The sequence below is a fragment of the Nuphar pumila genome, chromosome 5, assembly GCF_984573655.1.
Source record: "Nuphar pumila chromosome 5, dmNupPumi1.hap1.1, whole genome shotgun sequence".
NCBI classification, from domain to species: domain Eukaryota; kingdom Viridiplantae; phylum Streptophyta; class Magnoliopsida; order Nymphaeales; family Nymphaeaceae; genus Nuphar; species Nuphar pumila.
Genome location: NC_143253.1, coordinates 131,125,588 through 131,191,950, shown reverse-complemented (window position 1 = coordinate 131,191,950; position 66,363 = coordinate 131,125,588). Strand labels below are relative to the sequence as shown.

Sequence of the window (66,363 nt, the reverse complement as noted above, 5' to 3'; positions counted from 1 at the left end):
TATACAAGTTCAAAAAATTTTAAATACACATTCGTAAAACTTGAGTATATATGTATCTTTAAAAACATATTTGAAATACTTACGTATGAAAAATTTCAAAACTTTTTTAATACATGTATATTTTGCTCGTAAAGCATACAACATGAACAATTTCTAAATACATATGTACATATACATGTGGCAGGTGATAAAGGGTGGCACACAAGCGGCTCACGTTGGGCATAGGGACTGCTCAACTGGGGTCTACAAAAACAAAAGGAAGGTGGTGGTTCTCACCATCCTTTGAACAAGAAAAGAGTGGAAGGGAATGGCGGCATCAACAAGGTGGTGAGGGTGGCGGTAATAAAAAATGTTTCAGGCGGAAGATGGTGGCAGTGGAGTGGAGAGCGTGAGGGATGAAGGTGGCAGTTCAAGAGGCAACAATAATGGTTGCAGACTGGTATGGTGGTGGTAGTGGAGAAGGTGGTGGCTATCGGCTTGTATGGTAGCAGTGGGGTAGTGAAGTCGGTTATAAGGGGGTGAGCGTACATGAGGAATGGAGGGTTGCATGAGAGAGGCACGAGAGTGAGAGGGTGTGTTAGACATTAAAGGGTGAGAGGGGGTTTATATAGAAACAAAAGAGGGTGGAAATCAAATAGGCAAGGGGCGGCGGGGGGAGGGGGTGGGATTTGAAAAAAATGAATTTAAAGGAAAAAAAAGGGAATTAGAATTATGGGTTTTGAATTTTCTTTAAATTTTAACGGGGAATACAAATGGGTGGGTTGGATTTGGATTTTGGTGAGACCCATTTGGGTCTCATTAAATCCAAATTCAATCTAATACCAACTATTATATATATACATTAATATATATAGCTAGATTCAGTCCCAAGTGGAGCAAATCCTATTTACTTTAATGGAATCTATTTGGGTCTCAAATAGATTCAAAATCTTATTTTCTTAGTGGTATCTATTTATTTAACGACCCTAAATTGACCCTTAAAATTTTGCAATATTTTTTTTTAAATGAATAAATATTTTTAAAATATTGCAAAAAATATTTGAAGGACTGCATGTACATTATAAATTTAATATACACAACCTAACAATTATTCCACGTGTAGAATAAAGCAAACCATGAACTTAAAATGAATTTAATTTAATTAAATAGTCCTTATTTAGGGTTCACATGTTTCTTCAAAACAAAAAACTTCGTAAACCAATCGGAACCCGAACCACCACATCATAATCCTCACTCCCTCTAACAAGTTGGTCCCTCCATCACAGTGCCTCAGTACTTGAAAAAGATTTTTAAAAACAGGGTAAGAATCAAAGTTCTCGCACGAGACCCTTTCGAAATTCAACAATAAGAAAAAATAGTATAAATCAAATCAAACGTAAGTTTATGAAGGCTTAGAAAACATCACACATTTAAAACAAACATGCAATGTAAGCAATTTAAACCAAACAATCAACAATTTTGTGTTAAACTAAACATTTAGGGATGCATGAGTCAAATATGATATGCATGTATAACTTTTTTTTAAAGTTCAATTATAAGTATTGCTTTTGCATGTATGTCCCTATTTAATGCATACAATTTAATTTTTACTTTCTTAAAAACTCATGGATACTAAAAAATGGGCTAAATTTTTTAGGTTAAAGGTAGTTCTCAATAATACCATAACATGCAATTTGTATTTTATTTACTGGGTTTTATACATGTTTCTCGATCGACATCAGAAATCATCACCATCAATTGGAACATTATGAATCATTACATAATGTCGGGACAACAAGGAAATCAACATCTATTGATGCCACTTTTTTGATATATCAATAACTGCAGTTGAGTCTAACAACACAACTCCCAGGCAAAGTGATGAAAGTTTCTTACAACCATAGTCGAGAACACGTACCACACATCAGGTTTTTAGGGAAAACAAATGCACACAGTATTAAGTATCCTCACAGTCCCTCATGCCTGCCATCCAAGGTTCCCATCTTTTTAGAAGGATACCAAGGAAAAAAAAATGATTACACTACTTGTTATTTTTCACCATTCTTAAACAATTAAGGGTTCTTTACATACGAACAATTATGCAAATAATCATGCAATAATAGATTTGGGCTCTTGCCCTGATAATTCAATAATATAATTAATTCAAAAATAATACCAAAATCCTTTTGCAATGCATTTGTCATTTACTATCTCATGAACAACACATGCTTCTGGCCTCCAAAGGCTCATCAGTGGTTCACACATAACCATTATACAATTTAATGTAATTTAAATGACATTGTAAAGTTCAATGAACAAAAGTCACACATAGATATTCAAATTTTATGTTCACGATACAACATCAATGTATATTCACAACAAATAAATGAATGCACATTAAACCAAGCATATCAGTTTTACTCAAAAATACAAAACATTTATATTCATTCAAATTCAACATCTATTATCCTTAGATTTGATTGACTGCTATTTTAAAGGCAGTTACACAGGTTCAATTTCAACATAGGCATTGATAAAAATTAATTTTATAAATAGACGTACGGATCCAAGAGATTAGGCTTCACTTAGTGTGAACTTATTAAAAAAAAGGAACTCAGATCAATATTCCAAATACCACGTTCGAACTCACGTTCGTGTTTGTTGATCCTCTTAGATTTCTACTGAGGTCCATATCCAAATACCTCATACAAAACCTCATAAATGCCAAATTAAATATCAAATAACTTAAATAAATACTGAACTATTATCAATAAATAATTGCTAATTAACCAATTAATATTAGCTAAGTAATTTGCTAACATTTTAATCAAAACTCAATATCAAAATAATTCACAAAAAATCATCTTTTATTTATTTAGAAATTATGAAAAATTTATGAACTTTACAACTACTATGATACAATATCAGCACAATATTTTCAAAATCTCTTATTGTGGAAATATGTCATTATTATCCCATCAGTAACATTATAATTTTTTTTTTAAAGTATCTTATATATATATATATATATATATAGAGAGAGAGAGAGAGAGAGAGAAACGAGCATTGTCAAACATGTAAAGTGTCCAGACACAAATCAGACACTCTGATCGCAATATTCTTTTTTTCGTTCTTTCACTTTTTAGTGGCTGTTAGGATCTTTTTTTAAAAAAAAAAAAATTTGAAGCGTGACACTCGGCCGTGCGTCCGACCTCCTGACGATACTCGTAATGGATTGAAAAATCCATATAAGTGCTTAAAGAGGGTTAGGGTTTATGCTTAATCTGCCTGATGGTTCGAGTACCTCTCCTCTTCTCTTCTCCAATCTCTCTTCTCAATGGCCGACTAAACAAGCTAGGGGTAGCTTGACGAGTTGGCGATGGTCAAGACTACCCCACCGCCAATCTCTCATAACCCGGCTCGGTTTGAACCCGATTCATGTGTAACTCTAATCATGCATTTATCATTGTTTATTCACTAAAAGATTATGCTTTGTATCAAATTAATTTCAAGAGAGACCCGCCGCCATCCCTAAAAATCCAAATCCATGCAGTAATAACTTAGCTTTCCTACCACATTGAGCCTCATTTGTAGTTTAATACACACTTAAAACTGAACCGACGGGCACAATCCAAGGAGAATCATGTGCCATGTAATTGCACATTTTTATTGTGCTGGTGCACTGCTGTTGGGCCAGATGTGTGGGCCTAGTGGCAGATGAGACACCTCATCTCAATTGGACGTATAATGACAAGGGGGCATAATAGTATTATTGTTGTTTTTTCACATGGCAGTTCACGTGGCCTAAAAACTAACTGACGCTGCATGTGCACTTAACTTAGAAAAGAGGCAACGTGTGCAGCGCCACTGACTGCCACGCATCTTGGCATTTCTCGGGATGAGCGTGGTCTTAGCGGCAATGCATGCAGCTCTGCTGCGGATTAAAAAAATTGCTCCCAATCGTTTCGTTGTTAATCAACTGCATGCAGCGGCTCCTCGTGCCACCGCTGGGTTTAAGAACAAAACCTGAAGCTCTCGACGCTCGAGAGACTTCTGAAGGGAAATTGCGGATCCCGCACCCGATAAAACTAAACAAGCTTCCTATACAACACGAGGCTTGAGAAGTTTCCCTCTCTTCCATGCAAATCAAGAAGCCAAATTAATGGGTCCTTCAAGAACGAGCCATTTCCCGAGAGACTTCTAAGCTCTGTAAAGGGAAGCTGATCCCAGTCCCACTCTTCGATGCTAACGCCTCAAGCTCAGACCGTCTCGTCACCAACCCCTCGAACCTTCTGTTCTACTTCTACTCTACCAAAGAGAGAGAGAGAGACGTAGAAGGTGGTGAGAGAGAGGTGGAGAATGTAACCAGCTCTCTCTCTCTCTCTCTATACATATATATATACTAAATGAAATATGCTAGTGTTAAATGAGTTTTCAGGTTTTTTTTGTTTTATTTTTAAATTTCGTACAGATGTGATATATGTACTTGATTTTATAAGGATTAGTTTTTGAAGTATGACATTTTGATACATAGGTCGTCGGTTTTTATAACGTACTAAAAATCAACGGTTCAAAATCTTTGTAAATTTTTGAGGTTTTAAATATCATTTTTTCATTAAAAATACATGATTCAGGCGTGAATGCTTTGTAAATCGAGCCCAATACATTTATGAGAGTCAAAACTACGAAAAAACACTGAAAAAGCAGAAAAACATATTAGCACGTACTCATACTCCCTACTTATCTATATTATACATACCTACTTAAAATGACACTTCTATTGTTTCAAAAAATTATACAAGTGCCATGTATATAACTATGCAAATAACACTTGTTTTTTTATGAAAAAAATTTATTAATTTTTTGACAATTTTAATAATTACATTCCGAAAGAACATGGTATGACGGTCATTTAATTTTAGCATCGAGTACTCCTGCTCTGCTTATATATATATATATATATATATATATATATATATATATATATAGAGAGAGAGAGAGAGAGAGAGAGAGAGAGAGAGAGAGAGAGAGAGAGTTAACTGTGCAACCCTTAGGTGTGCAGCTACCTGCACAATTGTGTTGTGATGGACGGCAAAAAAAAAAAAACCTCGCCAAAAAGGCGAAAACAGGTTTGGTTTCTTACTGCCACTAAAGGTCTCAGCAAAAACTGAAACCTTTAATGGCGGTATAAATACTTAGCATTTTTTGCATTGGCCGTCCATCAAGCCCCGCAATGAACGGCCAACGCAATTTTACAGGTAGCTTGTGCAGCTATATATATATATATATATATATATATATATATATCACGAGATTTTCCCTGGCCGAGATATTCCCAAGAACAAGAGTTGTCGACATTGCTTCCAAACGTTCCCTTGCCTTAACGTGCCCTGTTTTTTTTAATCCTTTTATTTATTATTGAATTGCCACAAAACATATAAAAAAAGTTCTTGATTTCGCCAGCGTAAGTTTTCATTTTGCTAATATTCCATTACTTGAAAACGTGACCAAGTTTGTGAAATCTGGTTAAAACATGACCAAGTATGAAAAGTTCCGTGCCTGGAACGTGGTGTCAGCTGCATGTTCAGCATTTGTTGATTGGTTTTCGCATGCATGGTTGCCACAACTGGGTACCAGTACTGTTATCGATACAAGGTAATGCCACAACCGGGTACCAGTACTTGTGAAAGCATTTGTTGATTGGTACATGAGGACTTAAGTTGTTTTTTTATTTGAAATGCATATTGATGACCTATAAAAGTATTAATATACGTTTTCAATACATGATATGATTCTTAAAAAAAATTGATATGAGTCATTAAAATGTCATCAAGTGGACGGGACATCACAAGCTTCAAACCCACGGATAACGTCCCCTGCAAGGTGAAAGCTGGGTGGTTTATCTCTAAATTACAATAACTATATATATAACATTTATAATCAATTTTTTTATAAATCACAATATTTGATAGTACCACCATGGTAGTTACCCATGTGGTCAGCAGGGTCCTGTGTGAAGATGAAGTCCTCATGGGGGCTGCTATTGCTTTATCATGGTTGGCGCATGTAAGGCTTGATGGTTATGCCCTCAACCCGGAGTTTTACCTCACAGGGTGGTGGGCCGATTAAGAGACCTGGTTCTTGGCATGAGGGTTTTTCTTCGTCATAATATATATATATATATATATATATATATATATATATATATATATATATATATATATAATCAAATTGTTTGTATGCAGACATGTTAACGGACACCAACTTGGTAGTCACTCATAATATAGCAGAAACGAGTTTCTACGGTATATGGTACGCATTTCTCAAATCAATGAGGTAAAGAAATGTCTAAAGAATTTGCAGCCTTGGAGATTTGTACGCTCATAATGTGCAAGACCATTTGCATTTAGCACCCTAGGCAAATCAAGCTAGCAACTTTTCACGTTTACATAGGAAATTCATGATACTGGCTCGATATAGTGAATTTGGGTCGACTCCAAAATCTCCGGTTTTCATCTTCTATGCCTTTTTCTTCTTCCAAGGATTTCATTACCTTGTTTGTTATCGTGCAATTTAAAGCAGGTAATAAACATTTTTGAGAGAGAGTACTTTCACTGCAACAAACGTAGTTTTTTTTATGAACAATGAACATAGTTATACAGAACAAACAATAAGGTCCACAAATAAAAGAACAAACTCCAGATTTTGAACAATCATCAACACCAAAAGAACACATGAGAAATGAGAACCATCCCTTTCCCTTTCTCCTCAAAAAATTGAAAGGAGAGAGAGAGAGAGAGAGAGCACAAAACTTTAGCTGCACAAAAGCTTCCAAATCATGACCAAGAATCTACCTTTCCATCAACGGGCTGGGGGCATCCTCACCACTGTACATAGATGCTTCCAGTGTTATTACTCTCCAATAAGTGAAAAAAAAAACCCAACAAAATATCAGCAAATAGTTTTTTCTCCATTGAGACATCCAACTTTTGTCAAAACCAGCCAATCCTGCAAGTCAAATGCCATTCATTAAACACGTACCAGCGCTTATATAAGATGAATGGAAGTTTCTTTTTTTTTTTAGTAAGAAAAACCAAATAACATGGTAGCGAATGTTGTATAAAAAACAGCAAGCCAAAAGTCTAACAATGATCTTCAAAGTGAAGTAGCTACCCAAGAAACAGAGAAAATTATTTCTTATTCTGATTACTAGTTTCAAACTTTTTGCATGCGTCAGGCAGATTATCTTTCATGGTTCTGGTAGATAAGGAATTGAACAAAGGAAAACTCCTTACACTTTTATCTACACCCTGTGGCAGCGTGTTGCAGATGTACGGTTGCAGGTTCAATGAAAAACAGTATGGCATCACATCACATTGGTAAAAAATTGTGGTCGTGGTCTAGCTAAAAATTTGTGGACGTGGTCTAGCTTTCATGATAGTCTCATCATTATGCCTGATCCACTCTGATAGTCGCCAAGGTTTCTGCCATTTCCACTTGAACTGAAGAAGCCACTGGTTGTGACTCCTCTTCCATCTCCATAGCTTCCCTCCCTGTCCAGCCACTGCCAGCTTCTTCCCAACAGTTAATTGCCCGAACATGGTTGTCTGCAACACTAAATCCAAATTAGCTAAAAATTCATGTTGTGACAAAATATTAAGAGAATTACAATGGGTTGACGTGCCTTCCTTGTCTGGCTGGGGAGCAGCACATGTCTTGAAATCGGGCTATTTGCTATTCCGGCTGTATATTTAAGTTGTTTTGGTGCTGATACTCCCGTAGGGGAGGACAAACCATTGCTGTCATTTGCAGAGTGTTTTGTAGATACATTTGGACTTGCCTGTCAATGGGGGTTCAGATTCTTACAAATTTCAGTCAAAGTTTTGAACTCAGAGCAATTGTGCATGCACGTATGCATGTGCATGTTAATTCTAACAAAAACAAGCTAACACACCATAAATTAAACCAGTGGACCAGTTGCAGTATAACAGACTGACAACCACAACTGGCAATTAACATTTGAACCAACACAAAAGATCAAATATGGAAAACTAAGAAACTGGAGCAACATAATCTGCATGAGAGAACTGGATTCCAAAGTGTTAGAATCAATGACACTCAATAAGATGGTTGGCATCATAGCAAGCTCCAGCTGTTGCAAAAGCTATTTGGTGTGGTTACCAAAGCTTTGTTTCATTAAAGAAACTAAAATAAAAGAAAACATCAACTTGAGAGCTTCACTCTTCTTCCTGCACCATATCTAGGCTCTTGAAAGATGCCTAAAATATAACAGAAAATTTGTGTAACCTAGTGCAAGGAGTCGACCAAATCCTTGTCATACAATCTGGACTGTAAGTTAAGTAGGTGTTCCACTCTCCAACCTTCTACAGAATCTTGAAAGAACTAAGAAGTCAAACTTGTGACAGTAATATTGTGTAGCCAACTTAGTAAATTGGGTTGATCAAGTCCCTCTGACCAAATTTGGACTCAATCGAGCAGGCCTGGGTAAGACAGTTCCAACTTTCAACTCGTGGCCACCAACCATAATGCCCCTTCATGGCAGAAACCAAATGAAGGGTTGTAGTGGTACTTGAATTCTATGCATAGATAGATTCAAAACCAAACTAAAGACCAGAAGGGGATAGAAAGTATGAATCATGATAAATATAGTCTCACCAATGATGATGGGATCAAAGAAGCTGCAATAGCATGCTCTCTCAACCTAAGCTGCTTCTCAGTTTCCTTTCTTCGTGCTTCACTCTGTCTTAGCAAACTAATAAGTTCATCCATCTGCTCCTTGATCTCCTTGTTTTCAATTTCTTTATCTCGTAATCGGCATCTGTAAATAATTTTTGGTATATACTTAAAAACGTAGGCTATGAAAAATTGGTAAATCAGCCAGAGAAGTATTTGCATAAACAAATGTGAGAACAGAACAGGTTATTCAGGATCACAAACTTCCCTTAAAAACTTGACATAAAGAATCACAAAATAGACCAAATAAAATGAGTTTCACAAGCAAACTTGTTCAAGGTACCTGGCATCAGCAGCAGCGTTAAACATGTATTGAAGCAAGCTCTTTGCATCTCCCATTGTACGCAGTTGATTCCATCGACTGCGCCCTGTAAATGCACGTTCTCGTTCTTCTGCTTCAGAGAGTTGTGATGCCATTGCTACAAGTGCATTTGAAGATATGTTCAACATATTTTCTAGTGATGTGATTCTCGACAGCCTTGCATCTGGAGACATTGCAGATAGCCTGATGGGAAAAGGAACCAAAATAGTAGTTTTTTTCTATCCAAAAATCAGTCTAACATGCTTATCATCTTATATGCTGTTTTGCATCCCTATGCCCAGCATGCATGATCAAACATATTGCAAAAATAAAATATGAATGGAAGGACATACCTAGCAGATGCTCCATTCTTTCCTTTAGGTGGGCTAAAACCTTTAGATATGTTTTCATCCACTTGTTTCAATATAGATAATTCTTCTGCCATTGCAGCTCGTCTAGATCCAAAAACATGGTGACATTATTGTTTTGAATATAATGATGATTCTCTCAAGGAAAAAAAGGGAGAATTTTGAGCTGCATTATGAAGCCACCTTTCTTCCAATTCAAGCATCAAAGAGAGAGAGAGAGAGAGAGAGAGAGAGAGAGAGAGAGAGAGAGAGAGAGAGAGAGAAACCAATGAAGAGTACATACACTTGGCTTTGCTTCTCATATTCAGAACGGACCTCATGAACATTCACCATCACTTCCAATTCATGATCAAGCCACCATTGCAGTGATTTTTCATTACGCTGAGGCTGCAGCAAATGAATCAGCACATTTTTTTCAGGTAAATGAACGTAAATCTAAACGTCAACTTTCCCTAAAAAAACGAATGTTAAGTTCAAGATGGGAGACCTCTGATGCATAGAGGCCCAATAATTTCTATTTCAATCAAGCAGACTGAGCAGTTTGGGTCATGGATTTTCTCAGATCACATGGAATAGATGTGGCACCCATCCAACCCAAGCGCTATTCAAGTTGCAAGTGAGGACCATGATTTCTAGATTTGGAATATTCCCCATGGGTCAAAGTGTTCAATAAAATGCATGGAACATGTAGGTAGTTCAAATCTTATTCCATACACTACCTGAGCAGCTGGAGAATTTCCACTTGTGCAAACTGGAAAAAAAGGAAGATATTAGAATAAAACTGATGAACAAAATATGTATCTTTCATGGGCTAATAATCACCTGCATTATCACGTATTGAAGATTTATGAGTTTCTAACAACTCTTTCAGCCTTCTGGTTGCCATTGCAGCCTCTTCTGTCTTCCTTTGCAGAACCTATATAGAACAAGAGCTTTTTGTTATATTTAAGAGGGACGCTTCTTAATACGAAGAAAAGAGTACAGACCTAATTAACAAAAGAAATACAAAACATTATGAAAGTTTTTTCCTGGCAACTGCAGAAAAAATCTATATTTTTCTACAGAAAATAATTTTATGCATGAATACCATATGTACATACATTCATAGTAACTGGGACGATGTACATATCTGCTCTTAAGCATGATATATAAATTAATCCACTTGGGAAATTAAGGGTTTTTGTTCTTGTTGGAAAGTTATCAGTGACAAACAATAGGCATTTGAGATCTAGAAAGTAGATAATTTACCTGGCTACCTACTTTAAGTCACACGTTGAGTTAATTCTTTGATATTCTTCAACCCATCAATATATCTTAATGCCTAATTGGTTATATGAAATGCACGAATTAGAATCGCTATCACAGGCATAAATGACTTGAATATTGTACATGAAAAGTGTTAAAACAGTTGCATTATCAACCCTCTTTGGCTCTTGCTAGCATATTCAACAGCCAGAACTTGCACAAGCTGATGAACAAACACATAACGCGTGAGTTTAGAAAATGCAGCTGAATCACATCTTTGTCATAGGTACAAGAGAAATGTTAAAAAGGAGCCCTCGTGAACTGATTTGAGCTAATATTAATGTATGAGTGCTTCATATTTTGATAGAGTAACACATATCAGCATATTATTGTCATGAATAGAGGAAGTCATGTTAGTTAGGTAATTAAATTCATATGCCATCTAAAGCAATGAGAGGACGTGTTGTGGGCAGTAGTTATGGATAAGCAAATCTTAAAGCCGTACAAACTAATTGAATGAGATTAGACATCGTAGTTATTAAAATAAAAAGTTATCCTTATATCCCGTGAAAATTTCTCCCCTTCAACTTCTTTCCCTTTTGTTGATTTCTGCAGCAATTACTGTGACACAGCATCCAGTTGAAACAATCCATTCCTAAAGTTTGAAATTATGGGACCGGAACCTCTCAGACACAATATGACCAGGCTAAACAAACACTAGAACATGCAAGTTATTTCTACTTTCATATCTCTAAAGCAACATTATTTCAAGAATCAGTCTGAAATAGTACCATTTTCTGACGTTGATTCAGTGCTTGGAGCTTATGCCGCTCAAACTCATTTCGCCGTCCCTCCTTCTTCAGCTAATCAAGACCATGCAGATCATTAAAATTATGAAGTCAGTAAAAGCCATCATCTAACAGCGTATAATTCCATAATAATAAAGCCAAGAATAAGAATTAGAGGCAAACATCCAATAACAATTGAGGTTGGCATCCAAATTTTCAAAAGATATACCTTAAGCACATCTTTCTACATCATGGGTGTATCATCAGTCAGTAACTAAAGTCATGAAATAACCAAATACAAAGATTATAATTTGAAAAAAGCTTTATGGCTTACAAGAACATACACATTAGAATTATTGAAGGAATAATTGTAATTTAATCTACATATATAATGAAGCTTTCCTTATATAATATCAATATAAATGAAAAACACATGCACACACACACACACACACACACACACACACTTGTGCACATATATGAGCCGGAGAGAGAGGGGTAAATGCAAACCCTGATTGTGGCTTGCTTTCTTGTGATCCAATAACCTCTCCAAGTAGGATTTCGTGTCAAGTTTGATGATCAGTTGATGACATACAGATATAACCTTTTAGTGTTCCTATAATCAACATCAACCATTCTCTAGTAATAGTCCCAAAGGCTAATGCCTTAGCTGAAAGTTGCCTGAATCAATAAGCTGTTCACAATTTTCTATTTGATCCAATAACCTCTCCAAGTAGGATTTTGTGTCAAAGTTTGATGATCAGTTGATGACATACAGATAAAACCTTTTAGAGTGATCCTATAATCAACATCAGCCATTCACTAGTAGTAGTCCCAAAGGTTAATGCCTGAATCAATAGGCTGTTCACAACTTTCTATTTGGTCCATGGTGACTTAAGATATTATACAGCACTTTATCATAAAAGACTCTCTTTGGTGGAGGCTGTTAAAAATGTAAATATATAAACTTAGTAACTAGGTTTTCTTATTTTTTAGCTTTTTTAGTTTGCTTTTGGTTTGTATTGAACTAGTCAAAGTATTGACTAGTCAATACAAAGAGAGTCGTTGGACTCCCAATGGCTCTAAATAGAGCCGTTGGGAGGAGCCCAACGACTCTCTATATACCCCTTTTCTTTTGTGTATAAATATGGGGCATTGCCCCCACTCAATGAATGAATTTTAGTGTAGATTACAATCAATAAATTCATTATTTTTCTCTTGTTCTTAAACCCATTTAGTGGGTATTTGTGTGTGAACCATTTTTGTGGTTCTTTTGAGTGTTCATTTTGGTGTTTTTTGTGGAACACTTTGAGTGTCCATTGTTGGTGATTTAGTGAACATCTTTGAAGGAGCTCATATTCTTACATGGTATCAGAGCTCGGTGATCAAGCTGAAATTGTGTTTGGAACATTGGGAAGCATGCTACTCCGAATTTGAAAGTGTTGGAGCACTTTTACATTTTCTATTTAAAGTGTTCGTGATTGGTGGCATTTGCGTGGTGGTAAAGTGCTTGTGACTTCCATGGTTAATCTTATTCTTTTCTCTTCTCCTTCTCTGTTCTTTTCTTCTTCTTTTTCTTTTCACCCTTGTAAAAATGGATGACAATGATAATGTCACCATAAAACTCATTAAGCTCAACAACTCTAACTATGTAACATGGGCTTCAATTATGAAGCATCTTATATGGGAAAAAGGGTTGTAGGGAAAAGTGGATGAGACTGATCCGAAACTTAAATTAATCCTTACCAAAGTAGAAGGTGAGAAAGAGGTACCTCTTACGGAGGTTAAGAAAAATAAGGTAATAACCACTTATGAGAAAAAGTGAAAGGAATGGAGAATAGGATATGTTAAGATTATGTCTTGGATCATTAGTAGCGTCGACATCAAGAAGTGTTCAAATCTTGCTAAATTCAAACATGTGAACAATGCATGAGATTATCTTAAGAGAATGTACTCTCTTAAAGATATTGCACATGTATGCAACTTACAAGATAAGGTACAAAATATGGTTCAAGGGGATAAAAGCATTAGAGAATACTATAATAGTTTGTCCGAATAATGGGAAGAGTTGGCTCTTCTTGAACCAAAGTGGCATTGTTCGGAAGACATAGAACTTCGTCAAAATCAAATAGATACGGAGCATTTTTTCAATTTATTAATGGATTGAGATCGGAGTTTGAATCCACAAAATCCGCTCTTCTTCATCGAGGGAAAGTCTCTTCGATAGAAGATACGATAGAAGAATTAAGTATGAAGAAAAATAGGCTTAAAAAGAGAATCTCAAAGTGTGATGATTGGTTCTAGCCATATCTAGATCGAGAAACTATGTAAATACAAACCCCCACACTATGGAAGGCCAAATGATTAGAAGCAAGGCAATGAGTATGAAAGAAAAAAAGTTATTTGCTACTATTATCGTGAATCGAAACATGTAAAAACATATTGTCTTAAATTGAAGAAACCCTATGAGAAGAAGGTTGCCTCTATTGGACCTCCACAGGAGTCAAGTGAACCATCCATTGAAAATATGTCCTTAACACAATTAGTTGAGGCTCTTCAATCTCTACTCAAAGGAGCATCTTCATCCACTGGAGCCACGGTCTCTTCCTTCGGCGTCTCCGATCCCGGTAAATCTCTTTGGCTTCTTGACTCAGGTGTCTCTTTTCATATGACACCAAATAGTGATATGTTATCTGAATGTCATAATTCAAGTGGGTCAAATATTTTCACCGCCGATGTAACATCTCTTGAGATAAAAGGAATAGGAAAATTTGAAAATATCTCTCAAAACTAAAAACTATTTCGTATTTCACAAATTAGATATATTCTTAAACTTAACTTAAATCTTTTATCTGTTTCTCAATTATTTGACCATGGATGTAATGTTCCCTTTTTCTCTCGTGGTTGTCGAGTGCAGGATCGTCAGTCAGAGAAGCATATTAGGAAAGGCCATAGAGAAGGAGGCTTATACTACATGGATTTTTTTGGAAATACCTAAGAATATTTTTTGTTATAGTGTTCAGAAAGTGGATTTGGATATATGGCATAAGAGACTTGTCCATCCTAGTATATCCAAGATCCAGTCTTTTTCAAAGAAGGAAAATTTTGTAATTTTGAATTTTTTACATGTGAAAATTGTATTCTTGGTAAAATGAAGAGATTACCATTTCAAGAAAGAACCTTTGTTTCTTCTCGACTACTTGAGTTAATATATTTGGATGTGTGGGGACCTGCACCTGTTATATCAAATGATGGTTTTATGTATTATGTAATTTTTTTGGATGATTTTACGAGATACACTTGGATTTATTTTCTTAAACATAAGTTTGAAATTTTCTCACACTTCCAAATATTTAATAATCTAGTCAAAAATCAATTTAAGAATGATATTTTCATCTTTCGCATTGATTAAGGGGGAGAGTTTTTATCAAAATAATTTAAAGATTACCTAAACCTATACGATATCACACATAAACAATTATGTCCTTATACCCCTCAACAAAATGGTTTAGCTGAAAGAAGGCATATGCATATTATAGAAACAACAAGGACTTATTATAAATCAAGTACCTAAAGTTTTTTGGGCTGAATTCACTTTAACTGCAGTTTATCTTATTAACAAAAGGTCATCCTCTTTTTTAAAAAACACATCAACTATTGAAAAACTTTTCAAACAAATCTCAGATTACTCTAGGTTAAGGGTTTTTAGATGCAAGTGTTTCATTTTTACTGACAAAAATGACAAACTCTCTCCTCCTGTTATTCCTTGTGTTTTTCTAGGATATGCAAATAATAAAAAAGGTTACAAATGATTTGACTTTAAAACTAAAAGGTTATATGTATCAAGGAATGTATCTTTTTTGAAAAAGGAAAGTTTTTTTGAAACAAAGAAAACTAAGAAAATAAATGAGTATTTTTTTTTGTTGGATTTAATTCCAAAGATTGTTGAGTGTAATATTGATGAAGACCAAGAAGTTAAAAACGATGTGATAAGTGAAAAATCATCCCATAAAGATCAAGATTGTATTCAATATTCTAGGCATGGTAATTTAGAACATCCATGTGCTCTCAAAAAATATACCGGTAATGAAAAACAGGAAGAGATACAAACAAGGTTATCTAGAGTGTCAAAAATCCCTGAAAAATTTGTGTCCTACGAGTCTTTTTCACTTAAGTATCAAGCTTACACGGCATTAATACATTCCTATATAAAACCTTTCAACAATATTGAAGCAAAGGAATGTCCTGAGTGGGTAGAAGCTATGAGAGTGAAATTGAATGCCTTAGAAAAGGCGAATACTTGGACTATTCAAGACATTCCACCAGGAAAAAAGCCTATAGGTTGTTGATGGGTATATAAAGTTAAAACCAAGAGTGACAAAACTCTTGAAAGGTATAAATCCAGATTAGTTGTCAAGAGATATTTCCAAGAGTATGGAATAGACTACGAGGAAACCTTTGCTCTAGTTGATAGAATGACCACAGTTAGGACCTTAGTAGATCTTGTCTCTGTAAAGAAATGGCTTATATATCAAATGGATGTTAAAAATATGTTTCTCAATGGAAGCTTAGCTAAGAAGTTTACATGGAACCGCCACCTGACATAGTTATTACTAAAGAAAAAACTCTTTATTTAGATAAGGCCCTGTATGGTTTTAAACAAGCATCAAAGGCTTGGTATGACAAGAATAGTCAAGTTATGCTTGAATTTGCTTTTCAATCTTATCTGACTGACACCACTTTTTAAAATGAATGCTTTATTTTTTATTTTTTTAAATCTTGGTACAGAAGTTGCTTATTCTTCTAGAGGTTATCTATTGACTCAATCTAAGTTTGCTTTAGATATTGATGGCAGGTTTGGTATCTTAGATAAGAACAAGGTCGATACTCCCGAAGTTGTCAATGTCAAAATGAAGATTGATAATGGAGAACCACTTGAAAATCTAACACCTTACAGACAACTTGTTGGGCACTGTCATATCTCTTAATTACGAGACTTGATATTGCACATGCAGTTCATACAGCAAGTCAATTTCAACATGCTTCTACCACTGTTCATATGAGAGCTATTTTGCATATTATTAAATATATTAAAACTTTTATTTTTTGAGGACTTTTCTTCTTTGCTTCTTCCTCCTTAGATTTAATTGTTTATACTGATGTTGACTGGGGAGGAGATCCAAATAATCAACACTTAACTATTGGTTTTTGTGTATTTTTAAGTGAATAATTGATTTCTTGAATATGCAAGAAGCAACAAAAAGTTTGTCTCTAATCAACTGAGGCAGAATACAGAGCTATGGCTACAACCACTATGAAAGTAGTTGGGCTAAGGAGATTGCTGGATGACATGGGTGTTCAGAGTAAAGGAGCATCACAACTATGTTGTGACAATAAAATTTCTATTTACAATGCCAGCAACCGGACCTTCCACGAACGAACCAAACACATTGAAATGGATTGTCATTATGTACAAGAGGAATTCCTACACGACACTATTGATCTTCCCTATGTTACTTCAGAATATCAATTGACAGATTTCTTCACCAAACCTCTCGCAACTCCTACATTTCACTTTCTCTTGGACAAACTTTTGGTTATCCAACCGTAAGTTTGAGGGAGAGTGTTAAAAATATAAATCTATAAACTTAGTAACTAGGTTTTCTTATTTTTTAGCTTTTTTAGTTTGCTTTTGGTTTGTATTGAACTAGTCGATATAAAGAGAGTCGTTGGACTCCCAACAACTCTAAATAGAGTCGTTGGGAGACCAATGATTCTCTATATACCCCTTTTCTTTTGTGTATAAATATGGGGCATTGTCCCCACTCAATGTATGAATTTTAGTGTGGATTACAATAAATAAATTCATTATTTTTCTCTTGTTCTTAAACTCATTTAGTGGCTATTTGTGTGCGAAGTTTGAATTGTGAACCCTTTTTTTGGTTCTTTTGAGTATTCATTTCGGTATTTTTAGTGGAACTCTTTGAGTGTCCATTGTTAGTGATTTAGTAAACATCTTTGAAGGAGCTCATACTCTTACAGAGGCAAACAACCAAGACACTGCGACCAACATCCCAAACATCAAAGGTGTGAAGTATATATAAAAGCCACAAATAATCTATGACATGTGACACTTCTCATGGATAGTATGTGTAATGAATCCTCAAGGATTCAAATATAGAATGCCTACTATAGGCAAGAGAACAAGAACAACCCGCAAAGGGGCACTCACAAAGACAACACAAGAACACAAACTTTAAAAAATAAATATTTATTTATCAAATATTTATTAGGAAAATGCATATGTAACACCTGACCAAGTTGGTCAGGTGGGCTCGAACCCACCTCACCTAGGCCCAACTGGGTCAAGGGGGGGGGGGGGGGGGCGGGAATCCCTCTCTCTTCCCCCACGTTGTTGTGGTAGGAAGTGGAGGGAGGCTCCCCCACTTAAATTAAATGAGGGAGCCTTTCCCTCTTCCCCACGAATGAAATCGTGGGGGAAGGAGAAGAGCCCCCCTCGTTAAATGAGAGGATGCAACCCCCACACTCACTCATGGGTTATATAAACCCATGAACACCCCTCTCCTCTATTCATACAGAAAAGAGAGAAAGAGAATAGTGGGAAAGAAAGAGAAAGAGAAAGAGAGAGAGGGAAGAAGGAGAGAGCTCGAGATAGGGCTCGTGGAAGGCCCAAACGCATCCGACGATAGGTAAGCCCTCTTTCTTCGTTGTTTTTCAGAAAAAGAGAAGAGACAGAGGTGGCACCTCTGCCCCAACTGTCGGCAACCATGGGGTTGCCGATGCCACTCACTCGAGTAGGACGGAGGGAGCTGCCCTCTGTCCCGGTATATTTCAAGCTGGCAGCAAGACCAACTCGATCTGGATGATCCAGACCGAGTCTGGTTGGAATAAGGTCACAGGGAGCGAACGCCCATCGTCTCGACCCGTCAAAGTTGTCAACCAAACCGACTCGGTCTGAACTAGACCAAGTTTGGTCTAGTGAGCAAGACAGAGAACAAATGTTCTCTGTCCTAGGGTTCTTTTCAAGGGAAAATAGGCTGACTCGGTCTGGATAAAAACCAAACCGAGTCTGGCTAGAAAGAGGGGGAAGGGCAAGACAGAGAAACAACTCTCTGTCTCAACCCATATTTAGACCAACTTGGTCTGGATAAAACCAGACCGAGTCTGGTCAAACACAAGGGCGAGACAAATAGCAAATACTCTTTGTCTGAGCCATATGTTAGACCGACTCGGTCTGCTTTTTCACCCAGACCGAGTTTAAGAGGCTGAGACAAATAGCTTTGCTCTCTGTCTCGCCCCCGAGATAGAGAGCTTCCACTCTTTGTCTCGGTATGCGGACAGACCGAGATGGTCTGGGTTCACCCAAACCGAGTCTGATCATATGTGGAATGAAACAAAGAGGGTTAGCCCTTTGTCTCAGTCTACTCATAGACCGTCTCGGTCTAGATGAAACCAGACCGAGTCTGGTCAAGATAACGCTCTCTGTCTCGACATGGGTGAGTTAGGATCAGACCGACTCTGTTTAGATCAAACCAAGTCTGGTCTGATGCTCCCGGTTTTGATGGGCAGACCGACTCAGTCTGGGTGAACACAGACTAAGTCCGATCAAATACGAGAGAGAGACAAAGAGGCCTCTCTCTGAGTCTCGGTCTGTGAGGATGCTGGACTGACTTGGTCTGGGTTTGAACCAGACTGAGCTAGCCAAACCCATGGTTTGGTGCAACCTGGATCGGGTCAAGTGGGTTCGAACCTAGATCAAGTCAGGTGGGTCCGAACCTAGACCATCTTGGTTTGGGTGCAGTTCGAACTGCGTAAGGGTTAAAAACATATATATATATATATATATTGTGAGGAAAAACCAAGACAGTAGCTATCTTGGTTCCGTGTTACAAGAAGATGGGTCTAGGTCCAGATCTTTATTTGGAGCAGATCCAGATTATATGATTTGGGTCCAAATCAGATCCAAATCCATACTGGATCAGATTTTGGTCTGTTAGGTACCAAACCCAATTTGAACCGGGTTCGGATCGGTCATATTGAATCTGGATCCAGTATCTATAACAAAGACTGGATCTCTGTTCAATAAGGGATCCAAACTAGAAAATATTATATTTGGATCTAATATAGTTTGGATCTCTATTCAGCTTGTATCTTTCTAATGTTCCATCACTCTTAGTTTTAATTTTGTAAACCCATCTACATCCTCTAGTTTTTTTTAGGTAAGGATTGAATCTCCTAAGTTTTTGTTTTTTTTAAAGCTTTTAATTCACTATTCATAACTTTAACCCACTCTTGATGATTTTTAGCTTCATTATAGGACGATGGTTGTATGTAGGAATAAATGGCCATAAGACATGCTCTATAGTTAGGTTCAAATGATTCATAGGATACGAACCTACTAGGTGCTTTATATATCCTCATAGATCTAACACTAGATTGGTCAATGTCTTGACTTTGGAAATACCTTTCTAATGCACATGGAGAATGGTCCTCAGACGATGAGTATAGACTTTGTATTTCATTATGAGGTTCAACTATATTATTTGGAATATTATTGTTATTTTCATGTGCATCATCTTTGTCATCATTGTCACTCTCATGCATATCATGAATATCATTGTTATCATTCATATTATCATCAACAATATCATTAACACTATCATGTTCTTTAACTAAATCAAACAATAACGAGTACTCACAAGCCACAAGGTTTCTTAGACTCAATTTTATTAAAACCATTTTCTTTTTCAAGAAAAGTCATATTTCTTGAAACATAAAGTTCGTCCATTTCAATATCATAACACCTATATCCTTGTTGGTTTTCGGCATAACCTAGGAAAATATAAAGAACGACTTTGGCAGAAAATTTATCATTTTTGTTAGTAAGGAGTCGGCGTAGCGAGACGCTCCACCAAAATCTGAGGCGAGGCGTAAAGCGCAAGCCTCAAATTTTTTTTTTGAAAACTTAAAAAAAAACTATAAAAATATCTAAAATTACAAATAAATAAAAAATGCTTTATTGATGAAGCAACAACCAACAAGAAATAAAAAATCTCAAATAAATACTGAAAAATATGAGATTAACATGTAAAAGTAACATTAATGCAACAATTCTATTTTCTACTATGTGACCTGCAATACACAGATTTGAAATTCAATCTAATTCTGTTTTCTACTATGTGACATGCAAAATACAAGCAGTAGTCTTTGAGTAAAGAGGCATCAATACAATGGCTTGAAGATGAGTAACATTAAAGCCACAATTAAAATTATAAGAAAATAAGGTGTCAAGCATACTTAGCAAGATAAGAAAACAATAAAAATAATTTAGAAACAACATATAGTAAAAATCAACCACTAATGTTGTTCTTTACCAGTTTTAAGAATAAACATTATGACCAACAGCAAGGTCAAACTAGCAACTCATACATTCACAAATAATCATTATGTTATACCGAGTTTTTAACATAATCAGTAGCTGCCAATACAAACATGCACGCATGCACACACATAGACACACATACACATACATATAAATGTATATACAATGCATGTTGTACAACATAAATTCTATCTATTTCATGTTGTATACCAGCCCAAAATTTAACGCTAAAGGAGAGTAGAACTCAATCGAACTGTAGACTGTTATTTCACACAGAAAAATAACAGAAAAGAAAAATATATACAAATTTCTTTCATATTTAAATGACAGAAAAATAACAGAAAATAAATTTTGTAAATGAAGAGGGGAAGGAGCATTACCTAAATGAAGAAGCTTGTGTGTCCAAGAGAGATACTGTGTGAGAGACGAGAGAGAGAGACTGTGTGTGAGCGATGAGAGAGAGAGAGACTGCGTGTGAGAGATAAGAGAAAGAGAGAGACTGCGTGTGAGAGATGAGAGAGACTTTGTGAGAAAAATATGAGAGAGATAGAGAGAGACTGCGTGAAAACAGATATAGGGTCAGGGGCCCTTTTTTAAACCCTAATTTTTTGTCAAATGAGGCATTTGACCCCTCATTTGACCAAAATTTCAAGGCATAAAGCCCCATCTTGAGGCACGCCTCGCCTTGAGGCGTGCGCTTCAAGGCCTATGAGGCGCATGCCTCAGGGCTTTTACGCCTTATCCTTGCGCCTCAAGGCATAAAGCCCCTCGCCTTGAGGCGAGGCGCGCTTTTTGTGCCTTGAGGCGCGTTTTTAATAACACTGGTAAGGACAAAAAATTGCAACCAAAGATTCACAATCTTTTATAATCAGAAAGAATTTTAAACAAATTTTCTATAGGAGAAATATTTTCGAGAATAGTTGAAGGCATTCTATTAATTAAATAGACTGTCATAAGGGAGGCTTCAGCCAAAAAAAAATTGAAACATTTATTGATATGAGAAGAGTATCAATTGTTTCAATAATGTGCAGGTGTTTTCTTTCAGCTAAACCATTTTGCTATGGGGTATATGAACAAGATTTTTGGTGAATAATTCTATGATGGTCAAGATAATATTTGTAATTATTTGATAAGAATTCTCCTCCAGAATCCGATCTAAGAATTTTAATAGTAGATTTAAATTGATTCTTGGCATAACTATGAAAAATTTTAAAACAATCAAATACTTTAGATTTGAGTCTAAGAAAGTAAATCCATGTGTGTCTACTATAATAATCCATAAATATGACATAATATGATACTCCTCATTTAGACATAATTGGTGTCGATCCCCATACATCTTTACGTATTAACTCAAATGGTTCTTTAGAGACAAAATGATGGTCCAAAAGGTAAAGATTTCATTTTTTCAAGAATACAATATTCACAAACCAAGTCTTTTCTATTACAATTTTCAAGAAAAGGAAACAAATACAACTTTGACATGCTTGGATGTCCTAATCTCATATGTCAATTTTCTATACCTTTCTTTTCAACAAAATTACAAAAAACTTGATTAGATAATTTTAAATTGTCCATGTAGTAGAGAATCTCCTCTTCTATGGCCTCGCCAAATCGGATTCTCGGACCAAAGATCCTGCACCAAGCAACCACTAGATGAAAAAGGCATCCTACATCCATGGTCGACAATTTGTGAAATGAATAGAAGATTTAAATTCAATTTTGGTACTACTCTAATGTTTGGTACATAAAAAATTTGATTATTTTTAGAAGAGTTTTTTAAAAAACCAAAACTTTTGATTTTTAAAGAGGTCCCATCAGTGATTGAAACATAAGAATCATTTGGGTTAATATGACATTTGGATAGTACGAATTCATTAAGATTCATATGGAAGGAAGCAGTAGAATCAAGAATCCAAGAAGTCTTACAGGGTCTACGCATGTAGAAACGGCCGCACCGGAAAGGAAAAATGTTTGATTTTTGAGTAGTGGTTGTAGTGCCTCTACAAGTTGAGCAAGTGTCATTGTTTCAATACTTTTGGAGCTTTCATCTACACCACCTTTCTCGAATGATGGCTCCATAAAAGCCACTCTCTTTTCTTCTCTTTTATCTTTTCACTTCCTCTTTGGGCAAAAAGGCTTGATCTGGTCTGGTTCATTGCCAATGACATGATTTTCTTTTTGGAATCAGTCATTTGCATTCCTCCCAAAGTGAGGAGGATTGTAGAATCTTGTGTGATTTTTGGGTCTTGACATAGCAAGCACTGATTCTTCATCTTTGGTGGATGAGGGTTCCTTCAATCCATTCTCTTTTATAGTTGTTTTTTTAAGAGTTTCAATTATGGAAGGTACACCTCCTCTATGAAGTGTTAAAGAAGACGTGATATGGTTCTGAATTTACATCTGGTCCAGATCCATAGTTTATGTTTTATATTTCTAATTTGCACATGTGCACATATTTATATTTTGTATTTATAATCAGGGACATTATCGTCCATAGTATTTTTATAAAACACTGTATATAAACACAACTTTTCTAGGTCACGATAATGATCTATCTTGTGCAACAACCTCTTGTCTTTCTCTTCTCTTTCTTTGTTGAAGGTTGACATGGCTGGAAATACAAATTTTGACATGGTATCAGAGCTGGTTGAACCGATCCACGCTCACTAAGGTTGGCTTCATATTTCTTCTCTCCCTTCTTTTGTCCATCTCTTTCATTTTCTTCTTTTCTCTTCAGTTTTACGTCATATCTGAATTTCAGATTTAGGCTTTCTCTATATTCTATCATTTTCTCCATTCAGTCTAAGACAAATCTGATCATATCAGATACGATACTGTTTTCTTTTCAGATCTATACTTGAAGATCTGTGATTTCTTAATTTTTTTTAAAACAGATCACGTTAAAACTGATATGTTCTCTCCTGTAATCGTTCTTCTTACTCTAATCAATTTTCTCGTTCTCACAAAACCAGATCACATCAAAACTGATATCTTCTCTCTTCTATTGCCTCATTCGGTCAAATATTCTTTCTTCTAAAATCATTTCGGTTAAACATCATTTTCTTCTAACATCATTTTCATTATTCTCCCTTAATCTCTTCCTTATTTTTCCTTATCCAGACTGTTGTATTGCATTTTGTTTTTTTTTTCACAACAGAAGTTTTGTTTTCTGCATCTCATTGTTGTTGGGTCGATTAATTTTTTTTTACAAAGGACGTCATTTCTTTTGGAACCACATAATCCATTGTTCTGAAATACTGGGCGTCATAAGGACCTGTGTTGTGGTTCTGGTACATAACCAAAACTAATATTAAAAAAAAAGAAGGATACACAGCACAGGATCCATAATCAAAACGCATCGAAAACTTTGCAATCCATAATTGAAAATATGGATTCGTCGTCTACTCATTCTGGTCTTTCCTCTAGCTTTCTGAGTCAACTTGTATCTGAAAAACTCAACCATTCAAATTTCTTGACTTAAAAAAGACAAATAATTCCCTTCATACGAAGCCAAGATCTTTCTGGGCATCTAGATGGATCAACTCCAGCCCCGCTTCAATTTATCACGCAGAAAATACATGATGATAAAGGGGTTATCTCATCTCGGATTATTCAAAATCTTGTCTTCACGGCTTGGATGAAAAGAGACCAAGCACTAGTCGCGTACATCACTTCTACTTTATCACGTGAAATACTGATTGCAATTCCAGATGATTGTTCAACCGCTGAACTATGGAATATGTTGGCTCAAACTTATTCTCAAATATCGGAAGCAAAAGTTTTATATCTCAAGCGAGAATTTCAGTCATTAAAGAAGGGAACTATGTCTGTTATGGAATATTTGAACAAGGTAAAAGGCATCACAGATCAATTGGCTCTTGTTGGATATGCGATCTCAGAGAGATAAGGTGCAACAAGTTTTAAGTGGACTGGGAGCAAACTATCATGTTCTTGTCACGTCCCTCACATGCTTGCCTGTTTTACTCAGTTTTGAAGATTTATGGGCTAAACTTTTACATTATGAGAACAATTTGAAGAACCTTTCTGATGATGATGGTGGGCAACTTGACTCATAAAATGTTTTGGCTACTGGGTTGGTTTATGGACAAGGTCATGGTGAAGGAAATAAGCATCGCAGAGGTAGAGCTCGAGGACGATATGGTGGACAAGGGGAACGCGGATTGCTTCCTACCCCAAACATGCCTCCTAATTCTCATGCAGGAAATCCAAGAAATATTCCCACATGCTTCCTTTGTAATAAAAGGGGGCACATTAAAGTTGACTGTTGGTTCAACCCTCAGAACAAAGGCAAGAATTCTATTATTCAGTCAAAAAGGCAGATTGATGGGAGTAAATCTAGTGGAGATGTGCAACAACTTTTATTGGTAGCTCTTTCAAAGATGACAATAGCATAAAATGACCAGGGAATATGGTATATAGACTCTGGAGTCGCCACCCATGTCACGGGAGATGTAAGTAAACTCTCGAACTTATCTCCTTATTTTGATAACGTCAGTATTGTCACTGGAGATGGAAATCATCATTCCATTTCTCACACTGGGAATGCCATAATACCCTTCTTAAATTCATCTATAAAATTGTCCAATGTTCTACTTGCTCCTAATATAAAAAAGAACATTATTTCTGTTTCCAAACTTGTTGATGATACACATTCTATCGAATTTACTCCCTCTTCTATGTATGTCAAGGACCTTCAAACGAGGGAAACGTCTGTTAAAGGGTAGCGACGAGGAAATATGTATATCTTCAAGGAAGATCCTTTTGTTCGTGTTTCTGTTCCTGTTGTGTTGAAGCCTTCGTTGGAGTCCGATGAATCCTCTTCTAAATGTCTTCTTAGTCTGTCTAAATATAATAATACAAATATTTGGCATGGTCAACTTGGTCACTGTAGTTCCTTTTTTGTTGAAAATCTTGTAAGAGATCATCTTATTTCCTCATCTAGTTTGAGTCCTACTTTTGGTAATGAGAAATGTACAAGTTGTCAATTATGCAAGAGTCATGTTCTTCCTTTCAATTCAATTAATAAAAGAGCTTCAAGACCTTTTGAGATTGTCTACTCTGATGTATGGGGTCCTGCACCTACTTGTTCTCTTTCGGGAAGTCGATACTATGTTGTTTTCATAGATAGTTATTCTCGTTATACCTGGATATACTTTATGAAACATAAATTTGAAGTTCCTTAATTATTCAGAACATTTCATGCCTTTGTCAAAACTCAATTTTCGTCAAATATTATGAATTTTCAGTGTGATGGGGGAGGTGAGTACACTTCAAATGACTTTATTGCTTTTCTTTGAAACAATGGTATAAGTCGCAGAGTTTCCTGCTCGCACACACCACAATATAATGGTATGGCTGAACGGAAACATTGCCACATTGTTGAGAGTGCGATGAGCATGTTGCATGACAGTCATATTCCTATTGAGTTATAGACAGAAGCTTTTCACTTTGCGGTTTATATTATAAATCGATTGCCGATGGTCATTTTAGCCAATAAATCACCTTATTATACTCTTTTTGGACAACACCCAGGTTATGATAATCTACGAGTTTTTGGTTGTGTTTGTTATGTGCATATTGACAAATCATTAAGAAATAAGTTTCAGGATAAAGCTTCTAAGTATAGATTTGTGGGATATGCAGATGATTATAAGGGATATCGTTGCTACGAGCCTCTGTCCAAGCATGTTAAGATCTCCAGAAATGTGGTTTTTGATGAGCAAAATTTTGAAGATGGGCATTCTTTACAAAATACGCGTCATAGTGTCGAAGTTTATTCTCCATGGTTGAATGTTGAGTTGTTTGCTAACATCAATGGAGAGTGTTCATTGGATTGCAGTGTTGCTCCCATGCCTATTATTGAACCAGATGAAACCTCTTGCACAACTCAAATCGAGATTGACAATTTGCCGCCCAAGGAGATTGAGAAGTTTTCAGGACCAGTCTATACGAGAAGAGTAGCAAAAAATATTCCCACCATTACTGATGTGATTATTGATGAACCTAAAAATCATTCCTTCATCAGGAGATCAGAAAGAATTCGACACCCAATTCAGAGATGGGTTAGTTATGATAATTTCACTCTGGATTTTCAGTTATTTCTGTCACAGGTTGAAAAGCAAGATGAACCTACTACCTTCTATCAGGCAGTCAAGTCACACAAGTGGATAGAGGCAATGAATGAAGAAATGAAAGTGTTACATGAATGTCAAACATGGGAAGTTGTTCCCAGACCCAATGATAGAAACATTGTAGGGTCTAAGTGGGTTTATAAGATCAAGTATAAACCTGATGAGAGCATTGAACGACACAAAGCAAGACTTGTTGCACGTGGTTTCACTCAAGAATATGATCAGGATTATGATGAGACTTTTAGTCATGTGGTCAAGATGAGGACAATTCATATCATATTATCTCTAGCCGTCCATCATAAATGGACATTGAGCCAGATGGATGTGAAGAATGCTTTCCTTCATGGGGACCTTAAAGAAGAAGTTTATATGGAACAACCACCTAGATATGCGGAAGGAGATCCTAAGGCGTATGTCTGCAAATTGAAGAGAGCTCTTTATGGTTTAAAACAAGCATCACGGTCCTGGTTTGATAGTTTTTCTCTCAAAGTTCAAAATCTTGGTTTTCGCAGATACACTCTTGATCACTCACTCTTTATCTTCAAAGACAAGCATACAATCACATTCTTATTGATTTATGTAGATGACATACTTATCACGGGCAACTCTTGCAGTCATATCCAGGAAGTCAAGGAATTCTTAAGTCAGAATTTTAAAATGAAGGATCTTGGAGAATTGAGGTACTTTCTTGGAATAGAAGTTGACATGAAAGGCAATGTGTTGACCTTAACACAACATAAATATACCCTTGACTTGTTAAGTAGAGCAGGAATGAAAGATTGCAAGCCTTTAGCTACTCTAAGCATTTTACAACAGAAGTTGAGTTCCCATGATGAAGACTTATATGATAATCCCACCAGATACCGAAGTATAGTCGGGATGCTCCAGTATCTTACCTTCACTAGACCTGACATTGTCTATTTTGTAAATCAAGTGTCTCAATTTATGCATGAACCTCGATCTGGGCACATGGATGCAGTTAAACGGATATTGAGATACTTAAAGGGTACAGTAGGAGATGGACTTGTTTACAAGAGGAATCTTATAGATAATGGGGCTCATAAAATTTGTATATATACCAATGCGGGAGAAGGTCAGTTTCAGGCTATTGTATTTTTCTTGGCAGCAACATTGTGTCTTGGAGTAGTAGAAAACAGAAGGTTGTTGCCAGATCTAGTATTGAGGTTGAATATCGTTCCATGGCAGCGGCCACAGCAGAAGCTACGTGGGTTAGACACTTGCTAACAGAATAGGGAGAATCTATCTCAAGATCATTATTACTGTGTGACAATCAAAGTGCGATAAATATTTCTTTTAATCCCATTCATCATAGTTACACTAAACATATCGAGATAGATCAACATTTTGTTAGGCAAAAGGTTGAAGAGAAAGAAATTGAGCCATACTATATTCGCACTGAAGATCAAATGGCTGATATGTTTACAAAGGGGCTGACCAAATATAATTTTTGGTTCTTAAAAGGCAAGTTGTCCATGATTCAAGATCATGCACAACTTGAGAGAGGCTGTTAAAGAGGACATGATATGGTTCTGGATTTACATCTGGTCCAGATCCATACTTTATGTTTTATATTTCTAATTTGCACATGTGCACATATTTGTATTTTGTATTTATAATCAGGGACATTATCGTCCATAGTATTTTTATAAAACATTGTATATAAACACAACTTTTCTAGGTCACGATAATGACTGATTCTGTGCAGCAACCTCTTGTCTTTCTCTGCTGAAGGTTGACGTGGCTGAAAATACAAATTCTGACATGAAGGAGGGCCGACTTGGTCCCCTCAAGCTCGAGTCTAAGCTTATTAATAAATTGGTAAAAATGCTTCATTTTAATTTGTTTTACACGGATCTCCTTGTCTAGGGGACAATGTCACTTAGGCTCTAAAAGGGCTAACTTGTCCCAAATGAGAGAAATTGCATTGTAATATTCTCTTATGTTCATGTCTCATTGGGTCATGGTTATCACTTTATTTTGGATATTACATACATGGGCTATATCTTTTAAAGAATATATATCTTGGAGATATTTCCAAGCATCACTAGAAAAATCATTTTTTTTTTCAAACTAGAGCACTTATTTATGTTAGCACTATTAATGAGTCACACCCATAATTTTGGAATGACCCATCTTTCACTCTTTCTTTCTCTTCTTGTAATCGGCAATGACTCTAGTCATATCATCTTCTTGAAGCACCACTTCCTTGCCATTGTAGTTTTTTGTAAGCACTATCTTTGACTCTTTCTCAGTACCAAGCACCACGCCAAATAGACCCTTTTTCCAAATTTGATGTTTCACTATGGACGCCCACATCATATAGTTGGTGTTATTGAGTCTCACAGGAATAGTGGCGATGGTTTTTGGTTCCTCATCCATACAAAAGAAAGAAAGAATATATATATATATATATATATATATATATAGAGAGAGAGAGAGAGAGAGAGAGAGAGAGAGAGAGTAGAAGCAGAGTTCTTTTGGACAACACGAGCCCACAATCACATGATCCACAATCTCACGTCCACACGAACAAAAGCTTCACAATAATCACTATTTTGATGGATCTGATACCATGTAATGAATCCTCAAGGATTCAAATATAGAATGCCTACTATAGGCAAAAGCACAAGAACAACCCACAAAGGGTCACTCACAAAGCCAACACAAGAACACAATATTTAAAAAATAATATTTATTTATCAAATATGCATTAAGAAAATGCATAACATCTAATAGGACAAGAGGTCCCTATTTATATACAAACAAGATGGCCAAGAGGATCCATATAGCTGTTGGGAAAGGCCCCAACAGCTAGAAATATAGCTGTTGGAGATTCCCAACAACTATATTCACTAAAAGACAAAACTGAATATAGTTGTTGGAGATTTCCAACAGCTATATTGACTAAAAGACAACTACCTTTTTCAAAAGTGTAAAGGACAGAATAAAAATAAAATAAAAAAGAGGTCAATTCTGCCCCTAAAGAGCAGAACCTATTATATGTACAAAATTACAATTCTGCCCCTAATGGGCAGAGCCCATTACATGTACAAAATTACCACAATACCCCTAGATGGTATTACCTATTACAAAGAATAAAAACATATATATATATATATATATATATATATATATATATATATATATATATATATATATATATATATATAAGATACACATATTCTAACAGTATGCTGATCCAAGGGAGTTGAATTTGATGGGAAATTTTTGCTAACATTGACTTCAACATGATCCTTTATCGTTTATCATGCACATATTAAAAAGGAAGTGCCAGAGAAATAGCTTACCAAGAAAAGTTCAAGCATGATAAACCAACGATACCATGAAAAGACCACCAGAAATTTACCTGCAACAGTTCCTTTTCACGAGAGGCCTTCCATATGCGAAATTGTTCAGCCTCTTGCTTTATTTTGTTTTGCAGTTGGACCTATTTATTGAAAGAATAGATTAACATTGTAGAAAGTCTTCCATGATGTAATAGATAAAAGCTTGAAAGGATAGATGCATCAGAACAAATGTGATTGAGTATTAAAGGCCAAAAAGAATGCACAAAACCTTCTGAGCCTTTATAGATTGTATTTCCTCTTGTAGCCGTCTTGCTGCTTCATCACTTCTTTGCTTCTGCTTTAAAAGATGAACCTGGCTTTCTTGTTTCTTCTTAAGATCTGAAATCTGCACAAGGAGTGTAATCCACTCTAGTTGATAATAGGAATCAAGTCATATACTTTGTACTGAGCAATACAGATAAACTGAGAAGACTAGAACCTGTGCCTCAAGAGATTTTAGCTTTTGCAAATGAATATCCTGCGATTTTTGAGCTGGACCATCTGGATTAGCAGAAAGATTTTCAACTTCAGCCAACAGTCGGTCCCTCTCTTGCTGTTGCAAACAAAGAATACACAAGTAATTAGATCTGAACAAACTGACAAGGAATCTTGTGTAGCTGAAGGTCTACCATCTACCTCTATGGCCCTTTTCTCATCCTCGAGCACCACTAGTTTCTTTCCAAAGTGCTGCTTAAGAGACTCAGTGTCAAACTCACCAATCATTTTCATCTCTGACTGCATAAGTAAAATCAAATTTAAATAAATAGAATATCTGATGCCAAAAATATCCAAAGGGAACAGTTCAAACATTTAGTTCCAGTGATATTCTATTTCTATGCATCAGAAATGCCAAAATATCTAAATGGAATAATTCAAACATTTAGTTTCAGAGATATTCTACTGCTATGCATCAAAGATTTAGATTATCAAGATACTGCACATATCAAAGTGTTTTTTCTCAAATTAAAAATTCTAATAAATATCACAATCTTTGACATCAGCATATCAAAAAGCAAAGTTATGGGTAAAATACACCTGACTAGGAAACAGATAACTAGTACAATGGTCAATGAAAATATGGCATTTTCTAGTATAGAAGTAAATTTGTGCCAAGAAATATTCTTGTTACAATCAATTACTAATGCAAGCTCCTATAGCATGGAAAAGAACGATGGAATATGTGAAGCTTCTTTGATATATACTGCTAGATGATGAGGCCCGTAATGATTTATAGGAGGATAGAATGGATAGATCAGGAAAGTACCAGAAAAATCTGAGAACAGAAGCAGAAGTCTAGAGAAGCCGGCATCATGTAAAAACTAGCCTTATCTAAAGAATTAGATATTTAGATAAGCCAGTGTTAACAGCAAAATTGAAATAGTAATAATGGGGAGACATCTGTATTACTGCAAAAAGGCTTTCAGAGTTGGTTCATGAGTACACAAAAACCATTATATAAATTAGGATAAGGTACCAGAGATCCTAGAAAATGTGTGGAATCAGCTAAAAGAAAAGGAAAAGAACAAAAATCTTCCATCAAAAGCATTGGAGAAAAGAACTAAAGGTAATTTAAAGATTTCCTTGAAGTGGTCATGCCTATACATTAGGACTACTTTTTCCAAGTCTGGGGATGGTGGGGATGGAGAGCTAATATGCATTAATGTATGAAGTATGTGCATCCTGAGTTGGAGAAGAGAGTTGTTCATCATAGTCTCAATGGATAAATTTATAGGTTATTGGACATTTTATCAGTACCCGCGTGAATAGAAAATGAACAATCTTTACTGGGTTTAAGTTGGAAACTTACAACTTTGCATTTACATGAGATGAAATAGTCAATGATTAGAAAAATCATGGAGAAGAATATGCAACACCCAACCTGCGATATTTTATGCAACATAATAGTACAGGTCTCTGTCTCACGACTCCCAAGATTTTATTACCAGAATATGATACATGTTGATTACTATAAATGTGTAATTTACTTGTTTCTGTTCCAAACGTTTGTTCAGTTCATTCAACTCTTTGTCCATGGTATCCTGCAGAAGAGTATGCTCCCATTCTTTTTCTGCTTCTTCATCTACCTCTTTCGAATTATCACCTGCTGAAGGTACTATCACAAGGCAAAAAAAAAAACTATATTAGCCTACAAAAAAAACTACATTAATTAGGAACTTCAGCTGGCATTTTGATGTAAAATAGAATTTAACACAAGGGTGAGTAGATGAAATTACCAGAAGTAAGGACTGTCCTTCGTATTTCCATTGGCATCAAATTGTTAGAATAAGTTTTGTTGGATGATTGAAATGTCTTCAAGGGTGTATCGTGAAATGCATGATGAGACCCAATAGCAAGAGGCTCTGCCATATAGTGATATGACTCCATTCCTTGCAAACCACTCTTCAAACATTCTCCCATTTCAAAACAGCCACCAGTTTTCTGGACAGAAAGATAAAAATTATGCAGATACAATGCCATGTGACACTAAAAAGAGGAAAAGAAAAGAGATTATTTAATCAAAAGCATGATAAAATCACAGAGGGTGCTTTGCATGCATATTCTGCTGTAATTTACATTTTAAGGTGTCAAAATTCTTATCTATTGAATTTTCTTTGATACTCAGAGCCTCAAGTGATAAGGAAACACATCATGAATCCAAAGAAATGTGAACCTGCATATTTCTTGCACCCTGATTTACGGACAGGTATCTGCTCCGATATTCATTTAGTTTCTGACAAAGTTCCACATTGATTGCCTCAAGCCAAGAAATCTTTGCTTTGAGAGCCTAATCAAAACCATCCACAATCCAACAATATAGTAATTACATCAAGAAATTTTCATAAAAACATGATAAGCTGCAAAAAAAAGTGTTATAAGTACACATCATACTTGCACTTCATCTAATGAAGCACCTGCACGAGCAGAAAGTAGCTCTGCCTGCAAATATTCCAGTTGCTGGTGCATCCTTTGCATTTCATTTGATATCGGGTCCCTATTTACCTGCATAATTAAAAAATCCACATGACTCAACATTTAAAGACCCAAAAGAAGAAGGCAATCTATGCTCACAGCATTTAAATGGGTCTTGGACTCTTGGTCTATAAACAAACAGAAAATCCCATGAAAAAGCTGGAATTCAAGTCTTACAATTGGCTTATTTTGAATGTTCCGAGCACGATTTGCATATTTAAGAGTGTTCAGACTTTCCTCTGCGTTAATATCAGCAGGACTAATACAAGCTGCAAAGGCATGTAATTCAATGTAAAATGCACAGGAGAAAAGTAAGTGAAACATTACAGAAAAAGTGCATGATAAACAAAATAATGAACTATCTCTATGGGCATCAAGGACAGATTACACAACTAAGAAGAGGTCACGGTCTCAAGACTTCCATAAAACAGATCATGGGCATATGACATGCCACAGATTCAAGTACCTCTTGCACACATGCAAATGTCAAAGCAGCGATAGACAGATAATACAAATGAATTTTACGAAAACTTTTTGAAGTAGACAATATAGATTTCATTACATCAGATCAGCATTTATTGCTCTCTCTCTCTCTCTCTCTCCTGTTCTCATTTTGTCATGGCAAGAATGACTCGAGGCAATCTCCCATGACTACAAAAAATATGAGGTTGAAAGTTGAAACAAAAATAACTAGTACACTTTGAGCAATTGCATGGAACTTCGACATGCTACAATGGAATTAAAAAGGCATCATTACTTTGCTTTTTATCTAATAGATATCTACATGTAGCATGATAGGCAAGCTGAATGAAGCTCAGCCTGGAGAGGAGTGGGAGATCATACACCATTTCTTTCAAGCTATGGTACTGGAACACACATTTCCGTCAGTGTACCGGTGTTGACACGGGGGTGGGTACCAGACACGCCATTTTGTGTGTCCTATACATTTTTAGTTTATAACTTTATATTTTCAGTATATAATATATATTTTAGATATAACATATATTTAGATTATATTCAGTTTATTTTAAATTTATTTTGTATTTATGTGATATTTAATACACACACACGCACATATATATATATATATATATATATAGCCATGTCCCCATACCCACATTTTTTTGGAATTGTCATGTCGTACCCTCGGTACCCGTACCCGTACCCGTACCCGTACCCGTACCCGTACCCGTACCCGTACCCAGGTGACATAGCTTTCAAGGTTCTGCAGAGGGAAAGATTTAAATCATTCTTAAAAAGGGTAGGTTTACCAGGCTTTACCTATCATAACAGTTCTGCTGTTTCCACCAAGGGAATCCTGCAAGGATGTCAAAAATGAATGAGGTTGAGAAAAGAAAAAGAAAATGATGTTTTCCTTTGTGTCAGTACAACTATAAACAACTGCAGCAAGATAACCCTAATCCATATAAAACACGCTATGAAAATTGAATAACTTGAATTTGTTGATGCTGGACTACAATAAAGCAAAACTTATCTACTAAGGGAAATCTGATCAAACCTGCAAGAGACGAGTAAGTTTGCTGTCCCTGTAAGGAACATGTGAGCCTTCTTTCCGCTTTTTCTCATCTCCAAGTGCACTTATGACATTTCCAAGTGCAAGAAGCCCTCTATTGATGTGAACACCTGAAATAAAAAAGAAAAGAAAAGAAAAAAGGAACTTTGTGAAGCTTCTGATCCTACAAGGCTGCATGAGTCCTTGCATGCCTAAGTTTTAACTGAGCAGAGGCTTACCCTCCTTGAAACGAAGGCCATCAGACCCCGTCCTTTTAGCACGTTCTGAGCCAGCAAGATCCACCAAGTGAAACTTTGCGCAAAGATAATCTTCACAACTATGATCTCCTGGCAGGTTTTCCCCAGAATTAGGAAGATCTACTCTAGAAATCTGCTCCATTGTGATTGTGAAAATGGCATGTGAACGACTGTTACAAACAGGACAGCAAAATAATGGGAAAAAAACATAAACAACATAGGCAGAAAATTGAAAGGACAGACAATAGCGCTTCTCCGTCTTTAAATTTAAATATTGTTGCCTTTTGAGAATTAGGAAACTCAGATATCTGTGAAGATAAGTGCAAAGATGTCCATCTCTGTGCTTATTGTCATTACAGCATGTTTATATCTCCAGCATTTGGGTAACTAAGCCTACTGGAAATAGAAGACCAAGATATGTAGAAAATTAAGTGTATAAATAGACAAAAATTATAAGAAATAATAAAATATTATATTTGAGGAGAGGAGACAGACAAGAAAATGAAAAAAGAAAAATGAGCTGTTGAATGCATAGAAAAGGTTGACTACTGCATATAAACAAGGAGACAGGAGATTAGGATGAGCATGACAAAACACATGGGAAAAACATCAAAGATAATTTGGTGTCATCATGAAATACATGACAACAAATTAGGCATGATATATTTGATGCATCTCCTTAAACCTAATGTGTAACGCCCCAAAAATTTTAACCTTATTATAGTTCAAATATTAAAATTTTGAAACAATTTTTTTTTTATAAGTATAAGTAAATCAGATCTTATAATGCAGAAATGATTTTTAAAAACGATTAAGACTTTGGGCGCGGTTACACTAAAGATAACAATCAAATCAAAATGTACGGGATATACACATTTCAAACCACGTACAATATAAGACTGAAATATGAAGATTTTAATTTCATTTCAAATCAGAGTATGAAAAAATACTTCAGTCTCTACATGATCAAGTACTTAAAACGAAAAGATCATGAATACCAAGATCGCAAGGTAAGAGTGGACCCTCGAGGATGCAGCTCGACCAGCCCTTCGCTCCAACTACTCATTATACTTTACCTGCATTACCTGTCCCCCATAAAACGGGGTCAGACTCGCTAAAGTCTGGTAAAGCAACCCAAACTCAAATTAAAAAAAAACATATCAAGCATTTAAAGGTAAAGATATATTATTCACGATAAAAGTCATATGCATTTTTCACCACATGAATCAATATATCACCTTAGATATAATTGTGTAAGGGTTGGTCAAAATCTCATTGACCATCCTACCGTACATCATACACATATATTTCTCAAGCAAACAAGACATACAAGTTCAAAACAATTTATAACATTCGCATGCTTTCTTCTATACAAGAATAAATGAGTCCATTATATGACAAAACAATATATATAACATTTACAGTATGCATCGAACACGACTTATACATGTCTATAGTAGTTATATGTGCACCATGTATCAAATTTATATAACATACAAAGCAACATAGTATGCGCAAACCAAAGTATGATGACACACATTGCGTACATATTATACATTCATAAGTGCACAAGCATTCAAACCAGAGTTACCAGTCGAGGAAGCGGGAGCGGGAAGCGATACGGGAAGCGGGAGCGGGAAGCGAGGCACTTTAAAAAATTTAGGAAGCGGGGAAGCGTGGGACCACTTAGAAGAAAATTCTGAACCGTCTCGGAAACGACCTAGGAAGCGAACCGGAAGCGAGGGGAAGCGAAAAAATGGAAAAAATGGGGAAGCGAGGGGGAAGCGAGGGGGAAGCGTGGGGGAAGCGTGGGGGAAGCGCGCTTCCCATTTATGGGAAGCGCGTTTCCCATAAAAGGGGGACGCACTTCCCATAAAAGGGAAGCGCGCTTCCCAAAAAAGGGGGACGCTTCCCCTCACGCTTCGGAAGCGCGACATTTCGCGCTTCCGAAGCGCGCTTCGGGGAAGCGCGCTTCCCCTTTTGCCTAGGCGCTTCCGGTAACTCTGATTCAAACCCACACACAGGTGTACCTGCAGCAAACACACTCCATATTCCGCTAATTACAATCATGACAAGCATGGTCTCCGAACTACAATAACAAGAGTCCTAGATATCCACAACTAAGTGAAGTGTGCGACTATAATTTGTATTTGCAATTCATTTAGATATTCAGTGCAACATCATGTTTACACAATTAGTGTTTAAACATGTTCTCTATAAGTTCAGTTAAGGTATCTTACCTTAATAATGTGAAGAACAATGAATCGAAACTCAAAAGACCGAGGAGTTTTGAAGTCCGCAAAGACCGCTACCAAAGTAATACAACGAACCCTTCGTGTGCAATCGCAAATGTCAAAAACTCAAAAAATGTCAATTATAACAAGATTAGCCAAAAATAGCAAATTACCCTATAAATCATTACCAATAGCCAAATAACACACAAATACACTCCAATAATTTACAAACTCCATCAAAATATATATATATATATATATATATAAATAGTGATTTATAGCCCAAAATAGTTCTATAAATGCAAATTATACCCTGATTGACTTGAATGAACAAATGAATATGTAATAAATAAAATTCAAAAGCTAGAAACACATTTCTAATTTGAAGATAAAAAAACAAGTTCTTTATTTATTAATAATCCTTAAAAATTACGGGGTTTACATAATGTGTTCCATATTTTTTGTCTGAAATTGGACAGGCCAGAGAAGGAACATCATCATGCATTTTATGAGCATATTCGTCATTAGAATGGATAAGGCAAATGAACTAAAGCAATGGTTAATTAGAATGAATGATGCCATGATGGATAGGAACAAAGAGCTAGATTTGTATTAGTATGTTGGATGTGTGCGTGTGTTTGTGTATGTGTCATGAGTAGGGGTGGGCAATGGGCCTGGTGGCCTGGTGTGCCAAGCTGTAAAACCTATATATTTTGAGAGTTATAAATAAATAAAAAGGAAATCTTGTTGATCGAGTTGAAAATCCTTTTATAGGTTTTAAATTCCAATTATTGATGACATAGATGTTCATTTGCTCAATTCTGGCTGAATAAGGGTATAATTGGCAATTATAGAATTATTTCAGGCAATTAACCATTCAATATATTTAATTATAATGAAATATATGTATTTGATGGTGTTTGTGAATTATCAGAATGATTCTGCAGTGTTTTGAGGTTAACTAGATGTATTTAGTTATCACACTTGAGTTATATGTCATAGGAGTATTTTGGTCAGAAATAATTAAGAGGGTATTTTATTTTAATATAAGGGTTACTTCAGTATTGTTGAAACAATTATTTAACGAGATTAAAGGTTAACACAAAATGAGTCTTTATTTAGTTAGTGGTGACTTAATTAGGTTTGGACACATTGGGAAGACCCAACCTAGTGTGGGTCTATTACGTATGAATTTTAAATAGTTTAAGGAACTTTTATTTGTTCGTTGTTCGTGAGTTCCTGGATGTCTTTCCCAAGGACTTGCAGGGTTTGCCACCACATAGAGAGATTGAGTTCTCTATCGAGCTAGTGTTTGGTACGACACCAGTTTCTCGAGCTCCGCATCACATGGCACCTGCGAAGTTAGTAGAATTGAAGAAGCAATTGCAGGAGCTTCTTGACAAAGGTTTTATTAGGCCGAGTGTGTCTCCCTGGGGTGAATTGGTCCTCTTTGTCAAGAAGAAGGACAGTTCAATGTGATTTTGTATCGACTACCGTATGCTAAACCAAGTGACGGTGAAGAACAAGTACTCGTTGCATAGGATCAATGATTTGTTCAATCAGCTAAGGAAAGCAAAGGTGTTCTCGAAGATCGACCTTCGTTCTAGGTACCATCAGTTGAGAATCAAGACAGAGGATATTTCGAAGACGGCATTCAAGTCCCGATATGGGCATTATGAGTTTCTGGTGATGTAATTTGGACTCAACAATGCCCTTACAACGTTAATGGACCTGATAAATCAGGTTTTTAGTTTATGGCTAGATTCGTTTGTCATCATGTTTATCGATGTCATTCTTATCTATTCAGAGAGTTTAGAAGAGCACCGAGAGCATCTAAGGATCGTGTTACAAATACTGAGAGAACATCAACTCTATGCTAAGTTCTTAAAGTGCGAGTTCTAGATTGATAGGATGATGTTTCTCGGTCACGTGATATCCGAGAGGGGCGTAGAAGTTGATCCAGCCAAGGTAGAGGCCGTTTTGTCATGGGAGCAACTGAAGACGGTAACTGGCATCAGGAGTTTCTTGGGATTAGCAGGCTACTACCGTTGATTTATTCAAGACTTCTCGCGTATAGCTGCCCCTATGACTCGACTGTTGCAGAAAAGAGTGAAGTTCGAGTGGTCATCATGTGAGGACAATTTCTAGGAGCTGAAGAAAAGGTTGACCACGACACCCATTTTGACTTTGCCTTTCGAGATGGGTGGTTTCGTTGTGTACAGCGATGCTTCGGGGACTAGACTGGGTTGTGTCCTCATGCAGCACAAAAATGTCATAGAGTATGTTTCTAGGCAGCTGAAGGTGCATGAAAAGAATTACCCCACGCATGACTTGGAGTTGGTGGCAGTGGTTTTCGCATTGAAGATCTAGCGCCACTACCCTTATGGGGAATAATTTAAGGTTATGACAGATCACAAGAGTCTCAAGTACATATTCAGGCAACATGATCTGAATTTGAAGCAACATAGGTGGTTAGAGTTCCTGAAGGACTACGATTTCTCCATCGCTTACCATCCTGGTAAGGTGAATGTAGTGGCAAATGCGCTTAGTAGAAAGGCGTCGTTCATAGTAGCTAGCATGATTAGATACAGTTGGGATCTGGTCGAGGAGTTTGTCAGATGACAGCCGTTTGCGGATGACTCCGAACGCATCATTTGTGCGGAGATGCAGGCAAGACCAGAGATCATAGATCGGATCGAAGAGCTTTAGTCAGCCGATACAGATTTTGAGAATTTATGTGAGAGTGCCCAAAATCCAGAGGCGCAGTTTCGCCAAGAGGACATAACCATCATGTTCGGAGACAGATGGTGGGTTCTGAAAGCATTGCAGGAGGAGATGATGGGTGAAGCTCACAGGTCTAGATATTTCGTCTACCCTGGTTCCACCAAGATGTTTAAAGATCTTCAAAGGACTTACTGGTGGAATGGGATAAAGCAGACATTGCGAAGTTCGTGTCCCGGTGTCTTACCTGTCAGCAGGTGAAAATCGAACACCAGAGACCTGGTGGACTTCTGCAGCCACTTGAGATCCTAGAGTGGAAGTGGGATGACATCTCGATGGACTTCATAGTAGGGTTGCCTAAGACCCAACGACAGCGAGATGCCATTTGGGTAATAGTGGATTGTTTGACGAAGAGTGCCCATTTTCTCCCGATTAGAATAAGTCAAAGTTTGGAGAGTTTGGTTGATCTCTATGTGGATGAGATTTTAAAACCTTCTTCCTCCCGTGCGCTGCTCTCCCCTTCCCTGCTTGACTGAAGAAGGAAACCCCTTTGGGGTTTCCCGAATCGTGCCTTTAAAAGCACGCAAGGGTGAGGGAGGATCTCTCACCTGTGTGCTCTTCCTCCTCCACTCTCTCTGTCTCCCTGTCTTTCTCCCTCTCCCCCATATTTTCTCGGCTGGCTGTCGACGACCTTCCAGTTGCCGACGACCTCGCCTGACGCCCTGCCTCCTCCTGCGACTCTCTTCCCATGGCCTCGCTTCCCGGTGACCACCGATCGTCAGCGACACCTCCCTCAAACCCTCCTGTTAGCAGCCAACGATTTTCGTACACTCCCGTTTGCGGCAGAGGTTCGGTGTTCGGCAACATCCCCTTCAAGCAACAGTTGCAGCCCCCAAGCGCTGGTTTGAGGTATGGGTCTTCTCTTTTGAAAATAGATGAGAAATAGAACTCCGATTCAATTTTATGCTTTTTTTATGGATGGAATCCAAGGGAAAAGCATTTTCATGGTGGATTCCTCTACGAAGCATGGGGGATGACCCATGGATCGTCCCCATGGCTGGTTTCCTGCGTTTTATCATCATTTAAAAAAAAACTTTGGTTCTGATGCTGTTGGGCTCCAGCCGATCCACGCACGACTGAGCCTATTAGACAGTCAGCCCCAGCCGACTGGGTCGGCTGGGTGGTTCTGCTGCACGACAGACTCAGACGATTGGGTCGGCTGGGTCATGTCCTAAAAAAAAGAAAAAAATAATAAAGATAGAATATATAAAAATAAATATCGTTTATCTTGGTGGTTGTTCAGTCCTGATGGCACAAAGGCCCGGACTAGGGCCTATGCATGGGCTGTCAGGCCCAACTGATAGGGTTGGCTGGGCTGACTCGGCCAACCCGGTTTGTGAATGACCTTCCTGGCCCAGTCCGGCCCTTGAGCAGGATTCAGACGGGCCTGGCAGAGTCGATCAGACCCGAACCAGCTCAGTGGGGCCTGCTGGAAGTCCCAGCTGACGGGGTCGGCTGGGCGCAACTTCTTATATATATATATATATATATAAGGGAATATATGCGTGATCAGGTGCGAGTTTCGTATCCTGCAACAAAAAGAAAAAAAATATAAAAATTCTTGCATATGCTGGGCACGCTGTGATGCTCATTCAACAAAAGAAAAAAAAAAGAGACAGGGTATTTAATAGTATGTTGATGCTGAAGCTTAGACAAAATGTGCATTGCTATGTAGAATCGATTTAGACTTGCTTGTTGATATGTGATGCAAAATTTATTTGGACTTGCATATTGCTCTATATATGCAGAATGAAATGAGCATAATCATTGAATTATCTAGATTCTATGATTGGCATGATTATGCATAGTCGATGGGAATATGCATTTATGTGAATATGTACATGTGGTGAATTCATGCATTGATAGGTGCATGCAAGCTGTTGACATCATGCAATTTACATGAATATGCATCGTCAAAGGGAAACATACATTGACCTGAACACACATACGATGAATACATGAAATTGACATGCTTATGCGAAGTGAATGGAAGCATAGATTTGCCTTGAATGGATGTATTACATGAAAGCTTGCACATGTCATTAATATATGAACTGAATGTAAACATGCTCCTAAATATCCTTGCTTCATATACATAGCTGAAAACTGTACTTATGAATGTGCATCTAGAAAGCATGTAAATTATGGCATGTTATGGTTTTTGCTTAGGGTGCATCGATGATTGTAATGAATCATCGTGGGACTGGTGGGCCTTGAGCTATGGTTTGCTCTTCCTTTATGTATTTTAAATGCATCGCAAAAATCACATTTTATTTTTATTGCACTATATTGCACTGTTCTATGTGTTTTCACGAGCGAGAGTCCCGTGATGGTTCTCGTAGGGGTAGATGCGAGCTTTTGCCCTTACTTCTGCATGCTGAATTGCAAAACTTAATAATTGATATTTAATAAAAAAGATAATGAAAAAGAATAATGTAATGTAAGATCTGAGATCTCCCATCGAAAGAATAAGCATCTTAAAGATTCAGTTTTGGGGGTCCACGAGGATACAAAAACTTCGTGTGCTTTACTTTGACCCCTGAACCCGATATTAAGGTTCTTTCTCCTAGCCACGGTTTTAGAAAGAGTCCGCCACTTTACCTGTGGGTGGTGTGTTCGACATAGTTGTTATTTTGGTATAGCAAGAAAGTGACACTTGTGGGCGTGGAGTGTCCCTGACATTAGATGTGGAGGTCTAATGTTCTGAAGGTGATTCGGTCGAGGACTAAGTTTGAAACCCAATAATAAAATACAACTTGTGTGTTAAGCTACCCTAGGAACCTAACTTGATCTCGGAGATTTTACCCGTGTGGTGTATCCGCGGGCAACGATAATTAAAAAGAGAAACTTAAATTGCATGCATTTAATAGGGCATGCATATGGAAAGAAAAGCTTTAATGAAAGATAATAAAGTGTTTATGCATTGCTCATAAATCATGCATATTCCTGTTATGCATTAGATCATGCATATTTACTTATTCCCTTAATTGTTACATGTTGGTGGATGCATGACGTTTTAATTTCTAATGCATGTTAAATATTTTGCTTACTTAAATGGTAATTCTTGTTATTGATTAATGTTCTTTCATGCTTAATAAATGCTCCATATTGCATGAATGCTTGCCTGAATGATGTAATTGTCATAATTGCATTCCTTTGAATTATTGTATGAAATCGTATTTGTGTTCTTTATGCTCATTTGTTTTCATTAGAGGGATCTGTACACAGAATTCTTCGAATTTCTGACCCCCTCTTTCTGTGGTTTTTCGCAAACGTAGGAGATTAGTGAAGCGACTGGCTTCTGGAGAAGTTACGGGTGTCACACACTTGTTAGACAGATCAAAGTTGGACAGTGTGGCTCAATCTTCCTTTATTTCCTTTTTTTGTTTCATTCAGTAGTTATTGCACTCTGAATATTTCATTTATACAATTGTCTCTAGACTTATTACTTATTATTTCAATAAAGGTTTGGTTTCGTATGGATGATAATTGTAAGCTCTATTGTGGTTGGTTGTTTTATCCAATTGGGAGTGAAACTGTAAAGGCCCCGAGTTTTGAGGGATGTTTCTGCAATGATGCATTTTTTGGGGGATGTATACATATAAGTTATATATGTACATTCTTTAACTCAAGGATGCAGTTTCACGATCCTTGTCCTTTTTATCTTTTCAACACTTTACTTTTTGTTATCGCCGCGCTTTATATGCCTAGGCTTGATTTTCTGCCTTTTAACTCAAGGACACAGTTTCGCGATCCTTGTCCTGTTTACCTTTCAGCATTTTACTTTTTTGTTGCCCCGCGCTTTATGCGCCTTGGCTGTTTACTTTTTAGCACTTTACTTTTCTTTCGCCCCGCGCTTTATGCGCCTTGGCTGTTTACTTTTGAGCACTTTACTTTTCTGTCGCCCCGCGCTTTATGCGCCTTGGCTGTTTACTTTTGAGCACTTTACTTTTCTGTCGCCCCGCGCTTTATACGCCTTGGCTGTTTACTTTTCAGCACTTTACTTTTCTGTCGCCCCATGCTTTATGCTTAGCTGTTTACTTTTCAGCACTTTACTTTCTATCGCCTCGTGCTTTATGCGCCTTGGCTATTTACTTTACAACACTTTACTTTCTGTTGCCCCGCGCTTTACGCACCTTGGCCTCGTTCTTGACTTGCTTGTTTACGCTTTTACTGCTTTAATTCTTGCTCGCACCGTATAAATTGCGGTTGTACCATTTGCCTCTGTTGTTCAGGTTGTTCTTGAGAATGCTGATATGTTTGAGTTTGTTTTGGGTGCCTCATTGTGGCCCTTGGCTATCATCGTAGTCGCATCCCTTGGTGATGATGTTGTGTGATACTACGATGAGTAGCACGAGGTGGATAAACCTCATAGTATGCAATAAAGCATAATCGTGAACATTCACTAAATAATAATCATGCGCCTTCACAAGCAAGATGCTCGAGTAGGTCGAATATACCAGGGCATATAGAACAAGGCGATGATAAAGAAAAACCCCTCGTCGTACTTGTTCGAGATGGTTCATCAAGAGTGAGGATGGATGGTACAAAAACTCTGATGGACAGGCCAATAATGGCTATTTTGAGCAAAGGTTTGGTTGTTCCCAGTCATCGGAGGTAGGGAACATGGAGGCTACCATAAGTATCCTAGGTGGTAGTCGCCCGACACTTCTGCAGAAGTTGGATTCATCCTTAGGCCCTGTTTGCCTTTAGGGACTTACTCTCTTGGCCACTGGTCGTCCCCTTAAGAGCGGACTGAGTCAGTCAATCGGGATATAATAAAATACATAGCATAATGGACCCCCGAATCGATCTCGATTGTTTTTACGTTTCATACATTGTGCATACCCACAATGGCTAGTTAATAATCAGAACAAAATATGACATGCTCACAGTATTATTAGATTGGCACCTTGGTGATGTCACAATAGTTCTTTGTTCTTGAGCTTGACTGCATGTTTTACCTTGCTACTGGTTTGCTACTTGCGATAGTTAAAAAGTATGCATGGTTAGTCCCTGTTTGCCTTTAGGGACTTACTCTCTTGGCCACTGGTCGTCCCCTTAAGAGCGGACTGAGTCAGTCAATCGGGGTATAATAAAATACATAGCATAATGGACCCCCGAATCGATCTCGATTGTTTTTACGTTTCATACATTGTGCATACCCACAATGGCTAGTTAATAATCAGAACAAAATATGACATGCTCACAGTATTATTAGATTGGCACCTTGGTGATGTCACAATAGTTCTTTGTTCTTGAGCTTGACTGCATGTTTTACCTTGCTACTGGTTTGCTACTTGCGATAGTTAAAAAGTATGCATGGTTAGTCATATTGCAACTGCTTCCAGTTAGATTTGTTATCATTGTAATATTAGCCTGGTTGTACTCATGATGATACTTATGATAGATTTGCTACAGTTTTGGTTATTCTCTTGCTTTCTGCCTATTGCACCAGTTTCTATCATAAGGTTCTATCTGCTCAGTTATGAGCATGCTTTAGATTAGTTGTTGTTCTCCTTGTTCTTTTTGCGCACCTACTAGTTTTTATAAGACTGACCCCATTTTTTGGGTGTAGGTGATAGGTAGACTCTCCTCACAGGTGGCGGTGCAATGCTACATGATCAAAGCCTCACCTTTCTTGTCAGCGTTCTGGCTACTTCACTTCGGGTTTTGTACTCTTGTTGTTAGGGGTAGATGACCCCACTGTTCTGTACAGACTAAACCTTTTTACCGATAAAATCTTTTCTATCTTTTTGTTCACTGCTTGGCTTACTTAAAAAATGGGTTTTTGTTGGATCTTTTGGCTAACATGCTCAGAAGAATCGACTTGTGCTTTTATTGAAAATCTCTGGTATCACTAAAAATCTTAGTTGTAAACTCTGACTTTCGAAGGGAATTTCATTCAAATCTTCTTGTCTCAAGTTGAACTTTTGGGGCGTTACAACTTTACTTGTGTAGGAGAATGTCTGGTCTGTGCATCGACATCTCTCCACACGTTGTTGCTTTCTGCATTGCCTTGTTTTGTAGGTTCTTTTCATCTGCCTCGAGCTAGGCCAGGACTGAGCATAACCGAAATTAGCTAGATCCAAATCGAGCCACTGTCAATCAAGCTTGGTTCGGGTTCGACCCCTGCGACACAAGCATCGCTTATTCTGTTAAATTAAGTTGTTGCATCGTTCTTTTCACAGCATGATAAAATATCTTTTAGCGCACCACATCGGTGCAATGGACACAACATGCTTACCAAGGCACAAGCCCTTAAAAACCTACACTCAAAATCGTTAGCAAGTCCGACCATTTTCGAGGTAGGAGAAAGTTACATACGAGGACAAATAACGGAATACTTATAACTTATATCTATATATATATATGCTTTTAACTCAAGGACGCAGTTTTGCGTATTCTTCTCCATTTAAATTATGTCATTTACTTTGCTGCCACGTTGTAATGTGCACAGGCTACTGCTTACGCAATTTATTTAGCCGATGTATAGTTTTGTATTTTGTGCATTGCTTATGCAATTTATTTAGCCGATGTACGGTTTCATACATCGTGCAGTGATTATGTAATTTATTTAGCCGATGTGCGATTTTGTACTTCGTGCACTGCTTACATAATTTATTTAGCCGATATATGGTTTTGTGCATCACTTATGCAGTTTATTTAGCTTAATGTGTGGTTTTGCACATCGAGTCTTGCTTTATGTCATTTACTTTGTCGCCGCATTGTAATGTGCACTGGCTTATGCTTTGATATATATATATATTATATATGCATATATATATATATAACTTTGTAAAGTACATAGTTTTGCATACTCCTGCTTACTTTGTATTATGCTTGTATTTAAAGATGCATATTTATGCACACTCGCCAAGTCTTTATTTTTAAAAAGGATTTCACATGCGAGATTTCAAGCTCGTATTATTCGCTGTCTCAAAAAGCATAACAAAATTTTGGTGTTCACATATTCGCAACTGAATCTTTTTTTTTAAAACCAGTGTAACAGAAAGGTGTCGATTACGTAGCCCTGGGTGGTGTGTACGTCTGGTCCATCTTTTTGGTAGCCGAAATGACTCGGATATTCCGTAGCCTAAAGTACGAGACTTTAAAAATTTCTAAATAAATGTTGGAGTTTCATTTGGAGAAACAGAGATCCCTCTCATCGTAGTAGTACTATCAGGCATGCACAATATGTTAGTACTATGATGATTGGATGAGAGGTTTATGGTAACCTCGTAGCATGAAAATGCACGATGATTAAAAGAAAATCACATAAATGATGATCATTGCCTTCATAGGTAAGATGCTCAATTTGGTTTGAAAGACCAGAGCATGTAGAATGGGTCGTCAGTTAAAATAGAACCTCACATACCCATTCGTCTATTTGGTTTCGTTAAGAGAGAGGATGGGATGGTACAAAAACTCCGATGAACAAGTTGTTAACAACTACGCTCCTCGAATAGCAATTAAACTCGGTGTCCCCGATCATTAGAGTTAGGGGACGGGGCTACCAAAAATTATTTTAGGTGGTAAATCCCATGGACTTCTGCAGAAGTTGGATGCATTCCTTGCCATGAATGCCTCTGAGAAATTCTCTCTCGGTCACTGGCCGTCCCCTTAGGAACAAACTCAGCTAGTTGTCCGAGTTATCAAAATACATAGAATAATAAACCCCCGGACAGTCTCAGTTGTTTCTACGTTTCTCTTGTGCGTACTTTCAGGACAATTAATATCAAAACAAGATTATCATGCTTATTTTACTTATTCTAAATTGCACGTCATGAGAGAAACAACACATATGTTAGTCTTGTTTTGAATTTTGATATCTATGCACCTACCAAATTTTTATAAGTTTGACCCGTTTTATAGGTATAGGTGATGATTAGACCATCTCCGAGGTAGGAGAAAGTTAGATACGAGAACAAATAACGGAATAGTTATAACTTATATCTATATATATATGCTTTTAACTTAAGGACGCAGTTTTGCATATTCTTGTCCATTTAAATTATGTCATTTACTTTGCTGCCACGTTGTAATGTGCACAGGCTACTGCTTACGCAATTTATTTAACCGATGTACAATTTTGTATTTTGTGTATTGCTTACGCAGTTTATTTAGCCGATGTATGGTTTCATAGATCGTGCAGTGATTATGCAAATTATTTAGCCAATATACGGTTTTGTACTTCGTGCATTGCTTATACAATTTATTTAGCCGATATATGGTTTTGTGTATCGCTTATGCAGTTTATTTAGCTCAATGTGTGGTTTTGCATATCGAGTCTTGCTTTATGTCATTTACTTTGTCGTCGCGCTGTAATGTGCATTGACTTATGCTTTGATATATATGTATTATATATACATATATATAACTTTGTAAAGTACACAGTTTTGGATTATATATACTCCTGCTTACTTTGTATTATGCTTGTATTTAAAGATGCATATTTGTGCAAACTCGCCAAGTCTTTATTTTTAAAAAGCATTTCACATGCGAGATTTCAAGCTTGTATTATTCGTTGTCTCGAAAAGCATAGCAAACTTTTGGTGTTCACGTATTCACAACTGAGTCTTTTTTTTAAAACCTGCATAACGGAAAGGTGTCGACTACGTAGCCCTAGGTGGTGCATACGTCTGGTCAATCTTTTTGGTATCCGAAATGACTCGGATATTCCCCAACCTAAAGTACGGGACTTTAAAAATTTCTAAATAAATATTGGGGTTTCTTTTGGAGAAACAGAGATCCCTCTCATCGTAGTAGTACTATCAGACATGCATAACATGTTAGTACTATGATAATTAAATGAGAGGTTTATGGTAATCTCGTAGCATGAAAATGCACGATGATTAAAAGAAAATCACATAAATGATGATGATTGCCTTCACAGGTAAGATGCTCGATTTGGTTTGAAAGACTAGAGCATGTAGAATAGGTCGTCAGTTAAAATAGAACCTGACATACTCATTCATCTATTTGGTTTCGTCAAGAGAGAGGATGGGATGGTACAAAAACTCCGATGAACAGGTTGTTAACAACTACGCTCCTCGAGTAACAATTGAACTCAATGTCTTCGGTCATTGGAGTTAGGAGACGGGGCTACCAAAAATTATCTTAGGTGGTAGATCCCATAGATTTCTGCAGAAGTTGGATGCATCCCTTGCCATGAATGCCTCTGAAAAATTCTCTCTCGGTCACTTGTTGTCCCCTTAGAAACTGTTGAGAATAGGTGGTTTAAGTTTAAATCTTCTTAGTTTGGAGGTTATTTGATATTTTTACTTAATAATGGACTTAGATGTAATTTATTCTTTTGGCCCCTCTCTATTTAACATAGAGAGCAACCCTAATATGGATTAACGAGTTTTTCTTCATGTGCAGTCGTCTCTCTCTCTCTCTACCTAGGGTTCGGTGCATCTCTCTACATGGTATCAAAGTTCTCGATCGTGGGAGCGTGATCGATCGTGATCAAACTACGATTAATCTACACCAACGATTTTTTTTTTCCAATCAGGTCAGCTATTTTTTTTTTCTGTGTAAGATCTGATAACAAATCTGGGATTTGACCAAGGTCATGGCCCAAATCTGTCATCAGATCTAAGGGAGCAGATGTGGATGTGTGCTGCTGGTCGTGGCTGCGTGTTGTTGGTCTGGTAGCTCCTCATTTTGTTTTTTTTCTTTGCCGTGATTCCCTGTTGCCGAGTTTTGTCCCTACCGTGATTTCCTGCCATGATTCTCTGTTGCCGAGTTTGTCTGTCGTGATTTCCTGGATTTCCTTCCGTGATGTTCAGTTGCCGAGTTTTATTGCCGTGATATCCTGATGTTTGGGCACAACAGCAATCTCCTTGTCGTGGTTTTTCTGTTTTCGTGATTTCCTGTTATTTGGGAGAAAAAGCAATCACACTTGTTGTGTTGTTGCTCGTGATTGAGATATAACTGACTGTTGAGCTATATATGTCTGGGAGCAGCCTCTGTTATGATTCAGTTTCTGCGTATGCAGAGTTATGTTGGTCGTGATTCCCTGTTGTGCTGAAAAAAAAATTAAAACTATTATTCATGTTTGTGGGCTGCTGTTCACTACTGTCGTGGAAACTGCAGGCTTGATTCCCTGCTGTGCTGGGAAAATATTCTTGATTCTCTGTTGTGTTGAAGAAAAAATTTAAAACTATTATTCATGTTTGTGGGCTGTTGTTCACTACTGTCGTGGAAACTGGAGGCTTGATTCCCTTCTGTGCTGGGAAAATACTCTTGTTGTGGGCTGTTGTTCCTTACTGTCGTGGTTTTTTTTTGTGTGAACAACTACTGGTTGTCGTATCGGTTGATGTGTGAGTGTAACACATGCTATTCCCTGTGTTGATTGAAGTCTGTCCAGAGTTTTATCTCTGCTGAAACAGAAGTATATCTTCAGTATGGATGAAACTTCGAAATGTGATTCCAAAATGGAACATATTGGAGAGTATACGGCATTTGCCAATCCCTTTTCGTACGGCTCTTCTGTAAGGTTGAATGAAACTAACTATGCCAGGTGGTCCAAAACGTTTATGATGTCGGTATCTGGACATCGTAGAAAGCATATCTTGTTGGAAGACGAACCCACTGAAAAAGTGGGAAAATATGTTACCTGGGATAAAGATAATGACATAGTTATGTCGTGGATTATGAATAGTTTTGAACCCCTTATTGCAGATGGTTTAATTGACTATAATACAACCAAACAGATGTGGGGCAATCTTCGAGATACGTACTCACAAGAGACTAATGTAAGTCGTATCCTGCAAGTTGAACAGGAGATATATAATTTATAGCAGGGAGATCAAACCTTGGCCCAGTACTATGCCTCCGTCAAAGCTACATTTGAAAGACTTAATGCTCACAGACCCCTCTGCTATTCGAAACAAAAGGATCATCAAGAACAAACTATGGTTGCTCGGTTTCTTACAGGTTTATCTTTAGAATTCTCTGTTGCAAAAGTCTAAATGTTGACTGGTTCAAATATACCTACTCTTGCTGAGGCATATAATCGTCTGAGTAGACTTGCGGTCTCTCTTCCACAATCTCAGTCTGTGACTCAGTCATCTGCTCTAGTTGTCTCATCTGGTTATGGGCGTGAAAATCTTCAGAATATCAGAGGACGAGGTCGTGGACGAGGTATGGGAGGCAGAGGAAAGCTTCAATGTACATTCTGTGGAAAATCTGGACATTTAGAAGATCGTTGTTGGGATAAGCATGGCCGGCCAACCTCTTCTTCATCAAAGTCATATGCTCCTAAAGCAAATGTTACTACTCTCGAGGCAACAAAGGTACAGGAAAATATCTCTGTAAGTGACAGTAGTATCACCCTCAGTCGTGCTGAATATGATGAGCTGATAGCTCTTCGTCCTTTGAGTTCCACCCCTCCTGTAGCTGGTGTTGCCTATTCAACCGAAAATCATCTTCATCCGACTGACAGTAAGTGGATTATTGACTCTGGTGCATCTAGACATTTGTGTGGAAATTCACTTGTTTTTTCAGATCTAAAGGATATTAATGCTCATCGAGGAGTCTCATTAGCCGATGGGAGTTCCTCCCTGGTTGTTGGTCAGGGAAATATTTTTATATATCCTCCTCATTTCAGTTGCAAAATGTTCTTCATGCTCCAAACTTTCCTCAAAGTTTACTCTCTGTTAGTTGCCTTATAAGAGAACAAAACTGTAGAGTAATATTTGATCCGATGGGTTGTCATTTTTAGGATTTGCTGACGGGGAAGAAGATTGGTGGAGGCTATGAAGAAAATGGAGTCTACTACCTACACCATCCAGTGGGTAATGTTTATGCTGCAGTGGAACACTCATCCAGTCCTGTTCAGTGACGTTGTCGTCTTAGTCATCCTTCATTGTCAAAGCTTCGTTATGTCTTTCCTTAAATTCCTTCTACTACATCATTTCAGTGTGAAGCATGTCAGTTGGGCAAGCATCATCGAAGTTCATTCCCTTCAAGTCAGAGTCAGTCTAGTCATAAAGTTTTTGAACTTCTTTATGCAGATGTATGGGGTCCTAGTAAGATTCCTACTAGGACTCAATGTCGATATTATCTTGTTATTGTTGATGATTTTTCTAAGTTGTCGTGGGTCTTTTTAATAAAAGAACGATCTGAAGTTCCAAGTATTATCAAATCCTTAATTCTTGAAATAAAAACTCAGTTTGAATCTGTTGTCAAGATTGTTAGCACTGATAATGCTCTTGAGTTTAAATAAAAAATTCTGTTACAATTTTACCAAGATCATGACATTCAACCCCAAACTACATGTGCCTATTCATCTCAACAAAATGGGGTGGTTGAGCGCAAATACCGGCACCTGCTTGATGTTGCCTGGACCCTTATGATTCAATCCAATGTTCCTGCGTTATATTGGGGTGATGCGATTAGCACTGCTTGTTATCTGATCAACCGCATGCCTTCATCGTCTGTGGGTGATCAAATTCCATTACATATCCTCAAACCTAATGCCCCACTCTTTTCTTTCTCACCAAAAATATTTGGATGTGTTTGTTTTGTCCACAAACTTGGTCCTGACCGTGATAAATTAGTTGCTCAAGCTACAAAATGCATATTTATAGGTTATCCCAAAAATCAAAAGGGATATTGATGCTATGATCCTATTTCTCGCCGAGAGTATGTCAGTGCAAATGTATCTTTCTTGGAATCCACTCCATATTACTCTAGTATCGGTTCCCCGCTGCAGGTCGATCCAGCTGAGTCTTTTCCATTACCTATACCTCCTTTTCCTTTGGAATCCGTGCCCTCAATACCGAACCAAACTTCATCCTCTTCCAGATTTCATAATCCTCCATTGGTATATATGCGTAGAGCTCCACCTCCGCAAGTGCCTTCATCTTCTTCTTCTCCTGAGGTAAGTTCTACTGACAATAGTGATCTTCATGATGATGATAACAGGCCTATTGCTCTACGAAAGGGGACACGACAATGTACCTTATATCCCATATCTCATTTTGTCTCTGATGCCAGAATTGGAAATCAGATGAAGTCTTTTATTTCAGACTTATCTGCTGAAACTATTCCTCTGAACTATCAATAGGCAGAGCTTGATAATCGCTGGAAGCTGGCTATGCAAGAAGAAATGGATGCTTTAGTATCTCAGCATACATGGGATCTAGTTGATTCCCCAGCAGATGCTGACATTGTTGGATGCAAATGGGTATATACAATAAAGTACAAATCTGATGGTTCTATTGAAAGGTACAAGGCCAGATTAGTAGCGAAAGGGTATACTCAGACATATGGTATTGACTTCTTTGAAACCTTTTCTCCTGTTGCACGGATGGGTACCATTCGTCTTGTTCTCTCAGTAGTTGTTCAGCATGGTTGGAGCTTGTGCCAATTAGATGTGAAAAATGCATTTCTATATGGGGATCTATCTGAGACCGTTTACATGCAACAACCTCCAGGTTTCGAGGTTGAGGGGGAGTGTCAAAAGGTGTGTAGATTGAGAAAGGCGATTTATGGCTTGAAACAGAGTCCTCGCGCATGGTTTCAAAAGTTGTTTGAAGTGATGTCATGCTTTGACTTTAATAGGTCAGCGACAGATCATACTCTATTTATCAAGAAAACTAACTCAGGCATAGTTGTTATGGTGGTATATGTGGATGACATCATTCTTACAGGAGACAATGTGAAAGATATTGAAAACACAAAGGCTCATATTCAAAAGCATTTTGTTACAAAAGACCTTGGTTCACTTAGATATTTCCTGGGTATAGAAGTTGCTAGGAGCCGTGAAGGGATGATTTTGTCTCAACGGAAGTATATTCTTGACTTATTAAAGGAAACAAGAATGTTGGGAGCTAAACCAACAAATATTCTCATGGACCATAAAGTTCAGTTGTTTAAAAAAGGGTCAAAACCAGTTGATAGCAAAAGCTATCGCTCCCTAGTAGGGAAGCTATTATATGTAACTGGGACCAGGCCGGATATTGCTTTAGCAGTAAGCAAAGTTAGCCAGTTTATGGACAAACCAACTGAGGTACACTGGAATGCAAGCATAATGATTCTCATATATCTAAAATCTTTTTCTGGAAAGGGGTTATTGTTCAGGAAAGATGGAACTCTGAAGATAGTGGCCTATTCTTATGCTGACTATGCTGGATCTGTAGTAGATAGAAAATCTACCACAGGATTCTGTGTGTTTTTGGGAGACAACTTGATTTCTTGGAGAAGTAAGAAACAAAATGTGGTTTCCAGGTCGAGTGCAGAATCAGAATATCGGGCTATGGCCCAAACAATTGTTGAATTGATGTGGGTTCGTACTATTCTTCATGATCTTCAGGTGAAGGTTTCCTCTCCTATGACCATGATATGTGATAACAAAACTGCAACATATATAGCGAACAATCCTATCTTTCATGAGAGAACAAAACACATTGAAGTTGATTGCCACTACGTAAGGGATATGATTCAAGCTGGACATATCACTACCAAATATCTAAAGTCGGAAGATCAAGTTGCAGATATGTTTAGAAAACCCCTTGCTAGACCAACTTTCTCAAAATGTTGTGACAAGCTGAGCATGATTGATATCTATGCTCCAGCTTGAGGGGGAGTGTTAAGAATAGGTGGTTTAAGTTTAAATCTTCTTAGTTTGGAGGTTATTTGATATTTTTACTTAATAATGGACTTAGATGTAATTTATTCTTTTGGCCTCTCTCTATTTAACATAGAGAGCAGCCCTAATATGGATTAACGAGTTTTTCTTCCTGTGCAGCCGTCTCTCTCTCTTTCTCTCTCTCTCTCTCTACTTAGGGTTCGGTGCATCTCTCTACAGGAACAAACTCAGCTAGTTGTCTAAGGTATCAAAATACATAGAATAACAACCCCCCGGGCAGTCTCAATTGTTTTTACGTTTCTCTTGTGCGTACCTTCAGGACAATTAATATCGAAACAAGATTATCATGCTTATTTTACTTATTCTAAACTGTACATCATGAGAGAAATAACACATATGTTAGTCTTGTTTTGAATTTTGATATCTATGCACCTACCAATTTTTCATAAGTTTGACCCGTTTTATGGGTACAAGTGATAATTAGGTTGGTACGATAACGTGATGATATCAAGATCCCACTCTTTATTTGATGTTTCGTTCTTGGGCATATTTTTTTGTAATTTTGCATAAAGGGTTTCCTTTGGAAATTCCTCTTTTATATAAACTCTAAATTATGAAAAGCCTTGTTTTGAATCTACATGGTTTCAATGATCGTAGGGAGATACAAATCTATTGTGTAAAGGAAAGTTCACCTATAATGCACCCAACGTCCATGGACTTGTTATTTCAAACACCATTTTCTGCTGAACTGTTATTTTAAACTCTAAAAAAAGATTGATTTCAAGGCTTTCAAGTTCGGGATTCGTAAGACAACACTCAGCCAGTTAGTTTCAACATGCACCATCTATGGTGCATGAGTATTGTCCTACGAATTGTCAGATATATCAAGAATTTCATAACCAAATGGCCATTTCTATCCTTATCTTCTACTTTAGATTTAATTGCTTATATTGATACAGATTGGGAAGGTAATCCTAATGATAGAGTCTCAACTACTGGTCTTTGTATATTTTTAGGAGTCTCTCTTATATCTTGGAGGTGTAAGAAGCAACAAAAGGTCTTATTATCATGCACTGAAGCTAAATACCGAGCCATGGCAACTACTATAGAGATTATCTGGTTGAGGAGTCTTCTCAAAGATATAGGCTTAGTCATTTATAGTCCTTCAAACCACCAAGGTGGTATCCCATGTGGTAAGTGGGGTCTTGTGCCAAGCTGAAGGCCCAAGTTTGAATCTCTCTGCCACATGGGGCTAAAGAGATATATGGTAGGAGTCTGCCTAACCCCAGCTTGCCTTTTAAAAAAAATAATCTCTAGTCCTTTAAAGATGTATTGTGACAATAAGAGTGCTATCTATATTGCAAGCAACCACACCTTGCATGAAAGTACCAAGCATATAGAGATAGACTGCCACTATGTCCGAGAATTTTTTTTGCGAGGGACTATAAAATTGCTTTATGTGACTTCAGAATGTCAGCTCATGGATTTTTCATTAAGCCCTTGCCTTCACCACTTTTTTTATCTCTTCTTGGCAAACTTTCAGTGATCACACTGTAAGTTTGAGGGGAAGTGTTAAATAATGTGTTATTGTACATATATATATATATATATATATATATATTCTATGTAAACTAAAATACTCATCAAGGGTGTCACAGTCATTTCACTCATGTATATGTGTCAAACTAGTAGAGACTATTTTTTCTTTTCTTTTCTTTTCTTTATTTTTTGTTTTTTTATATTTAATATGTAATATGAATGTTGGGGCAGCCCAGCTAGTCATTGGGCTGCCCCCACTCTTCTTTGTATTATAAATATGGGTTTTCCCCTTTGTATTCTTTAATGCTTTCTAAGCATTTTGTTAAGAGAACTTATTTTTTTATGCTTTGTGTTGGCCCTTAGTGGCCCTTGTTGTGCTTTTGAGTTTGTTCTCTTTTGGTGATTGTATTATCCCTGGGTGGATTAGTGCTTGTGCACTTCATTTGTATTCTTGTTAACCCTTATTGGGTTCTCTATTGTATTTCCATTTGTTTCATTACACATTGGGCCAATGGGCCAGGTTATGGGAAACTCGAGCACGTTAAGAACCGAGCCAAAACCCATCCCATTAATAAATGGGCCGGGCCTTCTCCGGGCTGGGCCACACTTAAAACCCAATGGGCCAAGTTCTAAATGGGCCTGGGCCTGCCCTATGCCCACCCCTAGTAATGAGTGCATGCATGAGAGACTACAATTTTGACTCTAGTGGTTTTTCCTCCCACTAACATAGCCATCTTTAAATAAGTAGGAAACAGAAAAGAGTAGAGATGCAGCCATACCTTGATTGATTGTTCATATTTGTGCTCCCAGTTGCTCGGTTCAATGAACCTTGCTCAAGACATGCAGCCATTTCCCTTTTCGTACTAACAACAAATTCTGTTGATCCTGCAAGAGTTATCACTCCACTGGAGTTTTCACGTATATGTATAGGTGGTTTCCCAGGAACCACTTTCTTCCCCACCACTCCATTAGATGAATCTGATTTCCCCAATGGCGCAAGTTCAAACAAGTCACGCACTTCCTCTTTTAGGATCTGCACATACAAAAATACTCATCAAGTTCATGCCATTACAGAAACGTATAAGATAATGGGAAACATTGAAACAGGAAAAATGTGATAAATACAAATATACAAATTGGCAAGTGGAAGAACAATAGCTAAAACTTCACATTGGAAACAACAGTAACAATCTACTGCTTAAACAATAAGCAAGTGAGCAGCCATAAGAATGTTGAGGTAGGAATTATCACAGCTCAAGGAAAGTATGCCAAAGACTCTTGCAATAAATTGCTGAAAGAAATCATATGGAATGTTCTGACATGCAAAGAACTGTATGAAATTGAATCCTGTACAAAAATGGCCCATTTTCTCATGGAGAATCCATACTCAAGAGGATGTGGCCCATTCAATAAGATTCAACTTTCTCATTGACTATCCCTTGGGTATGACAGTTGGATCACATCTCATCACACTGCCACACAGAGGAAGCATTTTCCATCACTTTTTCTCACCAGAGCCCATTCATAAATGTAAGCAAAGGAGCTTTTTATTGGGACCCTTTTGGTGATTTCCATACCTATCTTGAAAAAAGCACCAAACAATGCTTTCACATGAAAACATTTCATATGATTTAACTATCATATGAAGAACAAATCACCACGTCTGAAACAAACTGTCCCTCAATGAATGAAACAAACAAAAGAACGACAATAATCACATCCTATCAATAAATAAAAGGCACACAAGGTACTTACTTTCCAGTGGAAAATACAATCTTACAGGATTTAAAAAGTGAAAATGATGGCATCATCCTATCGAGTTCAGAAGTTACAGATGAATATGAAACTCTATAACAGTGAATAAATCGGCACAAGATTTCCATATACTTGTCATTGGAAAGATGTAGAAAATACTCTCCTAATTTGAAGAAGAGTTAAGGGAAAGACTTAGGAGGTTTCACATGAAAAAGGATAAGAACAAGAGGGCATATACAAAGATCCACTAAATTTAAATATTAGACATGTTAATGGGTCTATACAGCATAGGCAGAGTCAGTGGTTTGAAGCAGAAAATCCTATAGTAGTGTGGTACAGGTGCCTAAAACAGTGCACTTATATGGGGTTCTCTATCCTCGTTTAGAAATCCTGCAGCAAATGCATATAACTATGTGAATAACATAAAGTAAAACAGAACAAGTTTCCTCTGGTTCTGCCATGCAATGGACTATTTTAGTTTATTTTATTGCTATTAATTACAAAATACAGTTTCTTGATCTATTTTCAATTTATCCACACACTAAAAGTTTAAAGAGTTTTTCATGGTTCCTATATGAAACATCTTGGGTATTTTTAGACTCCAGGACCACTATTTACTTGATTATATCAGAAATCGACACAACATATATATACTTTCTATTTATTGGATATTCTATCATACTTCCTCATCCATGGGAGCCATGCTATACTGTTTCATATTTTTATAAACTTAGAACTTCACGCCATCTACAATTTACTGCTAAAGTCAATAGGTGATTTTTGTGTTCCACTTTAGACCATATTTTGGGATGCTATTTGTATTCCATTTGAGGCCATGTTTTAGGATGCTATTTGAAATTATTCACGGTTACAATTTCACCTATTTTCGCTGTGCTCTTGAGAATCTGCTATACAAGTAAAACAGAGCCCAAAACCAATGATCTGACGCAGGATCAAAAGAAGCAATCAAGGACAGGCCAACGAACCTCAATAAATGAAACACGTAATTGGAATTCAATTTTATGCGTGAGGGCTTTGATCCTATTAAACAGTGCATCCATGACTTGAGGTATGATCCCAATTTGGCCATCTTCCCGATAACCAGTTCCCATCGTGTACGTCTTGCCAGAGCCCGTCTGCATCAAAATTTTTAGTCACCAATCTAGAATAGAACAACAGCCTACTAACCAACCTTCAAACTACACAAGCGTACTGCCAAGAATCAAACAGAAACAGCACCAACGCAATCAAATGCAGAAAGTACCCACCTGCCCATAAGCGAGAACCGTTGCATTGTACCCTTGGAACAAACCGTCGACAAGCGGGGAGATGCATTCTTCAAAAATAGAGGATGACGGGGAACCTGTGCTTCCATAAACATGATCAAAGGTAAAAGAATGCGCCCCAATTTGAACCTGAATCAGTAAAACATCAGACTGGATAAAATTAGCGCAAATTATCCCAGGATCAAAACCAACATTAAAAAAGTACATTTTACAAAAGAGCGACAATCCAAAAATAGAATATATGGGACAAAACGACCTAAATACAATCCAAATTCACAGTCCCCCTACCATAATTATAAAAAACTATCAGTTAGAATATACCTCCCCAATCCCCATATCCCAAACGAGTAGGCAATACAAAAAACAGAGTTAAACCGCAAGTTGGGCAGCGAAAAAAGATCAAAAAATTGAGATCCCATAGACCACGAAATTGACAAAACCAACCAAATCAAGCAAAAAAACAGAAGATGTCAAAATTCAGAAGGACGGAGTGGAGAGCGGGGAATGCCTGAGGCGTGTTGGGGACGACGGTGACGCAATCTTTGCACCCCTGAACTCGCTCCTCTGCAATGAGAGGTCGGATGTGCACGGCGACCTTCACACAGCAATCCTCCCCACCTGACTCCATCAGCAGCAACACCAAGAACTCCAATTCTATCCAACCATTCCCCCTCCTCCACCTCACCTCAGATCAGATCCACCATACAGAGAGAGAGAGAGAGAGGGAGAGAGAGAGAGAGAGTAAAAAGGAGGGAGAAGGCGTCTCAAAGAAGTGAGGAAGGCGAATGGCGGTAAATGTAGAGAGAGAGACAACGACAGAGAGAGAGAGAGAGAGAGAGAGAGAAACCCCAACAACGGAACAGCCACCAACACCACCACTCTTGTAACAATTTGATTTGTGATAACGATGATTTGTTCACTGTTCTGTGTACGCACCACCAGCCTTGGAAGCTTACCTCATTGCTGCTATAAGAGAGAGAGAGAGAGAGAGAGAGAGAGAGCCTCGCTCTCCACGTAACAGTTACAAGCCAGCAACCGCGCCCACCGCCACGTGGTCCAGTCAGCCTTCTCGCCCCTCACTGGGGTCCCCGTCTCTCTCTGGTTCGGCTCGCCCCTCACTGGGGGTCCTCTCTCCCACTCTTTCTCTGGTTCGGGAGGTAGCGGGAATAAGGGAACGGGGATATTACCCTTTTGGTCATCTGTGTCTTCTAAACGACATAGTAGTCCCCTTCGATTTCCATGCACTCACAGTATCTGATTCTTTCCGTTTTCAGCAACAATTGCATGTAAAAAGCAGGAAAAAATAATTAAAAAAAAGAAACTCAAAAGTGAGAGTGAAGCGTTAGAATCGAACCGGATGAGAGCGACCGAGGCTCTCGCGTCACTCAATAAGACGTCAATCTTTTAATTTTTCCGTCCCTTGTCCTCTGCCTTGGCCCTTGTTGTACGATTTGCCCGATTCATTGTTCTTCGGTCAAGTTAAATTGACCAAAATGCCTTTTCTCAAAAGGACATGAATTCCCCACATGTTTTCAATGTCTTCTTTTCTGATTCTTTGGATTTTCTCGGCTTCCAATCACAACATTTTCTCATGTTTAGCGAGACATAGAAAAAAAGTGCAAGTCGTGATTGTCGTTCTTATCCGAAAAAATGCTTCTCACCAAAACAGTGAAAACATCTTCATGGATATCGATATTAATTAGATTAATAGAAAATATATCCATTAAATTTAGGAAGAATTGCTTCTAATCGTATATTGAAGAATCAACATTTAGATTAGTTCCGATCATAGTGATAAATGTCACGAGATTTATGAAAAATCTCGTGAAAATATTGCAAGAAATTACCCGAAAGTTAAAAACAGTAATTTCTCATGATATTTTCAATTTCTCACAAGTTTTTTTCATCAACAATATATTAATGTTTTTATCAGTTATTTATCATAAAAAAACCATGTGGTTTTTATTTTTAAATTTTTTATTTATATTTTCTTATAAAAATATTTTTATATTTTTAAATGTTTTTTTATTGCAAGGATTTTGCCAAAAATAAACGCAAGATTTAAAAAAAAAAACAAATTATCGCGAGTTGTTTGGATGCCGATATTTTGACATTTTATTGTAACTATGGTTACGATCGAAATGAAATAGTACAAGGGTTTACTTTCAAAATTACTTTAAAAAGAAAAAGATAGGTAGGATACAAATGCCAAATTTGAGATCAACAGGGGCAAAAAAATTAATTCGTCCATCATCCCCCACGTGGCCACTGGGCCTCATGCTTATGCGCGAAGACAAAGACCGCCATCCAAAGTCGGTAGTTAAGGGTATTTTCGGTATTTGAGGTTTCGGGTTCAGATTTGTCTCTCCGACGTCTTCGTCTTTTTTCTAATTTCTTCCATTTTTTTTTTTTGATCTTCGACCGTTAGGTATAAGGCGGCAAAGTTTCTCCCTTTATATACGGACTGTTCTGCCCTCTACAATAGTACAAATGACGAGGGCTTCCCTGTGCTGTCCCGTCACGCATCCTTTTCCGAAAAATCGTTATGAAGTCAACGTGCAATGGGAAACGGACAGTCTATACGGTGCTGGTTCCAACAAGTTAAGGTTGGACTGGACCATCACCTACATCTTTGCTCAACGGTGACGTGTCCTGAAATAAGGGCTTCGAAGTTGGCAACCGTGCTGCATCAACGATGGGAGATCAGGTGCAATCCCATTGCACACAAAATGTGTGCTGCTGTACCTTGACGCCTTCCATTGATCAGATGCGCCTGCTCCCACAGCTGACAGGCTGTATCCCAAAGATGTGTTAGGATCTGGTGCAATCACATTGCACGATAGCAATGTGGCTCTGCATTTGATGTCCATTCATCAGCGGTTAGACCCAGTCTGACAGGGTGTACAACAGAAGATGAAGGGTGATCAAGTGCAGCAGCACATTCCATTGTTCAATATGATTGCACCTGTCCCTACCTTTGTGGCCACACCCGATCTGCCCTTTGCATCAACTGAATCAAGCAGCTTTAGTGCACCTTTCTGATTGTTGACAGTGCTTAATTTTGATTACTTTGGGTTGGAGAACCAAAAGTTTTTATTTTTCCTACACAGTATAAAAATAATTATCCTTTTCTTTTTTTTGAAACTCAAGCTGGGGTTGATCCCTACCAAAACAAAAGCCGCTCCATGTGTCAGAGAGATTCGAGCCTGAGCCTTCAGCTTGACACAGGATCCCCCTTACCACACGGGATACTACCTGGGTGGTACAATTATCGTTTTTTTACTCATCCAAAGTACAATCAGTTGACTCGTGCCTTGTTTGCAACATAAAACCCAGGTCCCTCTAATCCACCAAAGAGTACACTTAGTTTCAGCCTTACTACGAGTTCGAACTTGTGATATGCCTTCAACACTGGTTACTTTATGCATATTAGATCCCTAGCGCATGCATTGCATTTGGCCAATGCTTTTTTTTTTTGAAAGGCAAGCTGGGGTAGTCAGACCCCACCCTCCCCAGTTATTATTCAACGTGCCACTGAGTTTTGAACCTGTAACATCCCATCACGAGGAGACGTGCACTGACAGCTCTTACCAACCTCGTGGAGCCGCCGTTGGTCATTCAGCCAACGCTTTGATCTCATATTCAGCATAAAATTACAATCTAAGATTCATGTTTAGATAGAGATTTAAGAATATCTGATGCACATTCTCAGACTCTGGCATCCAAGACACTGGCATTTTAGGCAGACTGTGCTGGCATGCAAATGACCCCGAAAGTGACAACTCTAGATAGGAAGGAATGGATAAACATGACTCGCAAAGATAATCCCATGTAATTTTGATGTTGGGCATGACTTAGGCAAAACTTGACAAATTGAAATTTGCATATATATATATATATATATATATATATATATATATATATATATATATATATATATGGACTTGTATTCTTCTTAGCTGTGCATTTTAATTATCATAAGAATAAATTAGATCTCGGGAGTCCTTTTTTTGCCTGTCCAAGAACATTTTTAGTGTATACCTTTCTCCTTATTTGCAAGGCTTCATGCCCCTTTTCCTAAATGGTACCATGAAATCATGTGGCCCTTTAGCTCACATGCTACCGCATGCCTTTGGCTTCTACTTTATTCCATTCTTCTTTCTGGACAATGCCTTTTTCTAGTATCTCCTTTCATTCTATCATTTCATAAGTTTTGGTTGTGTAATATTATATAGTTGGATCATTGACTAACCCCCAGATTTCTCAAGGCACCAAAAGCAATGTCACCATCTTCTTTTGGGAATGAAGTAGTGCTGGGTCACCAAATGGCTCACTTACACTTGTAATATATCATTACCATTCGTTGCTCTAAGGCTATAATGTAGGTATTTACCACCTGGACTCATCATACTCACCATGTCTATCCGTGTGGGACACGTTTTATTAAAACCTAGTCATTGATTTTTTTTCTTACTAACCAATGTAAACTAACGTCTCTCTCTCTCTCTCTCTCTCTCTCTCTCTCTGTGTGTGTGTGTGTGTGTGTATGTGTGTGTGTGTGTGTGCACGCTTCCGCCCGTGTGTGTGTGTGAATTAATTAGGTGTGCAAATGGAATGGATACGAGCATGATCTTGTTATATCCAAATTCAAATATGGATGCGAATCTTGATACAAATCACACCTAATATGGAAGAGTAAAACCTGGATCCGAAATATATGTAGTACTGCTGGATCCAGCAAAAAACGCTAAAGAAAAAAGCTCTTCACATGTGAAAATGCAATTGGATTGGATTTTAGTTGAAATCCGAACTAAAATCCGATTTCAACTATAATAAATCCAGTTTAGCATGACCAAATCCAATCCAAACCCAAATTGGATCTCACTATACGGAGCCAAGTTTGGAAATTCCATCCTAGATTAGGATCGGGTATACAATCCATTTGCAAACCTGGAATTAATGCAAGTTTTATCGATCAGTGGTTGAAAGAGCCCTCATGCTTCTTAGATGAACATTAATTGTTTTGTTTTACATCACTTTTGTTGGTGACATAAATGTGGGTCCGATATGGACTATACTGATGGATATCCCTTTGGTGGTCCAAGGATAGGAATGACAAGGTGCACGATCATGGGGGCTCATGCAGTCATCTGTCTTCCACTGCTCTTCCCTAGAAAAGGTTGTTAGGGCCCACATCTCATGCTGACTTGATGGAACTTATGCAAAAAGAAGAACAAAAAATATTGATTTTTGAGAGAGAGAGAGAGAGAGAGAGAGAGAGAGAGAGAGAGAGAGAGAGAGAGAGAGATTGCCCATGTTCATGCACTCACAGGCAACCAACATGGGCTTGGTGAGCTGGATTTAGTAATTTAATCTATGATTGAAGAGGACCACATGCACCTTTATTTATTTATTTTTATTTTGAAGACCTTGGGTATAAATTGGTGATGTGCAATAGATTGATGCAATCTTCCTAACTAAAATCCTATAAACTGCCTTACAAAATTGGCATTTTCAGGGGTTTTTAATTCCTTTCCAAAATTTAAGCGTACGGATATGTTGTACATGCTTGATTTTGTAGAAATCAGCTTGTGGATGATCCGATTGAGTTTATGGCACATGAGTATGTTTCTTAGGGCTTCAAAATCGATGGCTTAGTTTTTTTTGTAAATGTTCAAACCTCAAGAAATCATATTTTTTGATAAAAAAAATACGATCCAAGCACAATATCTAGCAAGTGGATCATGTCAAACACATTTGCAGGTCGAATTTGCGAAAAAAAGTAATGAAAATACCCAGTTCATAAGCAGTTCAAATATTTGCCCAACCCCAGCTTGCCTATCGGAGAAAAAAAGAAAAAACAAGTACAATAGATTATGGTTCTGTTAGGGAATCATCAAATATTTCCCAAATATACATCTCACATGCGGCAAAATTCACCCTTTTAACTCGTGAAGATTTCAATGGGAAACTTAATAGTTACTGCAAAACAGTAGGTGGATTAGGAGTGATGCAGAGTTTTTCCCATTATTAAAATCTCTTTCAACCATGGATTTAACAAATTGCAGATAAAATTTCACCGCATTGACAAATATATCTAGGATGTTGGCAAAGCGACCTTCAATTGGTCAGATTCAAGTCTGATCAGTGTATATCCAAATTCTCTCAACCAGTGTTGGGCCTAATTTGGTTGGATTCAGATCCTATGAAGTGTTATCCAAAAAACCTTTAGAGAGAGAGAGAGAGAGAGAGAGAGAGAGAACTCCTAAGCAGTTTATGTTGTAAACCATCCTAAACACTTCTAAAAAACACCTGCAAGTGTTTTTTTTGCTTAATCATAACCTGTAGCTGTGTTTATAGTTGCTTATTCACTAAAAGCTTTGTTTTGAATAGAATTGATTCAATGAGAAACCTTGATTTTCATTTGAATAAGTTTTGTTGCAATATCAACCATTGATTTTTAATTGCTTTAAATATGTATTTAAACATCCCTAATGTCTAATATAATACATGTTTTCTGCTAAGTGAATTATAGAGAATACATATGTGAGTTTGGATTAAGTAAACACCTAAAACTTCGTTCTTTTGAAGTGGCAAAAGATAGTTTAGGAGATAAGACTTTAAGAGCTACTCATTATTCATATATATATAGAGAGAGATTCAATACTGATGGCACCACTAGCTTTTAACTTTAATAGCCTGACAAGCAGCTATTGTGGCCCCCCGCATTTGCTTTTTAGCAGATAGATGTTCGGAGAGGAAATGATTTCCACAACGTATAAATATTTTTTTAATTAATCAGATGTTTCTGATTATGTTTAGCGATTAATATGACAGAAAATGTATGGTTTAATGATGAATATATATGATTAGTTCCTGGAATAATAACAAGCTTTCAGCACTCGTTATAGTGTTAGTCGAATATATCTCTAAATCTGTGGATTCTTTATGGTGGTATATGCGCAATGGCTAGTCTTTGGCACGTCTACTGAAAGTTTTCTTTTAGTGTATGCGAGAGAGAGAGAGGCGCATCTGCACATGCAATTATAAACACATGAAGCCAAC

At 37.4% G+C, this 66,363-nt stretch overlaps 1 protein-coding gene across 1 annotated transcript; it reads right to left on the bottom strand.

Annotated features, from left to right (window-relative positions):
- Positions 1–6,588: 6,588 nt before the first annotated feature.
- On the bottom strand, positions 6,589–60,417 carry LOC149838751 (kinesin-like protein KIN-4A). Its single transcript, XM_090007783.1, has 26 exons — positions 59,807–60,417; positions 59,281–59,427; positions 58,999–59,148; positions 57,037–57,290; positions 35,084–35,271; positions 34,851–34,975; positions 34,613–34,649; positions 33,509–33,600; positions 33,251–33,361; positions 33,033–33,146; positions 32,596–32,800; positions 32,347–32,474; positions 30,998–31,096; positions 30,801–30,914; positions 30,591–30,707; positions 30,382–30,462; positions 11,439–11,510; positions 10,225–10,318; positions 10,122–10,153; positions 9,686–9,789; positions 9,388–9,489; positions 9,017–9,238; positions 8,656–8,818; positions 7,664–7,819; positions 7,275–7,586; positions 6,589–6,987 (listed from the first exon to the last, which is right to left on the bottom strand). The coding sequence occupies exons 1-25, from the start codon at positions 59,924–59,926 to the stop codon at positions 7,380–7,382; spliced, it is 3,234 nt and encodes a 1,077-aa protein (XP_089863909.1). The 5' UTR covers positions 59,927–60,417; the 3' UTR covers positions 6,589–6,987; positions 7,275–7,379.
- Between the last annotated feature and the right edge of the window lie 5,946 nt (positions 60,418–66,363).

Excerpts from the sequence above, each read along its gene's own strand:
- LOC149838751 (XM_090007783.1), bottom strand. The coding sequence starts at position 59,926 with ATGGAGTCAGGTGGGGAGGATTGCTGTGTGAAGGTCGCCGTGCACATC. Across the intron at positions 33,601-34,612 it reads CAGCAGAACTGTTATGATAG|CTTGTATTAGTCCTGCTGAT; the intron begins GTAAAGCCTGGT and ends ATGCCTTTGCAG. Across the intron at positions 7,820-8,655 it reads CTTTGATCCCATCATCATTG|GCAAGTCCAAATGTATCTAC; the intron begins GTGAGACTATAT and ends CCCCATTGACAG.